The 68,713-nt window shown below is 52.3% G+C and overlaps 1 protein-coding gene across 3 annotated transcripts; it reads left to right on the top strand.

Annotated features, from left to right (window-relative positions):
* The first annotated feature begins 8,881 nt into the window (after positions 1-8,881).
* ZDHHC7 (zinc finger DHHC-type palmitoyltransferase 7) lies at positions 8,882-36,582 on the top strand. 3 transcript variants are annotated; one of them, XM_034639680.1, is made up of 9 exons: positions 8,882-9,445; positions 20,880-20,965; positions 21,364-21,676; positions 24,306-24,637; positions 31,535-31,659; positions 32,073-32,169; positions 32,622-32,703; positions 33,469-33,599; positions 34,281-36,582. In XM_034639680.1, the coding sequence occupies exons 4-9, from the start codon at positions 24,323-24,325 to the stop codon at positions 34,455-34,457; spliced, it is 927 nt and encodes a 308-aa protein (XP_034495571.1). In that variant the 5' UTR covers positions 8,882-9,445; positions 20,880-20,965; positions 21,364-21,676; positions 24,306-24,322; the 3' UTR covers positions 34,458-36,582. The 3 variants fall into 3 exon arrangements, with proteins under 3 accessions (XP_034495571.1, XP_034495570.1, XP_034495569.1); XM_034639679.1 differs by lacking the exon at positions 21,364-21,676; XM_034639678.1 differs by lacking the exons at positions 8,882-9,445; positions 20,880-20,965; positions 21,364-21,676 and adding an exon at positions 21,683-21,705.
* Positions 36,583-68,713: the final 32,131 nt, after the last annotated feature.

Genomic DNA, 68,713 nt, shown 5'->3' with positions numbered 1-68,713 from the left:
CCCGAGCGCCGAGCACGTGATCGGGCGGGGTGGCTGCTCCCGGCCAGGTGCTCTTAGGGTTTCGGCCTCCGTCCCGGATCTCTCGGTACCAGGGCTGCCCCGGGGGAGAAGTATGGTCCCGCCGTGTGCGGGAGCACGCTCGGACACCTCCCGTGGATTGTTGTTACGGAAAGTCGTGGAACCCGGTTTCCTGGATCTGCTCAGAACTAGGGTTCCCACGGGGAACAGTTGGGTGGGACGGGCCGTTCTGTGAGCGCAGGACCGGGGGATTTGGTGATTTGGGTCCGGAGGCGTGGGGGAGCCCTGGCCGGCAGCCGGGGAATAAGCCGGTTCTGTTGCTTCCGGGCCCTGAGTGTCTCTCCACCTTGAAGACAAGGACGTCTTTTGCTATTTCCTGCCCTCCTATTCCAGGGATAGGGTGAAGTCTTGACGTTAACGAACACATTTTCAAAGTAAGTCAGGCAAGGAAGCATGGTATAGCAGGGCAATCCGAAGTCTGATTTATTTTTCTAAAGGGGGCTTCTTAAAAAGCTGATAGATCCCACCTCGCCTGCACCGAAAGTTCTAGGCCAGTCTGCATCTTTTCAGCGAATGCAATAAACAACTTTCAGGCCTTTCGGTTCCTGTTTCTTACACACCTCTAAAATTAAGAAAGGAAAAGAAAAGATAAAGGTAAAAAAAAAATAATAATAATGGGCGTGTCTTCTATGGAAGCTTTTTACAGTTCTAGAGGAAGTATAGAAACGTAAACTGACGCCCACTCCTAATGATTTGGGGGTTATGTTAAACGGTTCCAGCACCAGCAAAATAAGAGAGTTTGATCCCAGGGAGGGGGCTCACATTCTCCAAATCTGTTTCTACAGCGGCATCACAGAGCTCCAGTGCTCCTCCTGGTGGTTGCTTGCATGAAATAATGAAGCTCTGTCTAAATAAATGTAGTGCTATCTGAAATAGGGCCAGATGTCAGTTTTAGAAAACTGCAGGCTCTCTGAAGTCCTAGGAGTTATACAGGATGATATGGAGTTCTGCCACTTTTAGGAAAAAAGGCGACATGGATTGATGACCAAGCATCTTTCCTGTGCCCCCAGTGCACCTACTGGTCCCTGCAAAGATGACCTCTGCCACTTAAGACTTGGTTGGCAAAGTTTAAGAACATAACATGAAGGAAGAAGCTGGGAGCTTAATCCACAAGGGTTATGGGGTGTTTGGTGCCATAGCTGCTTCTGGTCCATTCCAGGTTTTCTTGACCAGCTCGGTGTGGCCATGATATATGAGAATCTGGGTCTCAGGGTATTTCAAATTTGGTATGAACTCAGGAAGGGAAGGAGTATAGGGTAGCCTTCATTCCCTTAAGCGGACACTACAAATAGGTGGACATGCCATTGGTGCCTCCAGCAGAATCCGAGCCCACCTAGTGGACTTTATGGGAACAGGATGGTATCTGTGGCTGGAGGAACTCCTCACCTAGTTCAGTGAGTGAACGTGGCATTAGGCAAGGACTCAAGCAGCCTTGACCTCACTCTGGTGATACTGTTCAGGAAAACTGGAAAATGTGAGCTCATTGAGGGTCAGATTCCATTCAGGGAAAGTATCATTTCTCAAGAGATTCATCTGAACCCTGCCTCTCCATGCCTCAGAAAAGGTCTTCTGACCTTGCCAGAAGGTTGGAGAGAGGCAGATATGTGGCCATTAAAAAAAGGATGGGGGAGAGTCCTGCAAACCACAGGCCACTGAACTGGACATTGGGCGTGGGAAATACTCAGGACAGATGACTCACAAAAAATATTTGTGACCCCTGAGAAGAGGAAGCACCGATCACAAAGACCAAGTCATGCTAGGTTAACCATATTTCTGTTGTGAAATGTATAGACTGCTAAATCAGGAAATATGCTAGAAATAGTGTATTTGGGCCTGGGAGGTGTATTTACCAGGATTCTTTCCATTGTAAGTGACAGAACTCAATTCAAACTGGTTTTTCAAAAATATATATATATATATTAGCTAACATAACTCAACTAAATTCTGGGGTTGGCCCAGGGGGTTCCAGGGGTGCCAATGATATCATCAGAACTCAGTCTCTCTCCCCTACTTGACTGCCTCCCTCGGAGCTGGCTTCACTCTAGGATTAGGTGATTCTTTATAAGGTGGTCTCCAGGAGCAACAGACATATGTCCTTTCAACTTGTGACCCCAGGGGAAGAAAGGACTCTGTCCTTCAATATTTCCAGCAAAAGTCCTACGATTTGATCTGAATGGACCAACGTTGGGTGTGTGCTCATCCCCTTGAGCCAATCTCTGAGGACAGGTTGTTGGGTAACTGGATCAGCCCCACCCGGCTCCTGGGGTGGAGAGCACAGAGAACGGAGAAAGAAGATTCTGGGCAGGTAGGGGAATCCAACAGATATCTCAGCATTTGCTGAGGCATCTCTTGCTATTGTATAAAGGACATGAAGAAAGGGTGGGAGAAATAGAAAATTTATTGGATGGCGGAGTCAATACTCAAAAATACTTTGACTAGAGGTTGGCTCCGAAAAACAATTCTCCGAGATCAACCAGGCGACGTGACTTAGCATCACTTCGGCTTCTGCTTCCCCACCGTGCCTGTTCTCCCCTCCCCGTCTGTAACATATTGCCACAAATGCTGTGGCTTAAAGCGACACAGATTTACTATTTTAGAGCTCTGGAGGTCAGGTTCTAAAATCGAGGTATCAGCAGGGCTGCGTTCCTTTTGGAGGCCCTGGGGGAGGACAGCCTCCTTGCCTTTCCAGCTTCCGGGGGGCCTCCAGCATCCCTTGGCTGGGGGAGGGAGGTCTTCCTCCATCTTCAAAGGCAGCCCCTTTAAGCTGGAATAGTTCCCGGCTTTTCTGTGTCCTTCCAGGCACGGATGCGCAGGCTGGTTGTTTCCTAGGATGTCTCTCGGTGGAGCTTGTGGTGCCTGCCCGCATAGTCAGGGAGCGCGGTGTGGGCAGCCGCACAGGCACCCGCATAGCCAGGGAGCGCGGTGTGGGCAGCCGCACAGGCACCCGCATAGCCAGGGAGCACGGTGTGGGCAGCCGCACAGGCACCCGCATAGCCAGGGAGCGCGGTGTGGGCAGCCGCACAGGCAGCGCATCAGATCAGGAAGCACGAACACCGGTTTGTCTCGTTGTTGCCGATGCTGCTGACCAATGGCTGAGACGGTGACATATTTCTCTACTGTCATGGTATTTTTTTTCCCCTTTGTCAATAATTAGTCATCTGTGGGAAAAATACTTGTAGACTATTTAAATACCCTGTTTTTCCAATGAACTTTCACCCGGTGGTTAAGCATCCAGTAATGATAATGCTAGGCTGAATGCAAAATGCTGAGTGCTCTAATTCAATGACTGTCGACATGTATTAGTTGACATTTCCTTGCATCTGTCCTTGCCCTTCTCCAGTTCCGTTCCCCACAAAGCAGCTAAAGTCACCTTTAGAAACCACAAATGTGACCAAATCCTCCAGTGGCTTCCTACTGCCCCTCAGATGCAGCCAGAATCCTTCCGGTTGTTCAGGCCGTGCTGGGCCGGGCCCTTCCAAGCTCTCCAGCCCAGGGTCCTCACTACCCCCTCACCCTCCGCACACTGGCCCCTTACAGAACTTCCAGGGATCCATGTTGCTCTCTTCTGTAAGGCCTCCCCACCTACCCTTTTGCCCAGAACCCTCTATCTCCATCCCCTGCATCCCTTTGCTTATCAAATACCCATATGTCCTTTTGGCCCGGAGCGAGAAGAGGTATACGTACTCGCAAGGGTTGCTGGTTTCTCGAGGCCTGGTGATCAAGCTCCCGGACTAAGTGAAATATATACGTACAGACCATTACCTATCACACCTGAAAGGAAGCCATGTGAACCCCAGGCCAGGCCGGATTCCCAGGTATACCTTTCATCCCACGTGTCCTTTTCCTTTATAGGAACACACCTGTTTGTAATTGTGCGCTTATTTACTTGTTCACTTAGTCTCTGCTCCGTAACAGGCAGGGACTTTGTCTGGTTTTGCTTACTCATGTGTCTGCAGCACCCAGCAAGGGGCCAAGCACAGAGTAGATCATTAAATGCTTGGTGAAAAAACCAACATGAGTTTAAGACCAGGATCTAGGGAGGAGGAGACAAGAAGATGAGCAGACATGGGCAGGGCCTTGCTTCCAGGAGACTTCCTGATGGGGCCTTTGGCAGCAGGAGCAAGCAAGCCATCAGGGCTTGGTATAGAGCTGCATCGGTATACAGCCTGGCCTCTGGCTCCTTCGAGAAGGATTCTGGTACAGGATAAAGAAGAGGATCTTCATACGCAGACAAGAGGGAGGTCTGCAGACTAGCTGTGCTCTCTGCTTCTGTTGGGCAATCACTTCACTCTGAGCCTCAGTTTCCTTAGCTGTGCAAAGATCACACCAGCTTCATAGGGCTATGAGGATAAGTGAGCTTATGGGTATGGCAGCCGCAAAGAAGACAGATCTGTCTGGATCCTGGCTCTCCCCTCCCCTGAGTGACCTTGAGCACACTGCTCAACCTCATCGAGCCTGTTTCTTCATCTATGAAGGGGCCACCCAGTGTGTCCACTCACTCATTCAGTGCATACGTATTGGTCGACAGGAGCTGGGGAAGCACCAGTGAACGAGAGCAACAACACTCCCCGCCTTTCATGAGGCTTGCATTATAAGCCAGGGACACACAACAGAGTAAGTGAAAGATACACAATAAATAAAGCTGAGATGTGACAAGGAGCAAAGCAGGGAGGGAAAGTGAAATGCCGCGGGAATGGGAGGGAGGGGGAAATTTTAGATAGGGTTCCAGGGAGGAAGATGCCACTGAGTAAAGTTCCTGAAGGGCATGAGCGAGCTCTCGAGGCGACGCAGAGCCCTAAGCCCAGAGCGAGGCCCTCGGTCAGTCCTCCATAAACGTCCGCTAGCCATACACCTTCCCCACCAAGCACGACCATGGTGCCCCAGCAGGCCCTACGCACAGCGGGAGGCGAGGTGGCCCCGTGAAAAGGAGTTAGGACACATCACACCACTTTGGGTTCTCCAGGCTCCCTGGGCCTTGTCCAATACCGTGCATTGCGGACAGTCAGCTTTCTCGCTTCCCTATTCTGGCCGTTGCTTCAACGCCACAAAGTCCGTGGTAAAAAATAAGGAACAACCCAAACACCCTTCCAGAAGAAACCTCTGATTCTCCACTGTACAAACTTTGGAAGCGTCCCTCTCTCTTTCCCACTGTTGACCTTGAAAGTTAGTGCACAAATCCTAAGTGCACCTGGCTGGATACACTGACCCCAAGTGGGTACCCATACAACCAGCACCCAGATCAAGACACGGAGTATTATTACCTCGCTGGTCACCACTGCCCTGCCTGCCCTTCCCAGACCAAACATCAGTTTCACCCCATTCCAAACCTTTTAGTAATGGAATCATACAGCATGTATGGTCTTGTGTCTTGCTTCTTTACCCCAGCATGTATTTGAGAAGGTGATTTCTGTTGTGTAGCAGTTTACTGTATGAATATACCCTATTTATTCCTTCTGTCGACCATGGACATTGAGGTTGCTTCCAGTTCGGGGTGACTGTGAACAGTCTAGCGCGTGTCTTTTGGTGAACACAGGTTCGCATATGCTCAGCTTCAGCAGATACGCCTAACGGCTGGCCACAGCAATTGAATAATGACATTCCCACCAGCAGTGTATAGAAGTTCCAGTTACTCCAGATGCTTGCCAATGCTTGGTGCTTTTTCATTTTAGCTGTCCTAGTAGGTGTGTAAATACTTCATTGTGGTTTAGGTTTGCATTTCCCTGATGACTAATGAAAAAACAGCGTTTTTTCATGTTTTGGATAGTCCCTTCTGCGAAGTACCTGTTTGAGTATTTTGCCAATGGGTGTACTGTCTCATCTTATCATATTTTCATGTATTTAAAAATAAATACATGGTTAAACAAAATTAGCAAGTTACAGACCCATTTCTTTTTTTTTTTAAATGTTTTTTTATTATATTATGTTAGTCACCATACAGTACATCCCCGGTTTCTGATGTAAAGTTCGATGATTCATTAGTTGCGTATAACACCCAGTGCACCATGCAATACGTGCCCTCCTTACTACCCATCACCAGCCTATCCCATTCCCCCATCCCCCTCCCCTCTGAAGCCTTCAGTTTGTTTCTCAGAGTCTATATACAGACCCATTTCTTGTGTATCTGTCCAGGGATATTCTATGCACATATAAACATATATATCTCCCCACTCTGCTTTCTTACACAAGAATACACACAGTTTGACACAACAGACCTGATATACATTGAAGATCAGACATCTGAATTCTCGAAAATCGGCCTCACTTTTTTTTTTACAATTGTACGTCACAGGATTCCCATTTGTGTGTACAACATAATTTGCGAATATATTCACAGGCATACGGGGCGCTGCCGGTTTTTTGCTTCTACAGCAGGTTACCATATGTACGCAAGCACAAACAGCTTCGTGCACGTGGCTAAGTCTACCTGGAGGATAAATTCCCAAGGGGGACTGCTGGGTCAAAGGGCATGTACGCTTACATTTTTTGTGGTTCATACTGCTATCTTGCTCTGCAAAGAGATGAACAAATTTACAATTGCATCAGTTGAGTCTGTGTGCCAACACAGAGTTATTACCAAACTTTCATCTTTGCCAATCTACTAAGTGAAAAATGGCATCTTCTTGTCCTTCAAATCTGCATTTCTTCCTTTCACTCTGAATGAGCCCGAGCATCTTTCCACATGTTTGAATAAAGCATCTGCTTTTAAAGGGCTGCTTCTGGGATGAGTGGTGAGCGGGCAACCAGCTCCTGAAGGATAAACGGAACTAACCCTGGACATGGGATGTTTCCCATCCCTGCAAATAGGATGAAAAATAGGTTTTCTGCTCCCAGGGCCTCAGTGAAATCAGGGAGAGGTTAAAAAAACAACAGCTCTGGGTTGAACCACAGTCTTAAAACAGGAAGAAACCTTAGAAATCAAATCTAATCTCACATTTTAGAGATAAAAAAAAGACAAAAACAAAAGCTGAGGCTTGGAGAGGGGAAATGACTTGCAGAAGGCCTTTTTAAAAAACATACCAATTCTGTTGAGAAAGGATGAAAACCCTTGTTAACAGTAGAGTTGTTTTTGTCAACTGCTGCTGTCCCTGTTAAACACTTTAATGAATGATTTTCTCATGCCATTTCCTATAGCAAGGAGTGTACTTTCAAAATTACAATAAACAAGCTACACCAGGATTAAGAGACACAGGTAGCACAAGTGTGGGGGCTCTAAGAAGAATCATGGGGGTGAGGATCCCTCCACTCTTCATTTTTTGGGAAAGACTTTGAAATGGGTCAAAAAGATTATTAGGTGTCTTCGGTGAACAACCAGAGGTCTGGCACACCCTGCAGGGTTATCTGGTTCCTGGGGTCTTCTCCTTTCTTTAAGCTATTTATAACTTTACAGGTTGCAGAGAACTGATAGCAATGCAAATGATTCTTATCCACAGATATTAGACATAAAGTCAATTTTGTCTGGTGAAAATTCAATTGATTTGCCTCCCCCACTGGAATCCAGCTCTGCATCTATTAAGCAAATTCATTTTAGCATTCTTGACTGCCTAGATATATGTCTGCCTTTTAGATTTATTTCTGAACCAACTATATCATCTTACATACTTCATTAATTAGTGAGTTAAATTAAATCCTTGACATGTGTTTATATTTGTCTGAGATAACCCTTTAAAAAAAAAAAAAAGACCCATTCTGGGGCCCCTGGGAGCTTAGTTGGTTAAGCGTCCCACTCTTGATTTCATAATCTCAGGTCCTAATCTCAGGGTCATGAGATAGTTAGATTCTCTCTGCCCCCACCCCCTCACCCTGCTCTCTCTCTCTCTCAAAAAATAAAAAAATTAAAAAACAAAGACCTATTGTTTTAACATTGCTCATAAGGATATCCCAAATATAGGGCTACTTGCGGTGTTGGCGATATTCAAAGATAACCATCCTTTCTTTCAGCCAACGCAAAAAGCATTGATCACTGACTGAAGGCCTCACTCACTTTCCTCCCTCGTGGAAACAAATCCCAAAGCAAAGATAGGAGACAGGAGCCTCAGAGAGAGTCGACTAAATGCATACACAGTACCACTTTGAACGAAGAGGTACAAGATACAGTACAAAAGTTTAAACTTTTGGGGCACCTGAGTGGCACAGCGGTTAAGCGTCTGCCTTCGGCTCAGGGCGTGATCCCCGCGTGGTGGGATCGAGCCCCACGTCAGGCTCCTCCGATGAGCCTGCTTCTTCCTCTCCCACTCCCCCTGCCTGTGTTCCCTCTCTCGCTGGCTGTCTCTATCTCTGTCAAATAAATAAATAAAAAATCTTTAAAAAAAAAAAAAGTTTAAACTTTTAAATGCACCCCTTACTTCCAAAAGTTTAGCTGGAATAAGAATTTCTGGAAGCAAGGACGGTAAATGGTGAGAAGATGCCTTGCAAACAGTGAGATGCTGATAGATCCCTTGGCTGTAATCACTGCTTTCGTTAACCTTACAACAATTCAGCGAGTACTTAACCAGTTTAACAGCAAACACTAACTGAGCACCTACTTCCCAGACCTGCGAGCATTGTCCCAAATATTATAGGAAAGCCAAAGAAATGAAAAGCATGTGTCTACCTTCAAAGCACTTAGGACTTAGCATCTGGAAGGAATCGCTGGGATGCTCGGGGAGGGGATTAGAGGCTCAGCGCAGCCCAGGAATCCCCAGTCTGGTGCGCTTCCCCTTTTCCCCACGTGCTTTCTGGCTCAGTCGCTTCTACTCCCGCTCCTCTATTTCCCCATTCTCGGAGTTCTCGCTCCGCACACCGTACAAGCCACACCTAAAGCTGGCTCTGGGACGACACCGCGGGCTTCGGGCGCCTGGACAAGAACGCTCCGCTGAATTTGACAACCTAACGGCGCAGTTTGGACTGTGCGGCAGCCCGTAGCCCCCATCCTTTCTCTTCCGGACTTCAGTTTGGATGGATCCCTTTATTTTGGCGAGAGGAGCTTTCGACTGAGAGCCGCCTTTCACAAGGAACTGTTAGTCTTCAAGACTCTCGGCTCCGCGAGGATCCCGGCTTCCAAGTCCCCACCAATCGCCTCAAGCACCCTCTCCGCAGCCGGCAGCGGCGCGGCCGGAACTGCGCAAGCGCGGTGCCGCTGACCTCGTGGGGTTCACTTCCGGGGGTCGCGCCGCCGGGCTCTCCAGGCTGGGCTCCGCGCACTCGTGTGTGCTCGGCTGCAGCCTCCCTCCGACCGGCCCGGCGGCACCCACCCGAACCCAGCCGCGGGGCCCGCTCCGGCCCGGCCATGAGCGCGGCCGCATGATGCGTCCCTGCCTCGGCCGTTGCAGTCGCCGCCGCCGCAGGCCGGGAGGAGCCGCAGCGCCGGGCGACCCCGCCCGGGCCTCGGGTGAGTGCGGCGGGTTGGGGCGGGCTGGGGCCGGGCAGGGGCCGGGCAGGGCTGCTCACGCCCCGGACCCCCGGCCACTCCCGGTCCCCGGCTGCCCTTCCCTCGGCCCCCTGCGCCCTCTCCACCCACCGCGCACCTTGCGACCTTCCCGAGCTCCTCGCGGGCACCTGTGTGCCACCCCTGTGCCTGCGCTTGACTTCCCTTCCAGGTGTCTCCTCGTCGCTCCTTCGTTGATCTCTCGGGATCCGGCCCGAGTTGCAGCCCCAGGTTTTTGCCTGACCTTGGGCATGACACCCAGCTCTCCGAGCCGGGGTTTCTCCCTCTAATAAACTAACAACGGGGTTGTTCTTAGGGCCAAAAGAGAGAGTGACTATAAAACCCTACTGTAAGCTGTAAAGAGTGGTTTGTAGGCATGTATTACGATGGGCTTTCTTGAACATCGCCCGTGGCTTCTCGAATGCTTCTGTTCTTCCCTTCCTTTTAAAAAGTTTGAACTATTCGCTTCTATTCTTTGCCCATCTACCTGGTTATCTTCCCTTCCCCCGTCAGTGGCCTCTCTGGGGTGGGGTGGGGGTTGCAGGACAGGGCATCTCGGACAATCAGGTCAGCCTTCAGGGCAACGTCTGCATCTCTTCTTGCTGCGCCAAGGTTCATCTCTCCCGAGGAGTCATTGCTGCTGGAACTAAGGCTCTTTGCTGTGATGGACAAACTTTATTAGCTTGTAAATAACTAGTTTATGATGGTAGTTAAATAGGAGTGTTTAGGTAGCTGGCTTGTAGCCTTTTTTACTGACCATTTGTGCAGTGAGTCTGCGTGGTGTATGTACTTACTGCACGTGTATTTATCTGTTTTACCCTTCCTGTCTCAGATGGTCTAGAAATCTGGGTCAGTAGCTATTTCTTCCTAAACACTTCACCTCACAGATGACAAGTTTAATCTCTTTGACCTTGTTTTACAACTTGTACTTACCTAAAGCCAGCTTTTAAAAAGTCACCTTGTTAACTTCGTTTGTTAGGAGGTCAGAACTCGGTGAATGTGAAAGGCTCTTGGGATATTTGGGGAAAAAATGGGATGAAACAGAAATGTTAAATTGCATTTCTTGAACATCCTGGAAGATAGAAGGGTTCGAGTTATTGAAGTTACTTGGGTTGTGTATTTTGGGGAGTTAGACTGGTGCGTTCACCTTGACTTTTGAGTTGAGAAAGGGAGGAGAACAAGACTATCTTGAGAGGTGGTTTCCTCAGGAACTCAGTAAACAACCGTGGGAACTTTTTATGCAGATGTCTCAGCTCAAAGCAAAGAGGGTAAAGTGTGTGCAGAAGTATGTCACTACTAATGGCTCAGAGCCTGCCTCAGATTACAGTGTGCAAATTGGACTGTTACAGCTCTGCTGCTATAAAAGCAGAAATCATCTTCTAGAAAGGCCAAGCATTAGTATGAACAGAGTGGCCGCTCAGTGAGACCAAAAGTACTAAAAGGAACTTAGTCTTGATTCAGTCAAAAGTATGGATTGACTTCTACATACCTACTGAAACTGTTAGGACTTTTTAGCGGTATAAATAATACAGTTTTCGGTAATTTGAGAAATGGGACTAGAAAGAAGTTTACATAGGAACTTAATGTTTGGGATGAATTGGGAAGTAGATTTCCTGATGATTTGGGAGCTGCCCTGCTCCACTTCATGTCGGGCAGCTCTGCAAGGTAATTTTCCTAAAGCAGCTTTTTGGGATTATGTTTCTTAAAAATAATGTTTTAATTATAAAAGTAATACTCCTTATTCTGTTAAAAAAACAAAGTTAAACACTAGAGCAGAGCATAAGGTCTAAACACTCATTACATTCCTTTTTGGCCACAAAGCCGGTGTCCAGGGTCGGTATTGACAACTTGCTGTGTGACCCTTCAGCTGTAGCATCTAAGTGTTGAGGCCAACTGTGAGAGTCCCCTCTAGAGTTTAGAGGGAGCAGTGAGGCAAGACCACCCTCACTTCTGACATCAGCTGCAAGTTTTGGGGTTCTCAAAACCACCATCAGGTTCGATGATTATTTAGAAGGACTCAACTCACTGAAAGCTGTTATGTTTACGGTTGTGGTTTATTACAGGTAAAGGATAAAGATTAAAATCAGCCAAGTGAAGTGCTTCTAGCACAGAGTCTGAGGAAGGAGCAGAGGTGAAGCTTCTGTTGTCCTCTCTCTGTGGACTCAGAATGTTTTATATTCCTAACATTGATATGAGATGGTGTGCACAGGGTACTGCCAACCAGGGAAACTCACAGGCACCTCAGTGTTCACAGTCGTCATTGGGGTTCCATTTCATAAGCGTAATTGATTCATTAATGGACCATGCTGATACTGTGTGACCCAAAGCCCCCCTCTGAGTCACATTGTTGGTCTTCTGGTGTGGCTGGCTCCCACCCTGAATCGGATTGTCAGCCAAGGCCAAAGGCCAAATCTGTTTTGGTCAAGGTTATATATATATATATTTTTTATTACACAGCATCCTTCCTTCTTTCATGGTACCTTTCTACTTAAAAATACACTCTTTTGTTTTACCACTGACGAATGACTACCTTCTAGAACATGGAGGAGACAGAGGCTACTGGGAGAATTCTCTCAACCTTGAGTCTTTTCTGGCTAAAAATCTTTCTCAATATCCATCAGTCTTTTTCTTTCCTCTGCCTCCGAGGAAGAGAGAATCCCATCTTCCGGTGAACTCTGTGTCTGTACTTTGCCCTGCCTGTCATGGGACAAGCATTTAGGCATTTCCTTTCACTTTTGCCTCTTTAATTTCTTCCCATTCACTGACTTCTTGCCTCTATGTACAAACATGTTTTTGTCTTGCTATTCGTGGCTCTCCTTACTGCTAAGTTTTATTCCATTCTTGTAGAGCCTTATAGAACCGTATTGTCTAAAAAAATGCAGACTCCATGTGGGCCCAAGATAATGCTGTACATTGGTACAGCATCTTACAGTTTTGAAAACACTTAAGTCATCTGACGATGCCTTGTATGTAGTGGGGGCTGCTTGATTAATGAGTAATTTGGCTGGGCAGAGAGTGAGAGCCCTCTACTTGGAGGAAAGAGCAGGAGCAGAAGCACAGAGGGGTGAAAGGGCATGGCGAGGGGAGTAGCATGAGCGCCCTGTGGAAGAGAGTGCCAGCACTGAGCCTGAAAAGGTAGGGGAGCCAGATTCAGTGGAGCCTCGAATGCTGCGGGCAGGGCTCACAGGTTTTGGACCGGACTGCCTTTGTGACCCGCACTGTGATTTGGGGCTACACGGAGCGTGGGTAGCCCTGGAGACCTTGATATTAGGATTCTGCAGAGGTACCTGCCAGAGGTGAGGGTGCCTAAACTTGGTTGTGGGAAAGGTGAGAAGGGAGGGGGCAGAGCCCTGAGCAGGAGGTGTCCTCACTCAGGTAGGAAGGGTGAGGGGCTGTGTGTCTAGGGAGTGAAAGGTACTTAATGAATACTGGTTGCCTGAGGAGTGCTCTCAGAACGTGGGAGAGGCCAGCTCCCTGTGTCGCGGGTACTTTGGAAAGAGTGCCATTCTAGGAGAGGGTGCAGTTTATTTGCAGCACGCAGTAAGCAGGGAGTAGTCACAATAGAGAAGCTTCCAGTGTCTCTCGAGACAGGCTTTTACAGTATCATTTCTTCATTGAAATGTTTTGAATTCTCAGAGTTCCATAGTCCCTAATTGAATGTATTCATTACAGAATGCATTTTCTAAAACCAACTGCCCTGGGAGGCGGTGTATTTTAATGGAAGAACATGGGCTTTGGAGTCAAGACCGTCCTGCGTCCACCCTTTATTGGCCATGAGCTTGAGCAAGGTCCTGCCACTCGAAGGCTTCATCTCCTCGTGTCTAAGATGAGCCGACACTAGCGCCTTGCTTTTCGGGCTGCAGCTGGCTCCGACGTACTGATGCCCGTGAAGCCCCCGGCGCCAGGAGACGGGTAGTGGGACTTGGCCTTTCCTTTCCTTTCCTTTCCTTTCCTTTCCTTTCCTTTGGAATCCTTGGTTGTCATTGATCTGCATCTGACAGCTAGCTAGCTGTATTAGTAGCATGTCAGATGTTCGTAGTGTTTCGGATTTGGTTGAGTCTGATGTTATGAAAGTTTCATTTTAAAGAAGGAAACCCTATTTAGGAGCATCTGGAAAGAGGCTGGGATTCACCAGCCTGATGGAGGTTCAGCTGGTCCCTGGGACAGGACACCTAGAAAGGTTTGGAACTCTGGTGTTCTTTTTATTTCTGGATTTAGAATTCCTCAGGGTTCATTTACCTTCCTGGGATTTTTAAAAAGAGCTGCTTCGTGTGACTCTCAGAGTCAGGCTGTGGCTCTAGGATAGGGATAACAGCGAGAACTCTGGCATATGGGTGAGCATGCCCTTGAGACCACCTCATCGAGCCTGCACACACAGGGTGACACCCCAGAAATGGAGACTCCCCCAGAAAACCCCTGCAAGTGGGTTTCTCTCTTCCTCCCCTTCTCCCCCTCTCCCCTAACCCCCTTCCACATTTCTCCCCGACTGCTTTTCCCCAAGGCTCCCAGACTCTGACCTCAGCCGCCGTGCCAGATCCCACTTGATCCCCTTCCTGTTCGTGTGGGCTTCCTCAGGCACGCTCCCTGGTCCTCTCACTCATTCCACAGATGGGTGCGAAGGGTGGAGCGTCCTGGGGGTGTGCCGGGACACAGCGGGAACGTGTGGAGGTGACGAGAGAGCAGCCAGCCAGCCAGCGAGGTGGGGAGGGTTAAGAAGTGAGGTCAGCACGCTGTGGGCCAGGTAGGGCTTCAGACCACAGGGAGGCCTTTGGATTTTATTGTAAGTGCAGAGGCACTCACTAGGTGGTTTTCAGTAAGGGAGGAACGTGATCTGATTTCTATCTGTGAAAACTTACTCGGGGCTGAATGGGTGGGGATTGTGGGGTGAGGGCAGCAGTGAGAGCAGAAACAGAGTGTGCGTAGGAGGCGCCCTGCAGACTGCCCAGTGCCAGGCCCATGGGCCTTGGTTTGGCTGGGTGGGAGGGGGAGGAGGTCAGATTGGGGGTGGTTTTGGAGGGACTGCCCACAGGACTTGCTGAAGGGTTCAGTATGGGGAGGTGGGGGAAGGTCAATGAAGGGTGACTCCTGTGTTTTGACCTTGACCCCTAGCTGGAGGTGCCCCCATGGAGCCGGGAAGATCGTAAGGGTCTGGGGTCAAAGGGAGTTGCTGAGGAGCCAGCTGGACATACTCAGTGACGCACGGTTGGTTTGGGGGCTTCCTGGATATGTGTGTTTTCAGCAGTGACAGTGGGCCCGAGAGCCCGTAAGATCATTTAAAGAGAACACGTAGGTAAAGGGAAAAGCCAGGGTTGAGCCTGGGCACTGCCAATACCGAGTGTCTACAAAGGACCCAGTAAGATACTGAAGTGTGGCCAGTGGGGAAGAAAGAAGACCGAGCGCTGCCCTGCCCCCCCTTTCATGAGATTGATTCCGTTCAAAGTCCCATCGCCCCTCATGGGTGCACTCCTCCATTTGCCAGTCTTCCTTATTTTAGTGTGCAAGACCTTTCTAGAAACCTTAAATAAGTTTACTGTTCACAGTATGGGTAATGTGCCTGCATGTTATGGAGACTTGGCTTTTGTTAGCTTAATATTCTGTTGGTTTTTTTCCTTTAAGGTTAATATTCTGTTCTTTAGATTCAATAATTTGAGAAGATAGTGGTTTCATACAGCATACATTATTGGTAGGGTTTGAAAGCGCAAGCTAAATCTTTCATGATTGCAAACTGGCAGAAAGAACATTTGAGAACGTAATTGCCATAAATACACTGTAGCAGATTATCTGAATGCTCCATTCTCTCAGCAAGTTCAGCTAGTCTGCAGTCTTCCCACTGGGTCCCGGCTCACTTAGCATCCAGGCTGAAGGTTGATGCCCCCAGGACAGGCATGCTAGACTCCCCTTCACTCCCCTTCACTCCCCTTCAGTTCCCTTCCAGGTTGCGACCCGCCGGATCTTACTGTTACCCTGGGTGGTGCCTCCGCTGAGTTCTTACCGCTGCCCTGCTGACCCAGCCTCAGTCCGACCTGGCTACCTTGTCACTTCCTCCCCACCAGATTCTTAGTCGCACCAGGAACTCTAGTTCCTTGGACATTTCGGTCACCTGGCTTGTCAGGCTTCTCGCCTTCATCCTTCACTCCCCGGTGAATCATTTCAGCTCAAGTCTTGCCTTTGACACCCTAGTTTTCTCTCCTATCATCTTGGCTACTCTCCAGCCCTGTTAGCCTTTGGGTGCCGAGCTGGACTTCTGGACAGCAGGGCGAGCCACTCCCATCACGTTGTTAGAAACTAGGGGTCTGCCGCACTGCCTGGGCCCGCAGCTTCCTTGGCTGTCCTCCCCACAGCGTCCCTTCTCCAATCTCAGATGCTTCCTGCACTTATACTGCCCCCAACCCACTCCTGACTCCTTGCTCAGAAAATGGTGTTACAGAATATGAACGGCTTTAGCTTCAGTCCATCTCCATGGTTCCCTGTAGACACGCCCCACACGCCCTGCTGTTGCTCCCTCCATCTCAGGAAGAAGGGTCATCCCCCTGAGTCTGCAAACTTGGATACTCATTCTTCAAAAAGAGAAAACTGCAGTGAGCCTAAATTATCTTTGTAGTTGCAAGAAAAGTTCAAATAAGTACAGGATGAGAAAGAAAAAGGAAACAGGAGCAAGCATGGCGGGGCCTCTTAGCTTCTCTTTTCCTAGACTGCTAGCTTAATTGGCTTCACCGCACAGATAGTCTTCGTTCTGTTTCCATTAAATCGCTTTGGGGGCTGTCCTCGGCTTTTAAAAGCTAGCCATGGTCAAAGCAGGATGCAGTGTGGTGGGATTTGTGTGGAGATGGGGGGTTGGCGGGGACTTAACCCTGTGGGTCCAGGGTAGCCGTGTGCAAATGGGGAGACCAAGTACAGGTGACCCTTGAGCAACATGGGTTTGACTGCACAGGCTACTTATATGTGAATTTTTTTTTGATAAATACAATACGGTACTGTAAATGTATTTTCTCTTAGGGTTTACTTAACACTTTTGCATCTCTTGCTTACTTTGTCAAAAGAACACATACAAAAATTGCTTTCAGTGGTCATTTATGTCAGCATAAGACTTCAGGTCAACAGTAGGTGATTAGGAGTTAAGTTTGGGGGAGTCAGAAGTTATACGTGGTTTTCGACTGTTTGGGGTGGGGGCGGCGACACAGCCTCGTTACCCCAGAGTCAGCGGCACTTCTTAAGGATCGCCATGTAGCGGTACAGGAGGTCACACACGAGAGCAGAGGCTGAGAAGCTGGATTCCCTCGACGTCGCCTTCTAGCCGCCTGTGTCCGAGACTTAACTGCCTCTTTGCAAAGGTGCTGCTTTAATTTTCTCACCACCCAGTCTCCCACGCTCATGGCACTTGACCGAACCTTCTAGGGAAAGGTCCCTGTTGACCTTCTCCCGGCGCCTGCTTTGAGGGGACTGACTGCTCCAGCCTTCGTGCTCTTAGCTCCCTGCTCTTAGGCCCCCCTCACTCCCTTGCTGGCTCTTTGGACTCTTGTCAGAGCTCCAGCCCCACATTGCTGTGGCCCCTTGGGTGGTCACGTCTCTTCCCATTTTGTCCCTCTGTGCTGGGGTCTCTCTAGGACAGAGTAGCAGGAGGGCAGATGACTGTCTGCTAGTTTATTCCAGAGGCACCTCAAATTCCGTGAGCCCCAGTCTCTGGGGGCTCTCCCTTAGTCTGTGGTTCCCACGTTCCGGGAGAGGCAGGCAGGGCAGGATTGCTTCCGAGTCCTTTCACTTCCCTGTGCTGTGGCCCAGCCACACCTTGCTGTGCGTCCCTGCTGTGCTTTTTCTTCCCGTAAGGGCTCTCTGTCCCCTGCAGGCCCCGCTCCCCTCTTGGCCCCGGCCGGTGCCTTCTCTGTTCTAGGTGGTGGCAGCAGCCTCCTGGTTGGCCGGCTTCCTCCTTCCATCCTTGGTCTCACCAATTATTTTTTAAAACATCTGTCTATTTACCAAAGGTCTGGTGCCGCCCGTACCAACAGAATGGGTCCAGACTTCCAGACTCCTTAGCTGGGCATTCTGAGTACTTTGTGAGTGGCGTCAGTCCGCCCTTCCCCTCCTGTCCTTCCCTACCCTCCTTCACCCTGAGCTTGAGGCCCTTCAGCTCGATGCGTTCTGCTCCCACCTGGGCCTCCTCATGCTGTTCTCACCTCCTGTCTGTACCTTGCCTGCTGTCAAGGCCCGCCACACTGGCTTCTTTATTGACACTTTTCTCTGGCTCCTCCAGATAGAAGTTGTCATCTCTCTCCCTCATCACACTTCGCTCCTAATTCGGGGATAACACTTGGCACATTATTCACTGGCCTGATTCCCACCTCTGCTGGTTTGTGAGCTCCTGGGGGCTAAAGCTCCTGTCTTTGGTTGTATATCTTGGGGTCTGGTGTGGAGAGGATGGTGCTTGGAGCTCCCCTCTCTCCACGTCTGAATTAAGTAGATCTCATGGCTCGCGTTTGCCTCATATGCTGCTTCTGTGCCTGAAGCAGAGAGTTGCTTATTCCTGTTTTTTATAGGTCATCAGTGGGTGTATGAATAGTAAAGCCATAATGAGTTTAAACAGCATTTTAATATAAACATGAGTATCAGACTCTAGGGTAGACATTCTTTTTATTGCAATAGCGAAAGTAATTGTATCTTGTTTTTTTTTTCAAGATTTTATTTTTACGTAATCTCTACACCTAGCCTGGGCTTGAACTCACAACCCTGAGATCATGAGTTGCACGCTGTACTGACTGAGCCAACCAGGCGCCCCTCTTGATTCTTCTTTTTAGGGACTGATCACCAAAGAATACTGATGTCTTTTGTTTATTTGTTTTCAGTCTGTATTTGAGAATACATTGTCTGTTTATAGCCAAGGAAAAAGTAAGGGAAGAGGCTAAAAACCTCGTGTGAAGATACAGACAGAAGTCAGTCAGAGACATCACGGTCCCTGAGAGCAGTTTCTGGAGGAAGCATCTGGCTAGAGCTTGGCTTCCTCTTCACCTTTCCCACCAGCACCTGTACCTGTGCTCCCTATCTTTCTCCTGTTCGTTGTTGTTGTTGTTGTTACTGTACAATGAAATGTACAGTTTTAAGTGTACTGGTGATTGGGTTTTTTTTTTTAAACAGCTCGTTGACTTTTGTTTTGACAGATGAGCATGCGGTGGCACCAGTGGCCCTGTCAGGATACGGGGCATTCCCGTCCCCTCAGAAAGTTACCTTGGGCTCTTCTCAGCCATTCCCCTAGTGCTCAAACCCCTGTTCTGAGTTCTTTCAGGATAAATTAATGTTGCCTGGTTTCAAGTGCCATGTACATGACATAACCTCTTTTAGAGTCATCGTGGGGTCGCACGTCTCGTTACTTTGCTTCCTTGTTGCTGCTGTGCACTGTGCCCTCGTGTGTCTCCTGGAGTGGACGCGTGGGCTGCTTCGGGTTCGGGGAGCGTTATGAGTAAAGTGGCTGCGGGCAGCTCTGTGTTCAGAATCATTTCTCCTGCGTAAATACCTGCACGTGGAATTGTTGACTCAGGGCGGGTGTTCAACTTGGAGAAGGTGCCAGGCCGCTTTTCGAAGTGGTTGCTGTGTTGGTTACTTTTTAAAATGTATAAAAGCAGTTGGCGATTTGGTCTCGTTGTAGAGATTCTGCTGGAAACCTGAGGTCTGTGATGAGCCGCCTTGCATCTTGCAGAGCCTCTTCTGTTTTACACAAGCTTGTCTGAGAGCAGTTCGGAATATTATTAGGTATTCATAACTGTCGGCTGTTGCAGAGATACCCCGAGAGCAGAGTCACTATGTAAATACTGTCCTTAAAAAGTCACCTGCATTAGTGTCGGCAGTGTGGAGTCGCGGCCACGCGTGTTCCTCAGACGTTCAGAAGGGAACTGGGTTCCGAGCTGGACCCGCGGGTGGCGGTGGGAGGGCAGGTGGGGAGGCCGTCGGGTACGTGCTCAGGGAGAAGCGGCTCCAGAGTCCTGCAGTGGCTGTGGGGCAGAGGGGATGACTCAGCCTGGCTGCGGTGGGGGCCTGACAAGCTCGGGGCCGGACAGAGAGCGGCCTCCGCTCTGCCCGGAGCGTCTGGCTGGGGGCAGAGACTAGGGGCCTCGGGCAAAGTACCCTGCCACCTGCTGACCCGCCCCTTCCACACCAGCCTCCTGCTGTCCTAATCAGGGGTCTTGGTTTCAAAAGATAGATCCCGACGGAGGGTTGGCTTAAGCAGAAAAATCATCTCTTGGTAGGAATGGAGGNAAGGAAGCGGGGTAGGAATGGAGGGGGCGGCCAGGAGGGAAGCGAGACTGGCGGCGGGAGGGCCTGCTGCCATGGGCCAGCTAGTTTTATTTCATGCTCTCTCCCGAGGTCTCTGTCTTTGTCAATTCTCTTTTTGGGAGAGTTCCTCATCTCTCATCCAGTTTTTTTTTCTTTCATTTTTATTTTTCAGTAACTACGAAGTTCTCAGAATGTTCCTCTTTTGTTTCACAGATATAATGTCTTAATTCTTAAGGTTTCTCTCTGCATTTTGCTTGTTCTGAATTCCTCTTTGCCCTCTTTCTGGGGCTCTGTCTCTCATGAGACCGATTTTGGGCTTGCTTCAAAATCTCTGACCTCCATGTCAGTCCAGGCGTTCTGCTGCCCACCTAGAACATACAGAGTGTTGCACGTTAGTTAGATTTCAGTAAGGCTGGAGATAAATGGACAGCTTAAAAAACCTCACGGAAACATTTGTGGTGGAAATAAAGACTAGCTATGTTGGGGGTCCCCCCCCATCTTGGTATCTTTAGGCCTTTTCTCTCAGGCCAGATGCGTGCTTCTGGAGAGGCCGTGTCTGGTTGCCGCCTGCCAGTGATCCTGGGGGAGCCGGGAAGGAGATGCGAACTGGGGGTTTCTTCCTTCGGTAGATGGCCTCACTCGGTCCCCGTTTGCCTTCCTGTGCCTTGCTCGCTCCCACAGCGGGCCTGGCATCCCATCCAGCACCGCTCTCCTCGTGGCCTCACGCTCTCCCATTTTCCCTGGAAGTCTTTTGCTGTGGCTGCTAAAACACTTGTTGACTTGAAATGCAGGCTGGTCAGGTTTGGTTTGGATGATCCCTGGGGATCTTTCTCAAGAGATTTTGGCTTCTGGACTTGTATTTAATGCCAGGGCTCAGATAGCAGGAGGGTAAGATGGGCAGATGTTGAGTAAATGATTTCACTTTCAGGATTGTCAGTCATTTCATAGTTTACTAGTAATGAAAACACCGAGGAGTAATGATTTCATGGTTAAGGATAGTTCTGAATGACAACCTCACGTGTAAAATGTTACGCTGGTTATATCTCCTCTGCAAATTAATCCTTTCCTATGAAATGTTACTTACTTTTGTCATTGAATAAGTCACTTTTCGAATTAATTAGAGTCTGTTACCTTTCAGATCCCGTCACATAGGACACTATGCACCTTAAGATCCTGAAGAAAAGGCGCAAGATGTCCGAGTAATGTTTCGAGATCGTTTGTGAGGTAAGCGAGTGACTGCAGCTCCCTGTCTGCCACAGACGCCGACTGCATGTGTGGAAAGGGCAGCATGGGTGCTAAAGACGGTCTACCTGCCAGCTTCGGTTGGCTCGCCACCTGCCCTGAGGGAGTTCTGTGGAGTGGATTTCTAAGCTATCAGCAGGTATTACAGGATGAGGCGTGTGGAAAGTGCAGCTCGATGGCCGTCCCCTCAAGTCGTGGCAATGCCCTGTGGTGCTCGCCATGTTCTGGGAAACTGGGCTTTCTCTAACGTGAGCATAAACTAAGTTTAGGTTTGGGAGTGTGGACAGAATCCCATTAAATCGGCCATTAAAGTCAAAAAATGCTGATGCCCCATCTGCTTGTGTGTTGGTTGATGCGTGGTGCTTTCTGGTTTCTCTCAGAAATGGTCTCAGAAGGAGATGGATGGCAGTGTGGCACCGAGTGTGGAAAGAGATGCACCCTGACCCCAGCGACTGGTGCACTTGGTGTCACGTCGCAAATGGCCGTGCGGCCTGCTCTGCTGTTTCCAGCACGCGCAGACGGTTCCGTGCCAAGGGGCTGGTGCTTCATTTCCTCCCCGCCCTTCCTGTTGCGTTCATGAAGGATAAACACGGTGACTCAGCAGAATGCCCGCGCAGGGGGCTGCAGACTGAATCCATCGCCGTACCCTGCTGTGTTCATTGACTGTTTCCTTGAAAATACAGTGACTTTCGGGTATCAGATGATTTTCCCATTGCCTTCTGGTGGGTTGTACAAATTCGGCTTTGTAACATTTGCACGCGGACATCATGCATCCACACCCTCCTAAGCTTGTCGAGGGCTCTCCTGCCGCGCCCAGTGCCGGGGTCTTTGTGGTTCTCTTCCCGCAGGCCTGCGGTCTGCAGCCTGGGTAGGGGCGTGCCACGACAGGGCTACACCCTGCTCTCTGCAGGGGGCGGGGGGGGGGGGGTCACCAGCATCTCCACCGGGAAGGCTGGGCTGAACTGGTTCCCTGCTCACTGTGCATGCCTCTAGAGGACTTGGCAGGTCGTGCTTTCTGGACAGAACTGAGACTGTACAGACAGGCTCGGACAGAAAACTAGTCTATAGCTTCTTGTCTTACTGCCCAGCAAGCAGGCGCCCACTTGTCACGTGCAGTGTCCCGCTGGAGCAGTAGCCTTAAGCAAAACGAATTCTGGTCGGAGGAATTTTCCAGCTTCGGTGCTGGTTGATGTATAGTTAGGGTTCACGAAAACCCTCGTATGGAAATCACTAGGAAACTACTTGAATCTAAGAAGGGGACCAGTTTCTTTTTTTTCTTTTGTTTTTTTTTTTTTAAGATTTTATTTATTTATTCGACAGAGATAGAGACAGCGAGAGAGGGAACACAAGCAGGGGGAGTGGGAGAGGAAGAAGCAGGCTCATAGCGGAGGAGCCTGATGTGGGGCTTGATCCCATAATGCCGGGATCACGCCCTGAGCCGAAGGCAGACGCTTAACCGCTGTGCCACCCGGCACCCCAGGGGACCAGTTTCTTGTTGTTTCTGCCTGATAACAAACATGCACTTGCTGGGGGCCCGACAGCAGGCACACCCCGAAAGGGACCACAGGGAGAGAAGACCAGACCCTCCGTGTGAGTCAGTCAGGAGATGAGACACGCAGACTCTCTTAAAGTAGAAAGGGGTCTGTCTGCACGCTGCAGGCAGCACTGAGGCGCTGGGCCTGGGAGTTCCAGGGCAGGAAACTTCCCGGCACTGCCTCGGCCCCTGACAGAATGGGGCTGGGCCGGGGTGTGGGCAGAGCCGGGGTCTGCTGTCCTCTTCAGGTAGTCATGTCTGGTGTTCAGAAACCCTCCACAGAGTGTGCTCTTCAGAGGAAGAAGAACCTTTCAGGATGGCTTGCTTGCAAGAGAGCAAAGTCAGGCCCTGTGGGGCGCGGAGGGCTTATGTGGAAGGAGGAGACCGTCACGGTGCTTGCGGGGGAAGGCGGCAGATGAGCTGGGACGGACGGTGGGGGCCTCGGCAGATGCCAGCCGGACGGACGGCTGCCGGTGACCCATCCATGTTCTTTTTATCTTGAGTTTCTTCTGTTTCACTTACAAAACCTTAAGCTATTTTTGTCAGACCAAAGAGCAAGGTTATTTTACTGACTGGGAAGCCGTTTCAGGTCTGTCTTGGACCAGTGAAGATTAGTACATTGAGAGGGAATTCTGCAAATGTTTTCCCGCGTGACCTCTGTCCACAGGTTTGTGTGTTCATTGTTGTCATCGCTGTGCTCCAGTTGCGTGGGATGAAAAAGAAGCCGAGCCCAGACTGGAAAAATGGTGCAGGGAGGGCTTGTGGCAGCCCCGGGGCATCCTCCTCGCTCCCGCTCCCGCTCCACCGCGGCAGGCCAGGCTTTCACACGGAGGGCGCTCGCTGGAGCTCTGGTGCTGAGCAAGTACTCGGGCCATTTGATAAATGCTGTCAGTGCTTCTCTGTCCCTTGTACGAACTCCTCAAGGTCTGATGAACGGACTCCTCACGTCCCCCACCTTATGTTCCAGCTACTCGTAGGTCACACGCTGGTAACAGAAGGGTGTGCATTAAAGCAGCAGTCAAAAGCAGTCCAGGAAAAGTTTCTCGTGAGTCCTTCAGCCCCTGTGTGCGCTCAGATATCAGGTACCTAGGAAGTACAGGAAAGGTGTGGGAAGGAGAGCTGAAAGAATGGCTGAGCAAGTGAAGAAAACTTGTAAGCGATGAAAGCAGAGGAAGGCATTCCAGAAACAGAGCAGAGCTGAGGGCGAGCTCACCATAACCCGCGGCCCCGGCGCTACAGCGGGCACGGTCGGGGCGCGCAGCCCAGCAGTGGGGGGAGGCGGACAGGAGCTTGGAGCTCCAGGGTCCATGCGCCAGCAGAGCATGGCGTGGGGGGGCTCGGGGGCCAGGGCTCCATACACATGGAGCAGCCAAGGCTGGGTGGCGAGGCTGGCGGCCACGGTGCCACTGGCTTCGTCTCCCCCAGGGCTGGGAGTCTGCATCTGGCCTGTTCCTTCCATTGTCTTCGCTTCTGTGGCTGGCTGTAGGTGACTGTGTGCCTGCGTCTCGGCATCACCCACATGGTGGGGCTGATAGTGTCCTAGGCTGTCGACTAGTCACTAAGGTGGAAGATGCGAAGTTCAGATCACCCACACGGTGGGGCTGATAGTGTCCTAGGCTGTCGACTAGTCACTAAGGTGGAAGATGCGAAGTTCAGATCCTGTTCATTGTCTTCTGCTCTATGTATTTACACAGCCAAGAGCAGAGGAACCCATCAGGTTTCAGATGGCATGTGAGCAAGCGTGTGCGTGTCCCCCACGCCTCATCGGCCCTGTCTGTTCCCCTCTAGGGTGCGCCGGGGAAATCATGCCGTCATCAGGACACCGGCTCCGGGATGTCGAACATCATCCTCTCCTGGCTGAAAATGACAGTTACGACTCTTCGTCCTCCTCTTCCTCGGAGGCCGACGTGGCAGACAGGGTCTGGTTCATCCGCGACGGCTGTGGCATGATCTGTGCCGTCATGACGTGGCTCCTGGTCGTCTATGCAGACTTTGTAGTAACATTCGTCATGCTGCTGCCTTCCAAAGACTTCTGGTACTCCGTGGTCAATGGAGTCCTGTTTAACTGCCTAGTGGTGCTGGCCCTGTCGTCCCACCTGAGAACCATGCTCACCGACCCCGTGAGTACCCCGTCGCCTCGCACTTCTCCTCGTGTCTGGTCGTGTGGTGCCACAGACCCTGTGGCGAAGGGCCTCCTGTCCCTATGGCCTCAGGCTTTTATTAATTCCTCGGTACAGGCTTATGGCGTTTTTCATGTCGTTTTTTTTTTTTTTTAATTTATTTATTTATTGAAAGTAATCTCTGTGCCCAACATTGGGCTTGAACTCACGATCCAAGATCAAGGGTCACTACTCCACTGACTCAGCCAGCCAGGCGTCCCACATTTTTCATGGTTATTTTATTTTTTTTAAGATTTGAGAAAGAGAGAGAGAGCAAGCGAGAGAGAGGGCCCATGCACAAGTAGGGGGAGGGGCAGAGGGAGAGAATCTCTAGCTGACTTCCCACTGAGCATGGAGCCCATGTGAGGCTCAATTTCATGACCCTGAGATCCTGACCTGAACTGAAACCAGGAGTCTGACATTCAACCAACTGAGCCACCCAGGGACCCCACATTTTTCATGTCTTAACTGGAGAATAAACTTTGCTCAAACACAAATGATGTCACCATGCACAAATGGAAAATATCCCGTTGTGCGGTTTGTATGGATGGAGAGATTGTAACTAGATGATTTATAAATTCCTCCTGGTTTAGATACTGTGTTCCTCTAAAGAATAGACTGACAGCCAGAGATGTGGGTTCTAGATTTCACCGCTTAACTAATCTGAAGTTCTTTGTAGCTTTACAATTCTCTGATTGTTCCGTATGAGCTGAAGTCTGAGGCCAGCGTCTCCTTGTAGCTGCTGGAGGGTCAAGGTCCAGCCCGTGTGGGAGCGGAGGAGGGACTCCCTAGTGACCTGACTGGCCGCAGCAGGGGTGGGTCGGGACTGGGGGAAGGGGGAGTGACCGCAGCGGGCAGGCTCTGCACACCGGGAGAGAGCGCCTCAGGTGTGTTGTCTGCAGAACAAGGGCCGTAGACTGGCCTCTTTTGGGGATCAGGTTCTGTGAAAGTAAGGAGGGGCCAGACCTATCACCGTGAACTGCCCTTTACTCCCTGACGTCTGAAGGCCACTGGATTCAGAACCTCTGTGTTGGGTTTAAGGCTCTTTCTCTGAGGCTTGAGATCTCCTCAGGGTAGGCAGAGCTCAGCCAGGAGTCATCCCCAGATGGTGGATTCCAGGCTCGCCGCAGAGCCTGGAGGAGATGCCGAGGGCCCCGGGGAGAGGTGCCCGCCGTCAGCGGAGCCAAGTGACAGGCGGCACCTCCAGGTGGTCCCTGTGGAGCTGCTTTCCACAGCATTAAAACCGCGGTTTCCAGCTACTGGTACGGGGGGCTCCTGAGTGGTGAATTATCATCTACCCAGTTCGTGTCTGTTGGTAGCTTTCTCTGAAGAAAATACCAAAAAGTTAATACCTTGTTGGTACAGATTTTTTTTTATAAATAAGGTTAGGAGTCTGAGGATGAACTGATATCGATCGGTCCACAGAATGTGGTTTATGTGCACATTTATCTGACTTTTGCTATCTGAATTCCTGTCACAGGGGCTCTTCCTACGCTGTTCACTCTGTTCCTTACCTAGTGGGGATCTTGGGCAGAAGATGGTATTAGTGACCCAGCCGGTGCGCAGCAGGGAGCAGCGCCGTGGGACAGACCGAGACACAAGGTCTGCTGGCGGCTTCGTAGCGTCACCTCACAAAGATTGTGCAATCTCTGACCACAGCCCAATCTGATGTCCCCTCATAGACTTCTTAGAGGCCCTCTCCTCGTTTCCTTTTACACAGCCAAGCCTCCCTCTGGGAGCGAAACCCTGCTCGTAACCCCTGCAGTCCAACTCCTGTCCCAAACCCCCTCCTTCTGCAGGAAGAGGTCTAATGCTTAGAGGAAGGCCCAAGAGCTGGGGGGGCGCAGGGGTGGGGAGAAGGTGTGTGCATGACACGGCGCCTTCCCTTGTGGGCACGTTCATTCTCCTTGCTGGGTCGCTACAGAAAACACTGGACAAAGTGTCGGGAGGGAGTTCCAAGGTCGAGGAAGATTTTGGGGTCTTGGAGATCAGTGTTTGAATTCAAATTGAATTCATACACCACAAAACTTATGCTTTTAGAGTGCAGTAAAGTGGGTTTTATGTATTCCGAGTTGGGCATCCACCACCACAGTCAATTTTGGGGCATTTTCATCACCCCGAAGAGAAGCCCTGCACCCCTTAGCCGTCACTGCCCAGTCCCTTTATCCCCCCAGCCCGCTTTCTGTCTACAGACAGGTCTGTTCTGGACACTTCGTCTAAATGGAATCCTCTCATATGGGGCTTTTTATGTCTGGACCATCCACATTGTAGTACATATCAGAACTTTATTCCTTTTTATAGCAAAAGGATGTTCGAGTGTATGGATACGCCACATTTTGTTCCTAGGCGTGATCAGTCGATGGACATTTGGGTTGCTTCCGTTTTCTGGCTGTTAGGGATGCTGCTGCCATGAACGTTCGCATGCAGGCATCTGTTCCATGTTGCTCGGGTAGATGCCCAGGAGTGGGATTGCCGGATCCCACGGTAACTCTGTGTTTAACTGCTGGAAGAGCTCCCGGCTGCTGTCCACCACACAAACACGTCCCCACCAGCAGCGTGTGAGGTGCCTAGCTTACCCACGTCCTCAGGCTCTTGTCCATCTTTCGGACGACTGCAGCTCTGATGGGTGCGAGGCGCTGTCTCACTGTGATCTTGATCTGCGTTTCCCTAATGACAGATGATGTTGGAGCATCTGTTCATGAGCTTATTGGCCATTTGGTATCTTCTTTGGAGGATTGTCTACTCCAGTCCTTTGTTCCTTTGATGTCATTGTTTCAGCCGTGCCACAGGTCAGGACTCTGCTGGCAAGCTACAGACACCACTGGACTGTCACCAAAACTGGGGACATCCAGGGAGCCTGAGGAGCCCAAGGGCAAGGACACACCTGGCCCCTGACAGGCCGTGGAACAGGGTTGTGGGGGCTGTTGTCAGGGCGGACCAACGGGAGAGCGGGACAGGCTCCTTGCACTTCCTCTGTCCTTCGGGCATCTGTCTCTCCCTGCTGTCTGGTGAGGAAGGGTAGCCCCACAGACCAGATCGGATTGGAATCACTAAGGGTCAAATCCACATTTCTGAAGGAGAGAGCGCATGGCCCAGCAGAGTCACATGTCTGCTACTTGTCCCTCAGCATGGGGAGTCTGCTATCTTTGCAGGTCACGACTTTACCATCCCAGGGTCCAGTTTGGGCTGAACTAGAACCGAGATGCCACGTCAGGGCAGGGCACAGACCCCACGGGGACCACACGGCATTTTACGAGGGAGCAGGACCAACTGATCCGTGCCAGGGCTGGCTTTGGTTCACGTTGTTACTTGAGAACAGGCCCTGGCTCTGAGGAGCGGGAAGGAAGATGGGGTCCTTGAGAGGTGATGGGTCTTACTATGGGAAGGTGAAACTTTCACCAATCTTAACATTCATGAACACACTGAGGACTTAAAATTGAGAAAGACCACCTATAACCTAGAGCCTGCTGTCCTCGACCCCGGTCTGTGTTCACGAATGTCCACCTTCTGAGCCGGCATCTGCCAGGTGCCCGGCGACGGAGGGCGCCCCTCCGGTACTCTGCCAGCAGCTCGCAGAGGTGGGTGGTCAGTCCACACCAGAAAACAAGACCCCTTGGCTGCACAGGGAACAGAGTCAGGCTTTGAACAAGGTTCGCCTGTCACCAAAGTCCCTGCCTTTTTGTTAACTTCCTATAGGCCGTTTCCAACACAGAAGTCGAGCGGGAACTCCATTATCCCCTCTTGGTCAGTCTTGTGTCAGTGATACCCTCCCTGCTCTCTCTCTTCCCCTCCCCAGAGCATCTGGAAGTAAATTGCACACATTCTAAGTTGATTTGTTTAAGTATTTGCATGGACATTGAAAGAGGAAGGGCTCTTCTTTGGGAAAGCCTAGCTGCGCATGCAGCAGCTCCCGCGGGGCGGCCGGGCCGCCCCTCAGTGTATGTGTGGCCGCGCCGGCAGCCTCGGCGTCTCGGTCCGCCTGCTCCTCCTCGCTGGGAGCAGGGCTGCAGTAAGGCCTGCGCTCTGATACTGGCTGACATGTGCCTTACATCTCAGTCTCTGTGACACTTGGGATGTTTTAGTGGAAGAAACACAGGCCTTTGTCTCAGAGCTTTCGTTGCACTCTCGAGTTTTCAGCTTACACCCCTGTGCCTGTTGTCACACTCTGCCTGTCCCCTGGGCATTTGTAAATGAGTCTGTAGGTCTCGGGGACAGCCCCGTGCTCAGCTGGCCCTTGCGTAGGTCCTGGGGATTCAGAATGCATGACAGGGAGTCGGGGAGACAAGATGGAAAGATACGGGGCAGGGGGAGAAAAAAAGTACATTGCAAAGCGTAATCTCCCTGGATATAGGCCTTGGCTGGGAGCCCTGTCCCCAAAGGCAGGCATCTGGTTCCTTCCATGTAGTGGATGAGAGGTGGATGTAGGTGGGCGCAGGGGACAGGGCACTGGAAGAGGCGGCAGTAGAGCAAAATGCTGTTCGGGGTAGTGGGGCACCCAAAGGCGCGGCTGGCCTAGGGAGCTGGGGATGAAACGTGAAGATGGGTTTTAGAAGACGCACCCTGACGGTGGTTGGAGTAGGAATGTGAGCCTGACGACCGTGTCTCCGCTCTCCGGGGCTCTTTGGATGGTGAGAAGAGTGGCCGGCCCCACTGGTGCGAGCAAAAACGGGCCCTCCCCTGGGCATGACCCGCGTGACCCTCGGTGCTGATTCGGGGGACGGCACCCGGCCTTCTGCTTGCCGTCTGCTCTATGAAAGCACAGTGAGAGAGACCCAGAATCTCAGTGCTGGTCCCCAGCTGCAGGGCCTCAGCTGGGTCATCTGGAGGCCCTGAGGAGCTCTACTGCCTGCCCAGGGTTCTGAGCAGCAACCCAGAAGGTCTCCGAGCAGGGTCCAGAAGATGCCCAAACCACCACGTGTGAGCCTCCAGCCGTCAGGCCCCACCTGCCCTGGCATCAGGAGACAGTCTGAGGGATGCCCTGGGAAGGATGGGCAGTTGTTGGCCTGTTCTGCTTTCCAGAGGGCACTGGAGTAGATCATAGGACTGTGGAAGAGTACATAAACATTCAGGTGTGTGGAATTGTAAAATCTGGTCCGTTTCCTCCTATTATGGAAACGTATACTGTTGAACTGTCACCAAGAACGTGCACAACGTTACAGGATTTATAAAATCATTGTATCTTTAAGACTCCTGGATCAATGGAGGAAACTTGATTAAAGACTCCAAATTGTGGTAGGTCAATTAAGTAAAATGTCTTGCCTAACATTCTGGTTTAAATTTTCAAAGCCAAAACATTTTAAACCTTTAACTATTTAAGCTTCTCTAAGGAGACAATTGGAGTGTTAGGAAATGCTAGAATCTTGACTGGAATAGCTTCCCTGTGTTAGGACGGTGAAGGGACAGGTACCTGCGTGGAGGGAAATACACTGTGGTGGAGGGAGGGCTGGAAGCCACACCTCCTGTCCTTGGGTGGCCAGGCGCCTCCTGGAGGCCTCGCCTCTTGCTGGCTCACAGGGCTCTAGGTCTGGCTTGCTGGGGACCTTGGAGCCAGTGGTCCCCAGTCTCCAGGCCCAGCACACTCACTGCTGAGCTTGTCAAGTATGGATGTTGGCCCTCACCTCGCACAGGTTCAGATCTCCGGCCCTGGCGCCAGCCTGGGCATCTGGGCTTTGAGGAGTCCCTCACCGTCCCCACCACTGTTCACTCCCACCTTGAGTCTCCTCAGGCTTGTGCTCCCTCTGCAGCCCTGGGCTGCTCTTCCCAACGTGCATTTCTGCTCCATGTGCAGGCTCCGTGGCGCTAACCAACGGGAGGTGAGGTCTCATTCCCACCTCGTGTAGAATGTCCCCCACCCCAGTGGGTCACCTTCGTCGGCACACCCCGCTGTGGCTCCCGGAGTCACGTCCCACAGACATGTTGTTCGCAGAGCAGCTCCACTGCCCAAAGAACAAGGCCCTCCCTGCCCGCTGCACAGGCCTTGCCGGCTCCTGGCCTCCACACGCCGGCTCTCCAGAGGGCTCCTGGCCACCGGCGCTCCACCTCTTGCCTCAGTGCGTGTTTCATGGACGCGTATTTCTCCACCTCGGCCGGCATGTGGGACACCAGCCAGTGCAGCATTGCCTCCCTGACTCCTCCTGCGCCCCCCACCCCGGATCAGGTCAGGTGCTCAGGGCCGCACTTTCCGGGTGTGTGTGTGCGTGCGTGCTCCCGACGAGGTGCAGATAGGTGCTTGCACAACTCTGCAAACACAGATAAAGTCCTTCTTGTTATCACTCTGTTCAGTGTTGCCCTACGGCCGCTGATAGGAAGGCCTTGTGGGCCACACTTATCATGAATCCCTGCCCATTAGAGTGGGGTGACACGGGAGTGGTGTCAACAGAACATTCTGCCCTTCAGGAACGGTCAGCTGCCCTTGAGCTGGAATGACTTGGCAGGCAAACCTCACCTCTGGGGTGTCCTGCATTAAGCTAGAAAGAATTCAGGTGACTGACCAGTTTATGAAGGATAAGGTGTAATGTACTACTTTTCATGGAAAGTAAAACTTCTGATCGTGTCTGAGTTACAGTTATTTTTCATTTTTGTCTTTTGGCCTTTAAGTAGGCTGCACGCCCAATGGGGAGCCCATAAGGGACTTGAATTCACAACCCTGAAATCAAGACCTGAGCTGATGTCGAGAGTCAGATGCTTAACTGATGGAGCCACCCAGGCGCCCCTTTTTTTCGTATTAATGTACTTTAAGTGGCAACCACAGCATTACAAATTCTTTTACAGTGTATCAAATCTAAAACTGATCCTACTTTTTTTTTTTTTTTAAACCATTCTTTCTCTCCATCCAAACACATTCTTACTAAACTGCAGGGGGCCGTGCCCAAAGGAAACGCTACTAAAGAGCACATGGAGAGCTTGCAACTAAAGCCTGGAGAGGTGATCTACAAGTGCCCCAAGTGCTGCTGCATCAAGCCCGAGCGTGCCCACCACTGCAGGTACCACAGCCTTGCCAGAGCAGCCTAGGTGTCCGCTGCCGCAGGGACACAGCCCTGCTCAGAGTAGCCCTGGCGCCCGCCGCCGCAGGGACACAGCCCTGCCAGAGCAGCCCTGGGGCCTGCTGCCGCAGGGACACGGCCCTGCCAGAGCAGCCCTGGCGCCCGCCGCCACAGGGACACAGCCCTGCCAGAGCATCCTAGGCGCTCGCCACCACAGGGACAAGGGACACAGCCCTGCCCAGAGCAGCCTAGGTGCCAGCCGCTGCAGGGACACAGCCCTGCCCAGAGCAGCCCTGGCGCCCACCACCGCAGGGACCACAGCCCCCTCCCTAGAATAGAAGGCCCTTCTCGGAGGCCTGGGGTTGTGTGTTCTCAGAGCATGGAATACTGAAAACCAAACTTCTCCTTTTCAGTATTTGCAAAAGGTGTATTCGGAAAATGGATCATCACTGCCCGTGGGTGAACAACTGTGTAGGAGAAAAGAATCAGAGATTTTTTGTGCTCTTCACTGTGAGTAAAAGTAGTTGTGTGGTGACTTACACTGAGTGTTGAGTTCTTTAACTGGAATCTTGCCTGGAGCACGTGAATGTATTCTCACATCAGACCAGTTTCTCTCCAACCTTTTGTTCGGGATTGGAATGATAGTATATGTGCTGTCCTTGGCAGGAAGCAGTAAATGTGTGTTGCTTGTGTGACTGTTTTAGGTGTTTTATGCGGTTTCGTTCTCTCTTAGGTACCTTGAGTCACAGTCGCTAATAGGGTCTTGCTGAAATGCGTTAGGACTCCCTTCCCTGCTGCGTGTTGCGGGAGCTTGGGCGGCAGCTGTCTGCTGCTCCGATGGATCCCTCTCCGCGTTAACTTACTGATGAGCGAAATGGGAGAGTAAACACGCGGACGTGGCCTTTGCTCCTAGAAATACGTGATTGCTCCCCACGTGCTAATCAGGTTCTGTCTTGTTCCAGATGTACATAGCTCTGTCCTCAGTCCACGCTCTGATTCTCTGTGGACTCCAGTTCGTTTCCTGTGTCCGAGGGCAGTGGACTGGTGAGTCACACTGCGTGTCCTCTTCCCACAAGCGCATGCTGTCGGGCCAAATGGGAAAAGCCGAAAGAACCGATGTTCCAATCAATTCCTAAATCTCGTTTGTGAAGAAGATGGGTTTCTGGCTGTTGTGTCACTAGTGTACTCAAACCACGTACACAGTCCCTCCTTAGTCACGTCATAGTTCCTGCAAAGCAGTTGTGCAGAGTTTAAGACGGCCTGGAAATGGGTGTCGTTCCACCAAACCTCGCGTTTATTTTCTGGTTAATGAGCTGGGGATTGCTCGGTGTGGGCCTTGCCGTCCTGGATCGGAGCGGACTGCAGCAGATGTAGTCAGGTGGGCACTGATCGGCCCTCCCTCGGCGGGGTGGCAGGTCGGCCAGATGTGCCACCCGGGGGCCCGTGGGGAGCGGCCGAGCGAGGTGCTGCTTGCAGGGTGGGGACGCGGGGCTGTCCTCTCGCCTAGCTTCCCGTGAAGGTCAGTGCACAGCTGACACAGGGATGGCTGTCGCGGAAACCTCGGGTGAGGTGGAAGCTGCCGAGCGACAGCTGGCGGAGTGGATTTGTGCCCCAAAGGGCTGACCGCCTCCGCCCCGTGGTGAACCATGAATGTGCCCGTTGATGAGCGAGCACAGTGGTGCGCTGGGGCTGGCTCCGGGACGGGCACCACGAGGGTTCTTCTGTGAGCTGAACACCACGCGCTCCTGTGCTTCGGGGTGTTCGTGATGCTCTGGGGCCCACTCATAGCCTGCTTTCTCTTGTTCGCAGAATGCAGTGACTTCTCACCTCCCGTGACTGTAATCCTGTTGATCTTCCTGTGCCTTGAGAGTCTTCTGTTTTTCACTTTCACTGCAGTTATGTTTGGCACCCAGATCCACTCCATATGCAACGACGAAACGGTATGCTTCCTTCTCTGGCGGGCCTGCTTGGCTTGGCTTGAGGAAATAGGCAGTCCCAGGGTCGACAGCAGATGCGGGTGTATGAACGGGGAGATCGATAGGGCAGTCTCCATAAGCTTCAGCCGATTATCTGTGTTTGTCCTTCCTGTCTTTATGGGTGGTGCAAACTCAAGCATCACTTTGATGTGAGAGTCAACAGATCTGGGCAGATAGAGCCAGGCCGATGCCCAGTTTCTAGGAGACCCAGCCCCCCGGAGCAGCTCAGTGAGGTGGTGCCGAGAATGAGTTGCCTTCATGCCTTTGAACTGTAGGTCTAGAGCAGGCACTGATAAATATTTGTAACAAATGAGAAAAAGGGTGGTGGCCTGACCCAGAGGACTGGCTCCTTCCTGCTACTGCCGTGGCTGCCCGGGCTGTGTGCGGGGGGCCACTGGCCGGCTGTTGGTTTGGCTGGTGGCTGCAGCCTGCATGTGCTCAGGAGGCCGTGGGGGCTGGCACAGCAAGGAGGGTCTGTGCTGTTGACCACCGAGGGCCCACACGTTGCCAGAGCATCTGGCTGTCACGTGGAACCGGATTCCAAACTCTGGTGCTGGCTCCTGTGCTGTGAGCACGGGGCCCGACCTGCATGTGGTGGGGGTTCTCCGGGGACTGCTGCCCACCTGCGATCCTCTCTGCTTCCAGGAGATCGAGAGGCTGAAGAGTGAGAAACCGACGTGGGAGCGGAGGCTGCGATGGGAGGGCATGCGGTCTGTCTTCGGGGGGCCCCCCTCACTCCTCTGGATGAACCCCTTTGTTGGTTTCCGGTTTGGGCGGCTGCAGACCAGACCCAGGAAAGGGGGCCCAGAGTTCTCTGTGTGAGGCCTCGTCATGCCGGGACTTGTCAACAGACTTTAAGTTATTTATTTGGGTCTGAAAGGGTATCAGCAGCTCACCTGTGACCATTAGGGCAGACAGAACCTACACAGACCAGCTGCTTGCAGCAAGCAGAGTTTTCTATATTTATAGTCACAGATGGCAGATTTTCCAAACCAGTGACGGATGACGCTCTGGCCAGTTTCCACCTGTACAACTGATGAGCGGTACGAGGCCACGTGAAGAAGCCAAATACCATTATCTTCCTGCACAGTTAGGATTTTTGTTAAGAACACTTTGCATTTTCTAAGAAGTTGTGTGGGATATTACATGGGTGATTAAAATCCTGTGCAGCAAGCTGCTTTTTTCAATCATGAAGAAAAAAAAAAGTCAATCCAGTGAATAAGAATTATCCAACTAATGGCTTCAGGGCATTCCTGTTGACCCTGGGCTTCATTAGTGCACTCCCTCGAGCAAGAAGGGGCGTTTACATAGAAATGCATTTTGGTCTCAATGAGCTCTGACACTTTGCACTGAATTTGCAAAAGATCTGAGCACTGAACAGTGAAGGTGGCTTTAGGTTCACTCCCGCTGCCCTGGAAGAGGCGTGCTTTGACCCTTTCAGCAAGTCTGTGCGTGTGTGTTTGTGTGTGTGTCTGTGCGTATGCGTGCGTGTGTGTGTACGTGCGCGTGCATGTGTGCTTTAAAATCGGCAGTGTTGTCTAGGTGACATAACAGGTAATAGCTGCGTGCAGCCCACGAGCTGTCTTTTAGAAACTGACGTTTCAGGGAAGAGGGGAGAGCTGCCATGGGACCCTCGTCCCGTGGGGTTTACTATGAATGTATTGCATTTTGGAGAATATCTTGATCCAAAGAACAATCACTCCTGTGTGGTCCTTCGTTGCCCTCCTGTTCTAACTTTATTTTAAAGATCTTGGGTGCGTGAGGGCCTGGGAACGGACGTGGTTTTGTCCAGCCAACTCAGCAGTGTGTGGACGGCACCTCAGTACGAGAACGGAAGGCTCCTGGGGGCCTCATACTCTGCAGCTTGATGTCGGTGGTGGGCGTGGAGGGGGAGCATGGCCGCAGTGACTTCGCAAAGACAGACAGGTGCTGGACTCCGAGCCTCCCTCACTCACTCGCAGAGAGTACTCAGGATGGCAACAGCTTTATTTTTTGTATCATTTATGTTTGTTTCTCTACCCACGTCACAAGCGATGAAACAGGACGTTCGGTGCAGAGCTACAATGCTACCAGAAAGCAAACAGCTCCCCTTCTCGGGGACTCGCCTTAAACTTGCCTGTCTGTCCCTGTTCTGCGGGACTCGTGAGGAAGCGATCCGTGGCCCAGTCCGAGGCTCTCCCGCAAGCCTTCCTGCACGCTAAGAGTTGGTCTTACCTCCCTGGCTTTGATGCCTTTCCGTTCGTCTGTGAACTGTTCTGTTTCTGTTTGGAATTACTCCGTATCCTCTCCTAATCAGGGCTTCTGCTGCTGCTGACACAGATCCACAGGGGGACCTACCTGAGACACAGCTGTCGCCCGGCTGGAGGAGGTCTCGGAAATGGACCGAGTCTCTGCACACATGTGTGAGCCGCGGGGGAGGGGCCGCATCCCCGCCAGAGGGGCAGGCCCGAGGGGGCTGGACACGACGCGCATCCAGAGGTCGTGTGGCACTCATTTGCACATCTGTTGTCTGGGGTGGACATGTGTATTCGGCTTCAGTGTGAGGCTTTTAATATGTATACCTGTTTATCAATAAAAACATGGTCGAAGTGGTTGAACCCCGTGAGACTTGGCAAGTGTGTGCAGATCAAGTGTCCTTGACTTTCACCTCTTCAGGGTCACTTTCATGTGCAGTAAAAGTCGTCGCTGATGGCCGCGGACAGCTGGGTGAGTGGCACAGGTCCTCACTGACCGTCAGCACCAGCAGCCTGGCCGCCGCCGTCACGGTGGCACTGTCCCCAAGCCCTGAAATGCTCAGGTGCCATGCCGAGTGACGTGGGCCGGTGGGCACTGCCCTACCCACGGTTACTGTCTGCTCCAAGTCGGGGCATGCCGTTGGCTTGACTTGATTCGGAGTATTCCTGTCAGTTTTTTTAGTGCACTTTGAAATAAAAACAATTTTTAAAAATCTCTGTCTTGGATCCAGAATCTCAGTCACCTACAGCTTCATTGAACAAATCTGTGCTCGAGGGAGCCCAAGGCCATGAAGAGGGTGACCGTGCAGGACGACGAGCAGCTATGTGTGTGGCCACTGTGCCCAACAGCAGGGACGCTGCCCGCACACCGCTCCTTGAGGTGCCTGCCGCCGTTCACAGACACACCGCCCTGAGCCCGGCAGCCAGGCCAGCGGCAGCTCTCAGACTTGTGTTTGTGTGGGATGTGCTGCCAGATTCCTGTGTTCCTCCTGTTAGGGTGTGAGGTAGACTCCTCGTGTAGAAGTAGGACGTTGGCGTTAAGATGGATAATGGAAATACGACCCAGATGCGAAGGTGGCTAAACCCGATCTTCTAGAGCATGTGAACTCGGTTTGGCCGCTAAGCAGAGAAGAGTGTCCGGTAAGGCCCGGAAAAAGCTCTTGAAGAGCAGGGTGCCCATAAAATCCAAGGGGTTCCAGAGTAGCATTCTGGGGCTCTCGGTGACAGGGTGAGCCACCTACAGCCCTGACTGGGGACCAGATTGAAACCACAGTGCTTCTCATCGGCTGATAATGGAAGCAGAGAGCCTGAAGACACGGAAGACAGGCGATGTCGATCTGTGGCTGGTTTTGCTTCCGATCTGCCAAAGGAAGCATGGCTCGGCCACCAGGCCTGGAGGGAAAGACGGGGGAACTCTATGCAAGACACACCTGCAGTCCCGGGAACACATGCTTTCCCAGGATTCCCAGCCTGCTCCCCTCACCCCTCCCATCCCCACTCACCCAGCGTATTCACAGCCCGACATCTTACTCCTTGTATGTTTATGGCGGCTAGATAAAAAACTGCCGAGCCGAGTAGAGTCTTTCTTGCTTTCCTAGAGATAGAAGTGCAGTGTGTGCCCTGGTCCCCACCGCTAGGTCTTCCTCTACCCAGCAGGCCTCTCTGGTCCCAGGGTGGTTCTGCCTGGCCTCCCCGACCTGCTCCTGCTCCCGGAGCCTGCGTGTTCAAGCCCCCCTTTCCTGGTTCCGCATCTGGATCCTGCAGCTGGTATAGAACATTCTCTGCTGGTTCCTTGACAGCGGGTGTTAACAGTCAAGGTTTTCAACATGATAGCCTGCTGGAAAATGTCTTTATGCTACCCTCACCTTGGCTGGAAGATGGTGTAGCCAGATTGTGGGTTCTAGTTTTGGTCTTTTCATTCCTCCTGTTGGAAATGCCATCCCATCGTCTGCCCCACCGCCCACCCCAGCACAGCTTTGTGCCCTCTGGCTCCCATGTTTGGCCTCAGGCGTCTGTGCTTGTGTTTTCAACCACAGGAAGCCTTTATGTCCTCTTGTCATCAGATCCTTAGATGTCCCCAGGGCTGGCCTTGTGCGTGTGCACCCTTCCCGTCCCAGACACGTGCTTTTCAGTCCTGGCAGGCGTGCTGTCTCACATCTTGGGGAATTCCATCCTCTCCGTTTTCTTGATTTTCTAACTTACAAATTGAATGTTGCACTGCCTAGACTGGTCCTCTGATTTTCTGTCTACGCTGTTTCCTGAAAATATTAATTTTGTCCTCTGAGTATTTTATTTAGGCTACGACAGTTTTAATTTCCAAGGGCTTTTTATAGGTCTTTTGTCCATATTTTCTTTCATAAAAAAAAACAAGGCTTTTTAAAACGTGGTTTTAGATTCCCAGCACAGCTGAGGGGACAGTTCAGTGGGTTTCCATATGCCCTCTCTCCCCACTGTCGGCATCCCCCACCAGAGGGTACCTGTGTCACATCTGACAAGCCCACGCTGACACAGCATCACCCAAAGCCCATAGTTTACATTAGGGTCCGCTCTTAGTGTGAATTCAGTGGGTCTGGGAAAATGTGTAATGACACAGGTGTCCATACATAGAGTATCTTCACTGCCCTAAACAAGCCTCGGCTCCACCTGTTCTTTCCTTCCCCTCCACCCTGCCTGGCAACCACTGATCTCTTCACTGTCTTCATAGTTTTGTCTCTCAGAAAGGTCATCTAGTTGGAATCTTACTGTGTGTGGACTTTTCAGATGGCCTTCTGTCACTCAGTGATAAGCATGTACGTTTCCTCCATGTCTTTTCATGGCTTGATAGCTCGTTTCTTTTTCACGCAGATATTTCATTGTCGGGGTGTGCCACAGTTTATCTCTCCACCTCCAGAGCATCTTGCGTGCCCCCCAGCTCTGGCAGTCATGAACAGAGCTGCTATAAACATCCGCATGCAGGTGTCTGTGTGGACCTACGTGGACCTCAGTTTTCAACCCCTGTGTGTTCTGCCGGGAGTTGTAACTTCTGGGTCTTCTGTTCGAGTTGCTGTTTGTGTATATGGGAAGGTTAGGGGTCCGTTTTCATTCTTACACATGTAGATACCCAATTTTCCCAACTCCACCATTTGTCAAAGAGACTGTCCTCTCCCCTTCATGTGTTTTTGGCACCCTCTGTCAAAGATCAGTTGACCACATGTGCCTGGGTTTATTTCCGGGCTCTCCATTCGGCTCTTTGCTCTATATATCTGTCTAGGCTGGGACCATACAGTTTGATTACTGTCACTTCAAAATATATTTTGAAATCAGGAAGTGTGATCTTTCACCTTCATTCTCTGCTGTCACGATTGATTGGCTGTTTGTAGTCTTCTGTGGTTCTCTATGAATTTTAGAGTTGTTTTTCTATTTCTGTAAAACATGACATTGGGACTTTGATGGGGTCACACTGAATCTCTAGGTCGGTTTGGGTAGTGTGGACATTTTAGTAATATTTCTTCCAATCCATGAACATGGGATGTTTCTCCATTTGTTTGTGTCTTTCCTTTCTTTCATCAGTGTTTTTGTAGTTTATACAAGTTTTTCACTCCTTCGTTTATTCCAAAGTATTTTATTCTTTTTGATGTAAATGGAATTGTTTTCCTAATTTCCTTTTCAGGTAGTTTGTTGTTAGTGTATAGACATGCAACTGATTTTTGTATGTTGATTTTGTATCCTGCAACTTCTATTAAATTTATTAGTTTTAACAGTTTATTTTTTTGTTTTGGGGGGAATCTTTATAGTTTTCGATATATAAAATCATGTCATCTGCAGACAGGGACAGTTTTATTTCATCCTTTACAATTTGGATGCATTTTACTTCTTTCTTGTGGTTAAGTGCTCTGATTCGGACTTCCGGTACCGTGTTGAATAAAAGTAGTGAAAGTAAAAGGCATCCTTGTCTTGTTTCAGATTTTTACTGCTGAGTATGATGTTAGCTGTGGGCTTGCATACATGACCTTTATTATGTTGAGGTACTTTCTATTTACAGTTGAGAGCTTGGTTTGTTGTTGTTTTTAAGCATGAAAGGGTGTCGAATTTTGCCAGACACCTTTTCATCATCTGTTGAGATGATCGTTGATTTGTATGCTTTATTCTGTTAATGTAGGTGAATCACATGAGTTGATTTTTGTTTGTATTCAGGAGAAAATACCACTTGGTCATGGTGTGTGTTTCTTTATTTTTTTATTTTTTTTTTTTTTTTTTAAAGATTTTTTATTTATTTATTAGACAGAGATAGAGACAGCCAGTGAGAGAGGGAACACAAGCAGGGGGAGTGGGAGAGGAAGAAGCAGGCTCCCAGCAGAGGAGCCTGACGTGGGGCTCGATCCCGTAACGCCGGGATCACGCCCTGAGCCGAAGGCAGACGCTTAACCGCTGTGCCACCCAGGCGCCCCACATGAGTTGATTTTTTGTTTGTATTCAGGAGAAAATACCACTTGGTCATGGTGTGTGTTTCTTTAATGTGCTGTTGGATTTGGTTTGCTATTGTTTTGTTGAGGACTTTTACATTTTTCATAAGGGACATTGGTCTGTGGTTTTCTTGTAGTATCTGTGTCTGGCTTTGGNGTGTTTCTTTAATGTGCTGTTGGATTTGGTTTGCTATTGTTTTATTGAGGACTTTTACATTTTTCATAAGGGACATTGGTCTGTGGTTTTCTTGTAGTATCTGTGTCTGGCTTTGGTGTCAGCATCATGCCGAACTCATAGAATGAGTTTAGAAGTGTTTCCTCCTCTTAAATTTTTGGTAGAGTTTGAGAAGCACTGGCCTGAATTCTTCCTTCAGCGTTTGGTAGCGTTCACTAGTGAAGCCGTCTGGTCCTGGACTTCAGTTTGTTGGGGGAGAGGGTGATAATTCTTGATTCAATTTCAATATTAGTTATAGGTCTGTAAAGACTTAATAAAATCAGAAACGAAGGAGGAGATATTATAACCGATGCCACAGAAATAAAAATGACTATTGGAGACTGCTATAAACAATCCTACGCCCACAAACTGGACAACCTAGAGAGGAAGCACTTGGAGAAACAAGTGCCCTTACCAAGACTGGATCAAGAAATAGCACACCACTTACAAGGAAGTACTTAACCTGCACGAGTGCTGGGGGAGCCCCGGGCACAGCTGATGGCCTGCAGGAGCACTCCAGGGGGGCAGACTTGTTAGTGGCCCATCTTTATCTTGAGGAAGGATTTTTTTGGGGGAGGAGGGACTTGAGACCTCAAACTGATAAAGAAGCAAAATTGAAACTAAATGAAATGTTTGGGTTTCATTATGCTTCCTTTTATTGCATCCCCTCGATTTGATCATCACCCTTGAGAACATCGTGCGGAACGAGCTGGGAAGTAGGAAACGAAGGCTCCTACCAGCTAAGACCAAGGAGACCGTTTGGTGACAAGTTCTCCAAAACAGACACCTTCACAGGGCTGCTGCAAGACTTCATTGTTGTTTCAGGCTCATGTCCCTCTGGGCACTGGAGCAACGCCTGTCCATGTCCTCATGACCCCTTCCCTCCAGGGAAGCCTTTGTGGTGATCTTTACACATGTGCAGGTTTGCAGCCCAATCCAGGATTTCTGGGCTCCGCTCTGACATTCAGACCCTGATTTTTTAGTGTCTGGGATGTGTGTGTCCACAGCTTAACCCTGCCTGGCCCAGACTCTAAACCCACCTGATCTTTTCTCTGAGCTTTAATGCAAATCCTAGGGGGGATGGAGCTGGGTCAGTGGCCAGGACATGCCCACCACAGCGTCCATCAAAGCCTGGAGGAGCCAAGAGAGGGGGGAACTCAGGCCCTGAGGGTCCCAGGCGACGACCGACCGGGAGAGGCTGCTTCGGAGCCCACAGGTGGCACAAAATGACATTTATATTTAATGTTAACGTTAACAGTCTAATAATAACATGAGAAGGGGGCTGACCTCCCAACTCACCTGTTCATCCAGAAGCAGCTCACAGAACACCAGGAGGACCAACTTCTGCCGCTCACAGACTCACGTACGTCACCTTGTTGTCCAGGGTCCTGCTCGAGTGGGTGACCGAGGGGCAGGGAAGCTGAAAGAGAAAGCGGTTGGCGTTGGCCCTCAGCCTGGCATCAGCGTAATATCCACCAGAGGGCGCCTCCAGACAGCAGATCTCCACTACTCCTCCAGCCAGGGCTCATCGGGCCAGGTGGTCCACATATACTTACTGAATGCCTGCTGTGTGTCAGTGAGGCCTCTGCCCTCAGTAGACACGGATACAAGAAATTAAATGGATAATTATATCCTGTGATTTGTGCTATAAATGAACAGCAGCAGGGAGAGGGAATACCAGGGTGCACATCGTGGAGAATGAGGAATCAGGAAAGGGGTCTGGGGGAGGGAACAGCCATCCAGGTGGAGACAATAGCACATGCAAAGGTCCTGGGGTAGGGAAAGTCTGGCTGGTGGTGAGTTTTGTCTCCTTAACATCAAGCTGGAATTGGAGTTGCTTGAAACAAGAGAATGCTGGAGTGGGAAGAGCTGGCAGAGCTCACGTGGCCCAGCCTGCTGGGCTCAGAGAAGGTGCCAGGCGTGCTAACACATGCACACACCAAAGGTTACGAGCCAGGTGAAGCAAAGGCTCATCCAAAGTAGGTTTCCTAAGGAACAGGCTAGCCGTCTCCCCCAGAGCCCAGGAGCAAAGCAGATGGGCTTCTGAAGATGAGGGACTTCAGACATTTCCCTCCAGGGCGGGTTGTTAGGGGTCCTCGGGTGGGCAGGGGTAGGAGTGAGTTGGCATCTGCTGTGGAAAAGCACCTTAGGGGGGCAGGGGAGGGGGTTCAAGTATCCAGGAGGGGTCTGTGCATGGCCTTTCTCTGGCCTTGGTAGAGGTGAGACCCGGTCATCTGGGCACTGGGGACAGTGGCTTACTGGATGGCCTTGACAGCTAGCTGGCAAGGGACTCTGTTCAACACCCCAGAAAGCTCGGCCATCAGGTGGCCTCCAGGATCCTCCACAGGCAGGTTTGGCTCTGAGTGGCCACGAGATAGGGCTGAAAGAGCCTGCCAGGCGTGGCTGTAATTCCCACACCTGCCACCGTCCAGCTTTGTGGCCTGGGGCAGGCACCTTCCCCTCTGTGCCTCGGTGTCCTCATCTGCAAAACGATGCCATAACAGTCCTCCCCCCTGCAGCCCGCGGGAGGCTTAGGGCCCTAAGGCTGAGAGGGATGCCCGTGCACAGTGGTGTCTGTTAGGGGGTGCAGGGCTTTGCGGCCACGGCAAGACCTCACGCCCCACCCGACGAACAGCGGGTGGTTGGACTCCTAGTCCGTGTCTTTTGCCCTTTTCTTGGTTTTTCTGGACTAACACAGTGTTCTCAGTTAAGATGGTCTTGCAGACCTTTTTTTTTTTTTTTTCAACACAACAACTTAACCAGCCAAACAAAACCAAGTCCATTTATAACAAAGTCCCACCAGAGCAAACATTTGCAATCCCCCACAAATTTAAACAGGCTGGAGCTCATGTCTTTAAAAGCCACCAGCGTCTTCATGTTTGTCTAGGCCTTTCCCTCTGCTGGGAGGTACTTTTCCATCTGCCCTCCTTTCTCCCAGCAGAGCCTGAGGAGGTGGGGGTGGCCATCCAGGCGCTGGACCAGGGGTGGGCACTCTGCCCCTGGCTACGGGAGAGTCACGGGTTCCCTGGGCCCCCAATCCTACCTGGCCACTCCCCTAAATGCACGTGCGCCCAGGACAGCATTTGAATTTTTTTTTTTTAAAGTAAGCTCTGTGCCCAATGTGGGGCTTAAACTTAACAACCCCGAGATCAGGAGCCATACACTCCACCACCTGAGCCAGCCAGGTGCTCCTTATTTTCCTTTTTAAATAACCTATTGAAGCGAAATTCACATAACCTAAAATTAACCACTTTGAAGTGAACGGCCGAGTGGCAGTTTGCGGCCTCAGAGTGTCGGGCACCCACCCCAAGAAACCCCGTGCCCATGAGCTGTCACTCCCCACTCCTCCCCTCGCAACCATCTGCCTGTGCCCGTTGCTTACAGACGCGGTCGCACAACCGTGCTGCCTTCCCTCGCGGAGCGTGTCTTCAGGGTTCGTCCGCGGGGTAGCCTGGGGGAGCTCCCTTCCTCCTCATGGCCGTGCGGTACCCCACCCCGTGTTTGTGCACAGGTCACAGGCATCTACCGCACGATCACACAGCCCTGGGAGCCCAGCCCCCGTTGGCCCCTGCGGGCCTTGTTCTGACCCCACGAGACGTGCTGGCTCTCTGCAACCCTGAGCTCAGGCCGCTCGGATTAGCAGCCAGCATCTTCTCCAGGAGCACAGTCTCGGCCAGTCCCTGCCCTGGGCTCACTCACGCACGCGCGCACACACACTTCTGTGTGTGCGCACACACGTGCCTTTTGTGTCACGGCCACACAGTGCTACCCAGCACTTTGCTGTCTTCACGTTCGCACAGACCACTCCATCTTGTTCACACTGCACGTGACTCCCCTGCACGGCTGCCCCCGGGCCCCCCTGCACCGTGACCCTCAGGTGTGGGCCAGCCCTGCCCGCACTCCCACACCCAGTCTGGCCAAGCCCCAGGCCCCAGGCCGGCCTGGAAGGGGAGGTCAGAGATGTCCTCTGGTTTCCTGGCCTCTGACCTCCCAGAGCCAACACCTGACAGCGTTGGCTGCCTGCCTACTTCGTGGACGGGGGAGATGCCTGTTAATCAAATGAACGAAAAAGTGAATGGCTACTTCTCATTCATTGTTTAAGGCCGAGATCAGATGCCTCCTCCAGGAAGCCTTCCCAGGGTCTCATCCCTTCCTCTGGGCCCACAGGCCCGTACGCACAGCACAGCACAGCACAGCAACCCACTGGTTGTAGCCGACGGGCACTGTGTCAGCAGCCGCCACACTGGCCTCCATTGCTCCTGGTATCTCCAGGAGTGAGTGGGCCCCCTAGCACAGAGCAGTAAGCGGTGAGCCCACAATGCCTGGCACACAGCCAGGGGATGAAGAGATGGCAAAGAGTCATCTCAGCCATCATCGACGCCACATCTAAGCACACCTAACAGTTCTGCAATCACACCCATTTCACAGATGAGAAGCTGAGGCTCTGAGAGAGTCAGGATCTTACCTGAGGCCACACAGTTCCTACAAGTGGGAGCTGGCCGACTCCAGCTCTTCCCCATCCCGAACCTTGCTCCCTGCCTCCTGTCGGGGCCAGAGGGGACACACAGGAGCAGAGTGTGCTGGGGAGCTGAGGGGGTGAGCTGAGGTTCAGGGGGAAGTGGGAAACATGGCCTGTGCCCTGGCACTCTAAGAGATACCAGTAGGGACAGTGAGGACAAGGGGGAGAGGTGACCCTGAGGCAGCATTCTATCTGCACACACACCCTGTAAGCACACTGTGCATCCAACCAGGGCCCCCGGTCAATGGGAGGGAAGAGACTCCCCCACTGGACCCTCCCCAAAGCGCAGGGCTAGCCCCTTCCCCGCCAAGGCCTGCCTGAGGCTGGGGCTGCCATGTTGGCCACCAAGTCCAGGTTATGCTCTGCCCCCTCTCACCTCTCCCTTGGGGAGAGGGAGGAACACGTTCTCTAGGGAGAGGCTCAGAAGATGTCAAGGGCTTCAGTTAAAAGAGGAGAAGAGAAGCTGAGAGGAGCCAGGGGCTGGTGAGATGGGGATGCACACATGCGAATGGGCCCCCCACCAATTACGGGATGTCTTGTCTTCACCCACTCGGCTTCCTCCCTTCTTTCCTAACAGAATTCTGTTGTTCCCAGGCTGGTTCCAGGTTCTAGGCAGAACTGGGGAGAGAGGGAGGGAACCAGGGCCTAAAGAAGGAGAATACAGGTGAGGTCTCTCCCCCTTATTGCAGAGAATCTAGGTATTAGAGAAAGGGATGAGAAAACAAGCAGAACTGGGGACAGGAAGCTCATCGTCATCATAAAGCAGGGCTGAGGCTGGGAGGGGTCAGGAGGCAAACACAAAAGCTGGATTTGGGGGACGAGGTCGGGGTGAGTGAATGAGGGAGGAATCCTGGGGTTGCTGCAGGGTTTGGGAAAAAAACTGTGGGTGAAGAAGTAGATTCCTTTAACTTTTTTAGGGAATTGCAAGTAAAAATCCAAACTCCTTCCTCTCCTGGTCGGTGGCTGGATCACATTTCTCTGCAACACTCTCTAGACTGTGCTGTCCGGAAACATGGCTCATAGTAGGGTTACATCCGCAAAGCCCATCTCACAACAAGGAAATAATCTAACCCTCATCATGGCTCAGAGAGGCCGGGGGGGGGGGGGGGGCATTATCCCCCATAAAAGANCCACATCAAAGATGACAGAACAGAGACACAAAGAGGTCATGTGAGTTGCCCAAGGTCACAGAGCTAGAAAGGGGCCATGCAGGGACAAACCCCGGGCTCTCCTGCCTGCAAATCCCGACCTCTTTTCTCTACCCGGTTTTGCCCCTGGGGAAGGATCCAATGACACAGAATCGTCTCTTTTTCAGAGGTTAGTATTTCGGGCCAAATCTGAGTGAGGTTTGCTGTTTCCTCTGAAAAGTTTGGCCTGACCTCAGGGCACGGCTGCCTGGTCACTGGCAAGAGTCCTCCACTGGCGGGATAGGCTAGCAGGCAGGTCTGGACACGATTCAGTAGAAACTCAGATAACCCAATAAAAGCTCTTATTTACCTTTGTGGTCAAAACACACAGGGCAGTTTAAAGGTGTCAAGTAGGATACTGCCCCCCGCGGGCATGGAGGGGCACCTCCGGTCTGTGCTGCTGGAAGGTTAAAGCCGAACAACTTTTTGGAAAGCAGCTCGACACTGTGAATCCAATGTCTTTAAAAATACAAAGTCTTTGACTCAACCACTCCACTTCTAGGAACATAGCCCAAGGAAATAACCCGGCACAATGTAATTGTTCGCATTCACACACTGATGGAGCTCAGACAGAGGGTCCTATGTGGTCAATGGAGTTCATGTCTGCTGGGTCAGCTAGCACAGCTGTTCTTCCACGGGCTGATTTTGTTCCCCCCCAAGTGGAAGAGCACCTAATTATGCATATAAATTTCTATCTATTTCACAGCCTGGCTTCCAATTCCAAAAGCCACAGGATTTTCAGTCTGGAGAGGACCTTAAAGCTTTTCAAGTCCAACATTTCCCAAAGGGTATCACGTAAGAGGTTAAAGCGTAGGTGAGAATGAATCCTTTTGCATTTGAATGCATTCAGGAAAATGGAACATGCCCTTCCCTGCAGGACTTCTCAGGGCCTTTGCTATATAATGGGCATTGCAAGTCTCCACCAGGCAGATAGAGGGTGCAGTGTTTCTGCACCATGTTTGGCCACTGCATTCATTTCCTGGGACTGCTGTAACAAAGTTTCAAGAGCTGGGTGGCATAAACTAAAAGACATTGTTTCATAGCTCTGGTGGCTAGAAGCCCAAGAGTACGGAGGTATCAGAGGGGCCAAGCTCCCTCTGACCGCTCCAGGGGAGGATCCTTCCTTGCTCTTCCAGTTCTTGGTGGCCCCAGGCGTCCCTTGGCGGTCTTCGCAGGCTTGTCTGCCCTCCATGTCTGTGTCCAAATTTCCTCTTCTTAGGAGGACACCAGTCATCACACTAGGGCCCACTGTGTTCTAGTAGGACCTCATCTAAACTTGACATCTGCCAAGACTGTTTCCAAATAAGCTCACATGCACAGGTTCCAGAAGACGTGAATTATGGGGGGACACTATTCACCCCAAGACAGATGGAAAGCCCTTGAAGCCTTCTAAGCAGGGCAGACACTGGAGCATGCCTCCACCTGCAGCACTGGGACAGACCACAGAGCTGAGGGTGAGCACAGGGACAGCAGCAGGGAGCCCCCTGCAGAGTCCAGGCGAGAGGACGCACGGCTCGGGCCAGGTGGAGGAGTGCAGGTAGGGCAAGGTGGCTGGCCTTGGGCTGCATTTTGAAGGTGGGGTAACAGGTGGTGACGCAGCATTTGAATGTGTGACTCAAGGAAATGAGGCATCAAGGGATTTGAGCCTGAGAAACCGGCAGGACGGAGGTGCCATCAATGGGGAGAGCTAGCTAGTCACCAGACGGAGTTTCAGGAAGCGTGGCGTGCGCCAGCAGGGAAGGACAGGCCCCCCAGTGTAGCTTAGAGCTACAGACTGAGCTGACCCTGTCAACCCCTGCTACAGTCTGCTTGTGTTTCCAGAGAGTTCCAACTCCCTGAATGGTCCACGACACCCTTTCTACACTGGCCTCAACCCCCTGCCCCCCAGCCTCACCAATCTCCTGCCCCAAGAGCCTACACTCCTCCCACACCCCAACTTTCTGTGACCCACTGTGTGCCCTGCAGGACACACCTGCCACCCTGTCACCAGGGGAGGCTGTAAATACCAAGACCTTGGGCCAGCCGCTCCTCCTCTTGGGGCCCGGTGTCCTCTTCTGAGATACGGGGTTCCAGGGCTCGAAGGTGGTCATTTGCCAGTTGCCCTCCCAGCCCCCGTGGCTCTGCAGAAACAGCGCCTTGCCCAGATGCACAATGCCCACAGGGCCTTCCCGGCAGCCCATGTGTGCCCAGTGCGTTCGAGGGAGGGCAGGCCGGACCCGGTCTGACCCTCCCTGGGGTGGGCACCGCTGTGGGTGCTCGAGCAGACAACAGGGCCTGCACAGTGCAGGAGAGGTCACCTGGGTGGGGAGACTGCTGTGGCTTCTGGTGGCTTTTGGTGGCTGTGTGGCTTGGGCTGGGCTGACCAGCAGGGCTTGAGGAGCCCGGCGGCCACAACCTCAGGCCTGGAGCCTGCTTCTGTCTCAGCAGGGCTAAGGGTGGTTTGCACTCATGGAAACGGGTCGTGCTGCCCAGGCTCGAGTCACCTCCCAAGCTCTCCACGAAGCAGGTCACAGAGCCAGGCAACTGGCCTAATTTGAGCTCTGAAATTTCTTGTAGGCCTCTCCCTTTTGCCGGGAATTCAGAGGACTTGGTCCAACATCTGGGCAGGAAGGAGGCTGACCTGCTTCCATGCACTGGACTGGCCAGGCGGCAAGAGACACGGCAGGGTGGTGTGGAGCGACCGCGTGGGCCTGGGGAGCGCTCTGAGACTCGGTTTTTCCATCTGCAAGATGGGCTATCGCTGGCCACGTTCCCTTCACAAAAAGATAGCTTAACCCCCCACAACGAAGGAAGCACACGAGCTGTGAAGAAAGGCCAGCCCTGGAATCTGGACGTGTTCCGCTGGGAGGAACGCCAGCCCATCTTCTCGGGTTCCCTCAGGGTGTTGGCTGGGAAATGGGAGACAGAGGCAGTGAGCGCGTGCATGTCCTGGGGCTGCTGTGGCAAACTGCCACAAACGGGGAGCTTAACACAGCAGATGTGCGGGTCTGGAGGCTGGAGTCTACAATCAAGTTGCGGGCGGCCGCATTCTCTCTCAAGGACCCTCACGTGCTGTCCTGGTTTCCGGTGCCACCAGTAATCTGGGCATCCCTTAGCTTACGGACCTGTCTCTCCAGCCTCCACCCCACCACCACATGGCCCTCTGGAATGTCTAAGTTCCTCTCTTCTGATAAGGACTCCCATCACTGGATTCAGGCCCACCCTCATCCAGCATGACCCCATTTAACTTGACATCAGCAAAGACCCTATTTCCAAACAAGGTCACTCACAGCTTTGGGGGTAACAGATCTTTTCACAGAGCACGTCCTTCCCATGCTGACAGTGAGGAGTCAGAAAGTCTGGGTGGAGTGACGATTCCCTCCTGGCCATGTTTGAGGGAGGGGGACAGCCAGGCACAGCTGGGGACCCCTGGGCTGTCCCACCTGCCCTCACAGATGTAGGTTCCCCATGTTTCCCTTGCAAGGGGCAGCTGGCCTAAGGTCAGCCGGCAGCCCACTGGCAAAGCCACGCCCGAATGCAGAGCTTCAGTGCTAGGCCGGGGCTGGGCTGTGACCTGGGGAAGGAAGCTCAGCGTCTCAGCCCCAGCCCCGCACACAGGCCCAGTGGAGGGTGGGCGACAAGAGTGGAATTCATGATGGAGAGAAATCGGCACCTTTGCCTGTTGGATGGTAGAAGGACTTGACCTTGTCGTAAGGACCCCGTGACTTCCCAGGCTGTGTGCACAGACCCCACAGCAGCGGCCACCCCAGCCAGTCCTCTGGATGGGGATTGGGGACCGAGTTGGCTCACAGACTCCCTGGAGGCTGGCTCTGCAGGGAATGTTTGCCAACCCAAAGGACACACTTCCCAGAGAGGTGTGGGGACCTGCCTGAGGTCACACAGCCATCAGTCAGGGTCTACATGAGGAGTCAGGGGCCTTGCCTCCCGTTCTGCCAGTGGGAGCCTTCATCCACCGAGATGGCGTCTGTCAGGGAGGGCTTTGCACGCGAGAAGCCAGGGCGGACTTGATAATGGGTACACAGTGGCCATCAGGAAGGAAGGATCACCCTCGCATGCCCATCCTAGCTGTGGGTAGCTGGACGCTCGGGTGGCTGGACTCAGCCAAGGGTTCCATCCCCCATTGGGCCTCTCGGTGTCCTGTCATGTCACCAAGCCTCAGCTTCTGGAGCTGTGACGGGATTGCAAGTTCAATGTCATCAGTGATCATGAGGGTTTGGGATTCCCTCCAAGCAACACCAGCACATAGCAGGTGCCCGAGAAAGGTGACGTTTCCGTTTCTATTGCTGCTATGATCAATTTCCACAAACCTAGCAGCTTAAACAACACAGATTTACTGTCTCCAGCCTAGAGGTTAGAGGTTCAACACGGGTTTCCTTGGGCTTAATCAAGGTGTCAGCGGGGCTGAGCTCCTTTTGGGGGTTCTGGGGGACAACCTGCTCCTTGCTCTTCCACCTTCTAAGGGGGTATTCTTGGGTTCACAGCCCGCCCCCAGAGCTCAGAGCCAGAACATTGTATCTCTCAGAGCCTTCCCCTCTTCCTCTGATCACAGCTGGAAAAGTTGGGCCCATCTGGACAACCTAGGATAACCTCCATATTACAAGGTCCCAAACCCAATCCCATCTGCAAAGTCCCTTTTGCCATGCGAGGTCACATACGCACGGGTTCCGGGAATTAGGGCAAGGATGTCTGGGGGGTGTTATTTTGCTGACCACAGGTGAGTGGAGTTGAATTCCATCAAGCAAGGGAAGCCTGGCCTGGTCTCTGGCAGTTCTTTTTGGACGAAGAGGATTCCACTAACACCAGGTCATTCCAGAACCATTTCCCATCGTTCTGCTGTTTTTGACTCTCTTCAAAGAGGTACTGTCTAGCCAAGGAGACTGGGTCAGGGCTGCCAAACCTTTGCTTCAAAATAAACCCTACTAGGAAATTTCCATGAGATTGGTCCCTTTTCTTCCCCTACAAACCTGCCTGAAATCCCAGACCAAGCAGGGTTTCTTATGGAAAAGCCTTTAGACTTCAAGCTCTCCCAGACGGGGCTTGCGTTGTTGTTTGGCGTTTATTTTCTTGTTTGTTTTTCCCTGTCGAACTAAATGGCACCATCTGTACTGCCATGCGGGCAAAGCGAACCTGACTTAGGACATCACCGACTTGGAAAGGGTTCTGCAGCTCTCCTCCTCAAAAGGGCCTAAACCATCCCTGCTTAAATTCCTTGGGGGTCCCTCCTCATGGTCTTCAAGGAGCGCTCAGCCGTCTCGCAAGCCCTGCACGATTGCAGGGAGCGTATCTTACACTAACACGGAGGCAGGCACGCGTGTCCCCCCTGCCTAACACCCAGCGTCTTTTGACCTTGATTTACCCAGAAGTATTTATAAATGGTCTCAGTGTCAGACACTTCCACACGGAAGAAGGGCATTTGTTTTGGATTTCTAACAGCTTGCAAGGACAGACATCATCTCATGAATTCTCCCCACGATGCCGGCATCCCCACTTTCCTGATGAGGAAACAGGGTGGGACAGGGGAAAGGACGGGGTCGCAGTCACTCAGCCGGTAAGCGGCAGGGCTGGAGTTTGAAGCTGAGTCTTCTGACTTTAAACTGGCCCAGTTTATGGTGGCAACACGCGCTCTCTATTGTGATAAGAAATACATATGTGGGCTTCGTCCTGGGTTGCCGACACAGGGGCTCCTCAAACCCAGGTAACTTCCTCATAGGGGTGAGAGGGGCGTCCTGGTTTATCCCGAACAAGACCCCTTCAACCACACCTGAGTCGGTGCTAATGAGGTGACCTTTGGTGGCCCCCAGATAGCTTGGGTATGGGGCTGGTGGCCAGAGGAACCAACTGTATGATTAGAAAGTTGGAATTTGCAGCCTATCCCCAACCTCCAGGAAGGGAGCGAGGGTTGGGGGTGGAGTTAATCACCAGAGGCCAATGACTGAGCCCATCCTCCCTACGGAATGGAACCTCCATTAACACCCTAAACAGAGGGGTTTGCAAAGCTTCTGGCCTGATGAATGCACCCCGGTGCCTGGGGGTGGCACACCCCAAGCCCCGAGGGACAGAAGTTCCTTCTGGACCTCCCCCAGTGTGCCTCTGCACCTGGCTGTTGATTTGTCTCCTTTATAATAAACCAGTAAATGCAGTGTTTCCCTGAGTGCTGTGAGCTGATACTGCAGATTATCAAACTTGAGGGGGTCATGGGAACCCTCAATGTGTAGCCAAGTCGGACAAAAGTGTGGGCAATCTGGGGACCCAGAGCTTGAGACTGGCTTCTAAAGTGGGGGCAGTCTTGTGGGTCTAAGCCCTAACCTGAGGGGTCTGTGCTAACTCCAGGGACTGTGAGGATTGAATTAAGTTGTAGGACCCCCAGCTGGAGTCCACAGAGAACCGGAGAACGGCCGGGTGTGGAAAACCCACACATTCGGTGTCAGAAGCGTTGTGAGTAAAAAACAGATCTTAGTGGTGTCTATATTCGTTCGTGCATTCACTCATTCAGGGTCTGGTAAGTTCGTCAGGTCAGCTGTGTGCTGGTGAGCACGTGACGGCCGAGCAACGTGCAGTCCCCTTGCCCCACGGGAAGCACCAGGACCACCGCAGAACTTGTCAACAAAACAGCAGAGATTCCGGCTCAACCGGTGTGGGGTGGGCCCATCACACTGGGAATTTTTAAAATTTCTTTTTAGTTTAGGCATGTGGCAGGCTGAATAATGGTCCCCAAAGATACCAGGTCCTAATCCCTGGAACCCATACATGTTTCCTTCCACGGCAAAGACTTTGCCGTTATGACTAAGGCTCTTGGGATGGAAAAGCAGGATCCTGGATTATCTAGTGGGTCCTAAAGCACTTGCGTCCCCGCAGGGAGGCAGAAGGAGGTATGACACACAAAGGGAAAGGCGGCGTGACCCCAGGAGCAGAGATGGGAGGGATGTGGCCACAAAGCAAGGACTGCCAGCAGCCGCCAGAAGAGACCAGAGCTTTCAGAGGGAGCACAGCCTTGACACCTCGATATGGCCTGCAGAACCGAGAATCAGTTCTGTCCTTCTGCACCCCCAAGTTTACAGAATTTATGACAGCGGGCGCAGAAATGCACACAAGGAATAGCTTTCCTACGGCGAAGCGCACAGCCCGATGGACGGTTATGAGCACGTACGCCCGCGTGGCCCCCCGGAGATCACGACAGAACATCCCAGCACCCCGGACGGCACCCCAGAAATAACGCCTCTCCCAGCCGCTGTCACAAGACATCAGCTGCACCCTTTGTAGAGGTTCAAACCCATGGGATTGTGCCACAATCATCATTTGCTCATCTATTCTCCGTTGATGGGCACTGGAGAAGCTCTCCGTGCTCCGATACTATCAACGACGCGGAGAGGAACACTGGCCTACTGTCTCCTGGGGAAGTATCCGTTCGTCTGCCTCAGGCACGTACCTAGGAGTGGATGTGCTCGGTCTGAACCAGTAAGTTCCTGCAGCTTCCCAGGCGAGCCACACGTGTAATCAGGTGCTGAGAACCATGGCTCTTGGACCAACAGTTCTCACCTGGGGCCGACTTCGCTCCCCAGGGAACATTTGGCCAGGTCTGGAGACATTTTTGGTTGTTACAACTCCGACTGGGGGACACTAATGGTCTCTGTCAGATAGAGGTCGGGGATGCATAAACACCCCACCGTACGTAGGGCAGCGCCTCCCCATCACGGCAATGAATGATCTGGCCCCGATGGCCCAACGGCTTGAGAAACCCTATGGCACGCGAGTGAGTCACAGCCCCGCGCATGAGTGACCCACCTGCTTGAAGCTGCAGCTCCAAGAGCCCAGTTCCTGCTCGGAGAGGCGCGTGGGCTGCCAGCGGTGAGGGTCAGCGGTCTGGCCCCTCCGGTGAGCGGCGGGGGGACAGAGCAGGCTGCCTGCTGAGAACGCGGTGTCCTTCCTCGAGCTGACCTCAGCTGGGGGTCGTTCGCTGGAGCTCCGAGGCGACCTCCAGCTGCACAGGTGTGCAGGGAGGATTTCTGACCTCCCTCCGCGGCTCTGCAGTTCCTTCCTGGGTCTGTTGGCTCCAGGGACACAGAAAGCCCTCAGGGGCTTGGGGACCAGCCTGAGGCATGCTGCAGAGGGTTGCTCAGTGAGCAGATGGCGGTCCAGGTGCACGTCCAGGCCGCGTGGCCCAGGGAGCGCTGCAGTGAGATTGGCGTTGTGCCCACAGGCCTTGGAACGAAGGTCTAACCAGTGGGCTTCCAACCAGCTCCGTCTGCTGGCGGATGTTTACGGCCTTATACAGGCACTCTCATGGGGCCCCTGTGTGAGTGGGGGGGATTGGCTGGCTGTTCGCCACCCCCATTTCCTCTTCCTCCTGGGCCAGCCAGACTACATTTCCCAGCATCCCTTGCAGTCGGTGTGGCCCTGTGACTGAAGGAAGGTGAAGTCCTGAGCTCCTCTGAAAAACGTCCCACACCTGCGCCTCCTTGCTCTGGCCCTGCCCAGGAGCCTGAAGCGGAGGGCTGCTGGTGGGTGGCAGAGCCAAAGGCAGGAAGGGCCTGGTCCCTAAGTCCCCCTGTGGAAAAGTCACCCAGCTAACACCTGCTTTGCACTATCGGGCAGAAAACGAACTCCAGTTGTGTTAAGTCCCTGAAACGTGGAGATTGGCTTGTTTCAGCGGCTTATGTGTCCTTAACTAGTACCCCGTGCTTCTCCAAACTGGGGTTAGGGTTCCAACTCCACTCCTGGTAAGAAGTGATTCCTCACCCCAAAAGGACGTATAATGTGGAACGAGGAGGAGTTTGCAGAAAAACACAGGTGCCAAAGACACACAGAATAACATGTAACTCAGGGGCAGTGAAGGCTGTGGCGCCCGGCAGCATTTCAGCCACTGTAATCGGGTCGTTGAAACCTGTGGACGGGCATTCAGATGTGCAAACATGAGTGAATTATTCTTTGCTCTTGTTTTTTAAAATTATAGTATTTATGGGGCACCTGGGTGGGTCAGTCTTTAAGCGTCTGCCTTCGGCTCAGGGTGTGATCCCAGGGTCCTGGGATCAAGCCCCGCATCAGGCTCCCTGCTCTGCTGGGAGCCTGCTTCTTCCTCTCCCACTCCCCCTGCTTGTGTTTCCTCTCTCACTGGCTGTCTCTCTCTGCCAAATAAATAATATTTTTAAAAATTATAGTATTTATACATAATTAAAATCATATTGGCTCTTTAGAAGTACATTCCACTCTCACATTTCCTGAAATCTCTTCCAACTGCTCTCGGGCTCCCGAGGCAGGGCTCCGACAGCCTCAGTGCCACGCTGGTGTTCGGTCCCTTGCATTCCATGATTTGAGCCATCGAACTCTGAACTCAGATACTGTGTTGATCGCTCCCCAGCTTGGCTGTTCCGTGATCCTCAGTCGGGGTCACTTTGCTCCTTGCATTGGTGACCCCTCTCCCCTGCCTGGAGTCCACCAAACTGCCCCCTCGGCCATATCCCACTTTCCCCTCTGGGGCCCACGGAACATCTAAAATGCAACATGCTACACACAAGCTGTGGGAAGCAGGGCTCTCTGGTCAGGCTCCTTTGCGGGACCCCACCCGTGCCCTTTCTGTTCTAGCATCCAGGCCCATGTGGAAGCGAGGCTGGGCTGGGAGTCCTGGCCCTTCTCATCCTCTGCGTCACAGGATCTCCAGCAGCTGTGTTCCCAGGTGCCTGGGGCTGTGGATGGAGGCCAGTGGGGGGCACTGGAGGAGAAGCCAGCTGCCCCCTCCTCCCTTGTGGCTACAGCTCTGGTAGCCAAGGGTCTCCTCCCATGGCTCCTGTGCCCTCCCGGACCCTGGCACGTCTTTCCCTTCCGTTCCAGAAGCGGGGGCCACCTCCTGTGCTCGCTGAGCTCAGGTTGCATCACAGCTGTGTGGCTTCACAGCGTTCCGTGGCCTACACGTCCAGCTCCCTGCATTCAGTGTCCTCCGTCAAAGTGCTCGGCCCAGCGTGTTTCCCAGGCTGGACCCCGGTGGCACGCGAGCCTCCACCTCCCACCTCGCAGCCGCAGCCCACCACTCGCCTCTCCTGCTCTTCCCCTCCATGGACTTCTTTTTTCCTCGGCTGCGTCTTGCAGCTTCCCCTCGGATTCAGGCCAAGGTCAGTCCTCCACGTGTGGCTCTTCACGGGCGAGCACCCAGGTCTGGGAAGGCCAGAAACATTATGTACACTTGGACGCCTGACTTCCAAGACCACTGACTAAGGACTTAGGAAAACCTCAAAAACTTATTTTGAAGCTCAAAGCTGAGTGTTTGTCCCTTTCTATCTGTTCTCCTCCTCCCTGAGCGACGAGTTGCATTCTGTGGCTGGTTTGTGATAGCAGTAGGGGTGCTGATGGGGGGGCACCCCAAGAGAAAATCTCTGAGCTGTTTTATAATACCCTTCCTCTATGGAAGTAAAGCCAGCAGCCAGCATGTGACTGGACGTATTCACAGGAGCAAATTTTCATAGAAACTACTGATTCGTGGTTGTCCCTATGTGCCTGGTCTGTCTGGAAGGGCAGAAGAGGCTGCTAAATGGGGGTTTGGGTGAGAGGAAGGTGGGGTCCCTGACCATCCCCTTGGCTCTGTTACTCTGGCCATGGGTGTTACTTTCTGAAAATGGAGGAGGAAAAACATCTCATCCCTCTTTCCAAAAAGTCCAGTTGGCTCAAGTCATCCTGTCTGACATACACACACACAAAATGAAGAAAAACAGCTGCTAGAAGTCTGCAGCTTGATGCTGTGCTCTGCAGAAGTGCCCGAGCCAGACTAGCCCCTTGCCTGCCGTTTGCGATAAGCATCTGCAGGTTCAGGCAGAAATAGGTCGCAAGCGTCCGAGGGCGGGCGTGGGCAGCAGACCGCAGATCCCCATCTTCTGGCTGGTTGGGGCTTATCTGCCTGCCGTAATGTGGAGGATTACAGTTCCCATCATTCCGTCTTTGCTCACTGGCTGCCTGTCTGTCTGAGCACTCACATACACACACTCATCTAAGGTCTGAGATCAAAGGTTGGAGATGACTAAGGGGATGGTGGTCGGACCCCTCCCTTCCTTGAGGTCAGACCCAGACCTGCGGGGGTCGGAAGAAACCCAGGCTGCCAGATGTGCTGTATGCGTCTGCTTCCTGCCCTGGGGGCAGGTCCCTATGGTGTCCCTTGGAGAGCGTGGCTCGGTGGCATTCCTTGGGAGGCTGGCCTTTGGGAGCTGTGTCCACCAGCATTGACAGGGCGGTCATCTCAGAAGGACCACAAGGAAGACATAGAACCAAGCCCAGGACAGGTCCTGGCTGCAGTTTCTACAGCACTGAAGTGCCATCCCCCACATAGCCACCAGAGGGCACTGTCCATTGCCACATCACCACTCCCCTTCTGAAACCTTCCATGGCTCCCCATGGCGGTCAGGATAAAGGCCAGATTCATAAAGCTGGCTTACAAGCCCGTGGATGATGTGACTGCTGGCCTTCCCAGCTTCTTTTCACCCTCCATGCTCTACTCCAGCAATAAGGGCTGTCTAGCAGTTCCTGGGAAAGACGATACCCGTTGTGGCCACAGGGCTTCGGCAGCCCCTCTCTCCCCAGCTGGACTGTCTGTGAACCGTATTCGCTGCAGGCTGCCCAGCCCACACGACGCCAACATTGCTTTGACTGCGGCTGGAAGGCTGCCTGGGTGGACGTGGGTACCGGCCACCACATACTTCTGGATCCCCACTCTTTGGGTCCCCTGGTAGGACCACCTGTCGGAGAGGAGGTGTGAGCAGTGGAGACCTGCCGCTGCCCGGCAAGCCCCTCCTGCATGGTGTGTGTCCATAGTCTGACTGTTTTCGCTGGAGTCCCTGGTGTCTGTGGAGCACACCGCCCCTGCTCACCTGCCGTGCACATGGACAGGAAGCAAGGAGCAGCTCCTATTGTCTCCAGCCGCCAGGAGTCAGGTTTTCTTGTTACAAGCCCCGTGGCGGCCCATCCTGACGGAGATGCTGCCTCAGGCGCACGGGCAGGACACGCCAAGTCAGCCTGCTGCGCTGAGCTGGCCAAGGGGCCGGACCTAGGAATGCTCAATGGCAGGCAAGCAGTGATTCGTTAAATCGTAATTAATATATCGACAATAGATTTCTATTAACATACAATTTTTATGTTAATTTCACAAAGTACTGATGGACTTGTATGTATTCATTTAATAAAATACATTAATAAATACAAATTAATAAAATAATGAATTTAATGGCTCAGAGAAGGACCTTTTATCCCCCCTCTTATACTCACAAGATTTATTTTCCCACTTGGCCTGAAATTTCACAGTTAGAGTGTCATTTCTTTGGCTTAGGGTCCACAGGGCCCAGCAGGGGCTGTGTGGTGAAGGACGATGGGAACAGCACCCCTGGGGTTGTGCAGCTTGGTAGCCCTGAGGTGGTATTTGAACCTCTTTCCTGTGGGAGTCCTGCTGGTTCTTTCCTGCCAGCCAGTGACTCAGCTTCGGCTCTGCCTTCCCCATGGGGTTGGGACACTGGGAAGCCAGGCCAGGAAGGCCAGCGGCCTCTCCCCAACTTGGGCCTTGGCGGGGGGAAGGGGGAGACCCAGTGAAAAAAATTCAGCATAAACAAATACCTCCAAACACGATCTGGCCACACATGAATTGTAACACTGGGTTAGAGCCATGAATTAATTGTTCTGTTTATGCCTATGAACTCCCCCTTGAAAGCAGGGGCTGTCGATGCCTCCTGTCTGTGTGTCCCCTGGGGACAAGCTGGGAAATAGAACCAGTAGTGGTTGCTCACACACTATGCTCCCCTGTCCCCTCCCTGGGCCATGGCAGACATCATGAATGGATCACAGCTCTCCAAACAGGCATTACTAATCACTCTGGGCATGTGAGAGGATCTCTGGCCATTCTGTCTGATGCTTGGCTCGTGCGTTAAGAGACTGATTAATATTTAATGAATGCAGGATGCTGCTGTTCCTTCCTAAGACCTAACGACTGGTGACCAGGGCCACCTCTCCACTCCTACAGCTGTGTAGTTTGTGCACTGAACAAAAACACCTGACAGGGGCAACAGGGACTGAAATCCAGCTCTGAGCAAGCAGTGGCCTTGACCATGGGGGACGTGGCTGGCTCAAGCATGGCAATCCCGTCAGACGTTCTGGATTTTACCCAGCCCTGCCTGCCTCCGACTTGGGAGACGGGGCCCAGAATCCCAAAGCCAGAGGCTCCAGACACTGGCCTCTGCTCCCGAAAATGGAAGCTGAGCCCAAGCAGGCTCTGTCCCTCTCACATCCCTTCATTAAATGCCTCTTCCCTTTTTCAAAGTGTGAGAGCCATGGTTCACCCATTCAGACCAAACGCGGTACATTCTGTTTCTTTCAAACTTGACCCTTCGTTTCCGCTGTTCCCACGGTTCCTGTTCACCTGGCCCCGTCCAGCGCCAGGAGAAGCCTTGCCTGAACCCGGCTCCAACCCGGAGAAGCAGCCCTTCCAGGCCGAGCACGCAGCCGTCCCTCCCCGCGGGCACGAGAGGCCATGCTTCCTCCCACCTGAGAGGCACGGTCCGCATCCTGAACGTCTCTGGATGGGTTTGCAAACTTTACATCACTGTCCTGCAGGCGGTGGTCACGAGGCAGGTGCTGCGGCCTGAGTGGTGCCTCCCGTCTGTCCCCAACTCCTCCCCTCCCCACATCTCTGAAGGCAGGGTGCGTCTTGCACGACACGATCATGGTGAAGACAGTTTAAGGCTTTTGTCCTGACACGCAGACTCCTGTAAGGATGGCCGCCGGCCCCACGCCCTTGGTGATGCAGAGAAAAGAGGGAACTCAGTCACTCTGCGTCCAGGGGTGATCTGGAAGAGCCAGATTCTGCATGAAGCCAGCCTCAGCACGAACACGCGCCCTCTGTGAACTGCATGATGCTTACGTGACACACACCTAAATAAATGCTCTGGGAGGGAGGACACCTGAACAAGTGCGTCCTGAATAAGGAAGGAGAAAAGAAAGGGAATGACCTGGCTGTCTCTGTTAGCATCAGGCAAGAGCCCCAGGAGCCTCAGTTTCCCCCTTTACAAAATGTGTGATGACCCAGAGGCCTGGCCTGTGAGGCCGGCTGGGAGCCTCCCACAGACAGGAGCAGGCCTGGGGGGTCCGTCCACTGTTGGTATTAATCTGCATCCGGCACCCAAGGTGGAAGTGTGCCCCTTCTTTCTGGTTGGTTCACGGTCCCATCCACAGTGTTATGTTAACCCCATTCCTTTCTGACCAAGATGAGGGAGAATTACAGTATGATGAAGACAACGTGCCAGCCTCTGGCTGGACCCACCGCCGAAGCGCAGCTCTGCCAGTCCCACTGAAGATCTGCCCTGCAGCCTGGATTCCCACTCTGCCCCTTGTTAATGAGAGGTAGGTAGCGGGCTGCCTGCAGGAAATGGCTTGTAGATGCCAGTTGAGCCACAGGCAGCCAAAACTGGGTGAGAGCAGGGGGTCACTTAAATGCTCCAATAGGATGAAAAGCCAGAGCTGGCCCGGCCCAGGCCCCAGCTGAGCAAGCAGCAGACAGGAAGTGTGCAATGGGCTTCTTCGGGCTGGACAATCTCTTTTTAAGTGGAAATGTCAATTGGCTTTAAGAAGAAGACTCAGTCCTTGGAGAGAGGCCAGGTCTTTCCCTGGCCAACAGCCTCGGGCTGAGCATGGGCTGACCCAAATTGGACACCAGCTCTCCTACGTGGCAGTAGGAAGTTGGGGGGATTTGGAGGCCCTCAAACGGGGCTGAAGAAGCTTTGACCGAGGAGGAGGGGAGATTTGTGATTATCCCCTTCTCTCTTCCCTCCCTCCCTTCCTTCTCTCCTTTTCCTTCCTCCCTCTCTTCCTGTTTTTTTTGATTTTGCCAAATATTTATCAAATGCCTACTATGTCCCAGATACTCTGCCAGGCACTGGGGATTCAGAAGCAAATGAAAAGAACAAAAAATCCTGCCTTTATGGAGTTTACATTTTAGTGGGAGAGATGGACAAGAAAATAAATAAATGAAAATAAGTTTTGAGGGGCTCCTGGGCGGCTCAGTCGGTTAAGCCTCTGACTCTTGATTCCGGCTCAGGTCATGAACTCAGGGTCATGAGATCGAGCCCCACATTGGGCTCCACACTGGGCATGGAGCCTGCTTGAGATTCTCTATCTCCCTCTCCCTTTCTAAAAGAAAATAAATTTAAAAAATAAATTTCAAAAAGCACTGTGGGGGAAAAAATAAGGAAGGGGGGCGGCTGCAGGACCCTTGGCTGGGGTAGCCTGGGGAAGGAAGGTCTCACAGAGGGTGGTGGGGAAGTAAGGTCACTGGAGGAGGGTTTCCCGGGAGAGGGCACAGCAGGTGCGAAGGTCCTGGGGCGGCAGTGTGCCTGGCATGTTTGAAGAGCAGCAAGAAGGCTCAGTTCACCCAGTTCCTTCCCTGGACTGTCCCAGACCCTCTCTTTGTCCCACTTGCTTCTGGGCTCTATCTCTCTGACCCAAGGACAAGTCCTGAGTGCCCACTTCGTGTGTAACTCTGTTCTCCATTCTGGGGACTTGGGTGGGGAAGCTGAGACGGGTCTGCCCCCACATTGGTTATAAGCCAGTCCTCATCCTGAAACCTGGCAGCTCGTGGGCTTGCCTGGACCAAACAGCTTGTTTGCTTTGGCCAGCACTGAATATTTTTTTAAAAATTGGGTAAAATTTCAAACTCACAGAAAAGTTGCAAGAACAGTACGTGGCCCTCCCGTGTGTTCTTCATGCAGACTCACCAAGTGTTTGGGTTTTGCCCTGTTTGCTTCACACCCACGTGTTGCTCTGGGTGGGTCTGTATACATGTCCCCTCCCTGAGCCATGTGACCCTAAGTCACAGCCAGCAGACGCTGTTATCCGTACACACTTCAGTGCAACAGAAGCAACCTACGTGTCCCTCAGAAAGAAAACGTGCAAATACATGCCACGGATGATTACAGAGCCTGACGAAAGCAGAAAATCCTGCCATTTGCAGCCACATGGATGAACACGGAGGACGTGACACTAAGAAACAGTAAGATGCAGGAGGACAAACACTGCAGGCAACCATTTGCGGGACGCATCCAATAGTCAAACTCTTAGGGTCAGAGAGAGTCGTCAAAGGGCGCGTGGTATCAGCTCTGAGACAAGTCAGTCCCACAGGCCTCCCGTGCAGCAAAGAGCCTGTCGTCAAAAATGCTGCTCTGTGTGCGAGAAGCGTGGGCTCAGTGTGCTTACAACTGGATGGATGGATGGAGGGATGGATGGAGGGATGGACGGATGGATGGACGGATGGATGGATGGACGGATGGATGGATGGATGGAGGACGGACGGATGGATGGACGGACGGATGGAGGGATGGATGGATGGATGGAGGGATGGAGGGTTGGAGGGGTGGAGGGAAGGATGGAGGGATGGATGGATGGTTGGATGGAGGGAGGGAGGGATGGAGGGATGGAACTTTGGAGGTGATGTGTATGTTTACGGCATAGATTATGGGGTGGTTTCATGGGTGTAGCCTTACCCCCAAATGCATCAAGCTGTGCCTCTTGAATGCAGAGAGCTTTTTGGATGTCAGTCATGCCTCAATAAAGTGGTTAAAAAATACTTCGTGTGCAATTCCCGAGAACAAGGACGTTCTCTTACCTAACCATGGTACAAAGCTCGAGGTCAGGAATTTTGCACGGATGCCATCCTCGTATCTAATCCATTTCACTTGTGGTCCATATTCAGATCTTGCCAACGGTCCTGCTCATCTTCTGTGGCTGGATTCGCTTTTTCTAGAACACGACCCAGGAACCCACATTGCATTTACCTGCCAGTTCTCTTGAGTTTTCTTTCCTTGTGAACAGGGCACTGGGCCTACTGGGCCTTTTCGTCTTTGTCTTCGTCTTCTTCTTCTTTTTTTGTTTGTCTTTGTGGTGACAGTTTTGAAGTGTATGGGCCCGTTATTTTGTAGAATATCCATCCCTCCATTTGGGTTTGTCTCACACTTAGACCCTGGTTCCAAGTTTGGGGCAGGAATCCTGCAGAAGTGATACTCTCTGGTCCCCTGAATGTGTCTCCTCTGGAGACATGATGTTGGTTTGGTCTAATATGGATGACATTGGTGTTTTTCCAAAAAATAAATTTAAAAGTTGATTAGTTCTAGGAAAAAATAGATTCCTCAAAATCAATTCTCAAGTTCCCTATAAAACTGTAAGCTTACAGAAAATGTCTCTCTCGTGAACAGAAAATCACTATGCTTTTGGTCCAAGATATGTTGTATTTTTTTCCTACTACGATGACAAACAGATGGATGTAGCCGAATCTGTGAATGAGCACACTTGCCCCAAATGTGCAACATAAATACAGAAGCGATGAACAGAAGACTCACGTTCCATTCTGGAACAGGACCAGCTTCGAGTCCAGGTGAACCTTCTAGAAAGAACGGCCACATGCCCTGTGGCCTGTGCTCCCTGTGCCACAGCTGGTGCTTTCCTCTGTCTGGGGGCAGTCCCGCTGGTCTGGGAGAGCGCTCTATGGAGCCGCGCGAGGGCCCCGCCAGGCTCGGACCCCCCCTTCCCCGGGGGGGGGGCAGGGGCTGGCTTGCATGGCAGGGAGGTTGCTGATGTTAGTTTCGAAGGCTTGATTAGGCTTGTGTCTGCCTGTTTTCTCCACTGAAAAGTTACCATTTTCCCCTTTGTAAATTATAAATAATTTGTGGGGAAATACTTTGAGACTATAAATATCCTGTTCCTCCAAACACTGTCTCTCATGAGGTTTTCAGCGTCCACAGATGACCTAACTCCACCGTTCCTAATGCATTTATTAGTTGGCAGATCTATGATTGTCAGAGAGATGTTTTTTTCCAAAGGGAGATTTCTCCTCCCCCTCATTTATTCATTTATTCTTTCCTTTTGTTTCTACCCATGCATCACGCATGTTTCATCCATTCTAGCTGCTGTGGGGGGAAAGCATGGGTGTGGGAGGGTGTATTAGCTAGCCATCGCTGTGTAACAAATCACCCCAACACTAAGGCATAAACATGTATGATCTCTCGTAGTTTCTGTGGACCGGGTATTTGGGAATGGCTCCCAGTGGGACAGTGCGGGCTTGGGGTTTCTTAGGGTCAACATGCAGGCCTGCAGGGTTGGTTGCAGAGAGAGGAGCCACTCATGGCCTCCATGTTGGTGCTGGCTGTTGGCAGGATTCTCTCTCCATGAGGGCTCTCCACAGGCTGCCTGAGTGTCCTCACGGCATGGCGGCTGGCTTCCCCCAGAGCAAGTGACCCAAGAGAGGGAGAGGCAGGCAGAGGGTGCCCTTCCCAGGACCTAGTCTGGGAGGTGGGACAGCATCACTTCCACCACATTCTGTTGGTTAGAAGTAAGACTTGGGGAGCCAGTCCACACCGCAGGGAGGGGAATTAGCCTCCACCTTTAAAGGAAGGAGGCCAAAGAATGCACAGACACACACGCGCTCCTCGAAAATTTACACACAGAGTCACCTTATGACCCCCCTGTCCCCCTCCTGGGTAAATACACGGAGAAATGAAAGCGGGGACTGGAGCAAGTGCTTGCACATGGATTTCATAAGGGCGAAAGTTGGAAACAGCCCAAGCGTCGGTCAGCCCATGGCGGGTAAACCACACATGGTCTAGCCCTACGAGGGAATTTCATTTTGTCGTAAAGAAGAATGAGGCGCTGACATAGGCCACAACATGGATCAACCTTGAAAACCCGATGCCACGTGAAGAAAGCCAGACATGAGCGGTCACGTATTGCATGACTCCATTTGTATGAGCTGTCTGGAGCAGAAAAGTCCAGAGACAGGGCCTGGGGGGACAGCGGATAGGAGGCAACTGCTTCATTGCATGGGGTCTTACTTGGGGGTGATGGACCCATTTTGGAAGCCGGTAGAGCTCACAGCTGTACAACATCGTCAATGTCCTAATCGCCTCCAGACGGCTCACTTCAAATAGTTAATTATATGTAATGGGTGTTCACCCTAGTTAATTATTTTGAAAACACAAAACAAAAGCCCCACATTGGGGAAGGCTGAACTCTGGGGAGACCGGCTGGAGCTGTGCAGTCTGTCAGGGTAGGGATGCGGGCAGCGGGAGAGCCTAGGAAGGAACGGGGGCGTGCAGAGAGATTTTCACCTGCAGAAGAGGTGCCCCAGCTTCTGGAGGACGGGCGGGGGAGACAGGGAGGATCATCGGGGTCCAGAGCACAAAGGCTTCCAGAAGCTTCTGGAAGAAAAGCAATGAGCTGTTTGTGTGTTGGGTTTGTGGTGCTGGGGGCGCCTCCCGGTGGGGCTGCTCACAGGAGCATCTGTCACTGAGTGAGTCAGAGGGAGGCATGCTCAACATCTATCTGGGAAAACAGGCGACGTGTCTTGTCATCTGAAACCAGGCCTCCCCACCACATCCCGGGGGCCGAGCCCCGATGTCGGAGCGGCCGGCGCCTCAGCTCAGCCTGGCGGCAGACTGCTGGATATGTCTGTGTGGGGTGGCGCCACGTGGGGCCAGGGGGTCTCGTGGGTTGCAGGGGGGCTGTGCTCGCGCCAAAGGCATGTCCTGGAATCCTCTGCGCTTGGTCCAAGTGAAGCACAACCTCCCTTGAGTTTGTGGGATCTGCCTCTATGTCTCTCTGGGGACTCTGGGCACTTGGGCGCGGAACAGAAGCCATTCCTTAACCCCCTGAACGGGGAGCAGAAATGCTACGGAAGACACCCAAGACTTAGAGAGACCTTTGGGGATCAGAGCGGACGATATTTTAATCAATGACGAGCCTGGGAAGTTACTAGCCCAGGCGATATTCACGATTATGCGAATCCGAGTCTGTTTAAGAAGGTGGGCGCGCGGACCACGGTAATCCCCATGGCGGGTTTTGGGGAATATAGCAGTTACAAACTTGAGCTCAGGGTCGGACGGACCTGGAGTCAAGACTAGCTATGCCACTCACTAGCAGTTTAACTGGGGGTCAGGTCACCTGACCTCTCTGTGCCTCGACTTGTCCTTCTGCAGAATGGGGTGATCGCAGTCCCTGGCGGATAGTGCGGTGAAAATGCATGTGATGAGCTGGGTGCTGGGCACACGGCTCCGACGATTATCAACCTTTATCTTTACATCACTGCGATTCGCCCAGGGTGTTGGCCAAGCTTTATCTGACCCTGTCACCTTTCTGCATCATGAAGATTCTCCCCATTTTATGTGGGGGAGAGACTGTTCGGTTCAGGGGTCATTGGGATGGGTCACATCCACACGCTTTCAAATCTCACACTTTATTTCATGCTTAGCTTCTTATGACCTACATTCGTACCTTTCAGAAATACATTTTAGGAGGGCCCCCTCTTAAAATGGCCACAGGGTGTGGGAACTTACAGAGCCGAGCCTCAGCTGCGGGAACAGCTTCTGCACAAAGTGGTGAGCTCTCTCTCCGGCCGGGGATCGGGCCGGAAGCAGGTAGTCATGGAACAGGACTTCCCTGGGTTTGAGAGGGAAAGCCACTTCCCGGGACAGGGCTGTGCAGAGCAGCCTCGCAGGCCTGCACCCAGCAGGATAACTGAGGGAGGGTCGGGGCACCTGTGCTCACGCGGGCAGCGCGGGGCGGAGGAAGGAGCCACTGGCCAGCCTGGGAGGTCTATGTGCAGTGCCCAGACCTGCAGTTGAGGGATGTGGCCTGCCCCCAAGACCCACAGGGAGGAAATTAGAGGAGTAAATACCCACTTATCTCCTCCAGCTCCCGCTGGTGTCTCCCACAGGCCAAACCCCACAGGACCCCTAGGGCGGCTGGTCCCTACAGGTGGGTCCCGGGTTGCAGAGGGTGCAGGACGGACGGCGTGAGCAGCAGCAGCCTCAAAGGACATCACTGGCCACCGGCAAGCCCTCCCCCTCCCCCACCCAGAGCCATGGGGATGGCAGGGTGGGCATTCCCTGGCCCTTGGCCTCCTCATGCGCAGACCTCACGAGGGAGAGGAAGGGAACCTTATCCCTCTGTTTGTAAACTTCAGAAAGCCAAACAAACTGTCCTTCTTAGAAGCAAGGCCCATATTTGCCTTGGACATCTGGAAAACATTACCCGATTTCCCAATCTCCGATGATGGCCCTCAGCTAACTTGGGACTGGGTGCCCTGGCCCCTGAGGAATGTCATATCTGATGGCCAGAGGGACAGCTGAGACGCAGATCCCCCTTGGATCCTGTCCCACACATGGCTGGAGACAAGCAGGACAGGCAGGGTGTTCTGGAACCTTCATGTGGTGCATGAGGCCTCATCTTACACCATCTCACCAGACCCTAATACATCCCAAGCCCCTTCCCACCACGGGGCCTTCCCTGTGCTGTCGCCTTTGTCAGGAATGCTGGCCCAGCCCCCTTCCTGCCCCACCATCCGCCCCCCTCAGCTCTTGGGGACACAGTCCGTGGCTTCCTAAACTGGGTCACAGCCCACTGTGAACCCGTGGAGCCCCTGGTTCCATAATTTATCACACGGGGTGTCCCCCGGCTGTCAGCCCTGGGTGGGCAGGGGCACGGCTGCCTGGCTCCCACCCATCTGTCCATCCGAGTCTGTGCTTCACACGTGGCAGAAGCTCAGAGAAGGGTTTGTTGGACGAGCAGATAAACCATGGGAGCCCCAAAGAAAGGGTCTGCCGTGACTCCAAGGGTTCCTCCTGTTGTCTGTGTGTTCAGAAACACACGGATGACAGAGTTCCTAACTTTTCTTAGATGTTCTTTTTGATGTTTTGAAGGAGAAGGAAGTGGAAACAGACTGAAGTGACGGGTCCACGCTGAGGTGACGGTGAAGGTGGTCATGGAATATTTGGAATATTCTCCGAGGCTCCTCAGCCGCTCCTTCACTCTCAAACTGGCAGAGGTTTGCCCTGGGGTAAGTGTGGCCACCCAGCTGGCCGGGCCGGGGTGCTGGAACCCCACATCGTTCCGAAGAACTGTTTCTCAGGTGAACAAACCGAGGCTGAGGGCTCAGGTCCCCACTGAGCTCCAGGAGCCCTAACGGAGCATTCCGTCGCCCCGGCTTCCTGCGGGGGGAGCAGAGGGTCCAACAGGGGGCGCGCGTCAGAATGCAGATTCCCCGGGCATTGTGGCTTCCCGAGGTCTGGCTTGGGACCCCGACAGGAAGGGGCTTGGTGGAGCTCAGCGAGGGCAAGGGCCTGCGACCCCTCTGTGAACCGCTCCATGTGGACACCCCACCCCGCCACCCTGGGGTCCGTGCCTGAATGGAGATCCTCAGGAACCAGGGTGGTCTTATTAGCATTTAGATAAGCAGAAGGACTGGACTCATCAACAGCAGTGCAGAAAGCCAGGCCTGGAAAATTTGCGTAAGAAAAGAAAAAGCTGAAATAAACAAGAAAAAGAGGGGAAAAGGTTTAAAAAAAAAAAAAAGGCTGGAACCAATTTTGGGGTTAAACCAGCTGCCCACACAGATTTATTTCAGCTTTTCAAGTGTTATTCTATATGATTTATTTCCTGCTAACGCATTTGACAACTATTGTGTCAATGATTTCCATTTAT

Source organism: Ailuropoda melanoleuca, chromosome 12, assembly GCF_002007445.2.
Source record: "Ailuropoda melanoleuca isolate Jingjing chromosome 12, ASM200744v2, whole genome shotgun sequence".
In the NCBI taxonomy this organism is placed as follows: Eukaryota; Metazoa; Chordata; class Mammalia; order Carnivora; family Ursidae; genus Ailuropoda; species Ailuropoda melanoleuca.
Note: the sequence above shows the minus strand (reverse complement) of the source record. Positions and strands in the feature narration are given on the sequence as shown.

Bases quoted from the DNA above. Each gene is read 5' to 3' on its own strand.
- ZDHHC7 (XM_034639678.1), top strand. From the start codon at position 21,684: ATGATTTTCCCATTGCCTTCTG. The intron at 32,170-32,621 runs GTGAGTAAAAGT...GTCTTGTTCCAG, and splicing joins GATTTTTTGTGCTCTTCACT to ATGTACATAGCTCTGTCCTC. The intron at 32,704-33,468 runs GTGAGTCACACT...TCTTGTTCGCAG, and splicing joins TGTCCGAGGGCAGTGGACTG to AATGCAGTGACTTCTCACCT.